This window comes from Oncorhynchus keta, chromosome 16 (genome assembly GCF_023373465.1).
Source record: "Oncorhynchus keta strain PuntledgeMale-10-30-2019 chromosome 16, Oket_V2, whole genome shotgun sequence".
Taxonomy (NCBI): Eukaryota; Metazoa; Chordata; class Actinopteri; order Salmoniformes; family Salmonidae; genus Oncorhynchus; species Oncorhynchus keta.
Window position 1 is genome coordinate 54,244 of NC_068436.1, and position 72,089 is coordinate 126,332.

Genomic DNA, 72,089 nt, shown 5'->3' on the forward strand with positions numbered 1-72,089 from the left:
TCGGCCATCCTGTGTTCATCAGGCCAGTCAATTTAGCATTTTTGAGCATGTCAAATTTCATATGGTAAATGCCCATTGAAACATATTGCAAATGCACGTGCATTTGCAATATGATTCTATAGTGAAAAAAACATCACCAAATGGACATGATGAAGTCAACACAACGAGTGATGGAAAGGAACAACTATCACTGCCAGGCCATCCTGTGTTCATCAGGCCAGTCAATTTTGCATTTCTGCAGGATTTTTGAGCATGTCAAATTTCTTATGGCATTTGGCCCCCCAAAAAATTCCTTATGCACAAGTTTAAAAAATAAAATAATAATTATGATAATAAAATACGACTAAAGTATGTTGATACAGTTCTTATACGTGTGTAATTGACACAAATTCGAAATAATTTCGAAAAACAGTCCAGAACGCACTTTTTTAAGGGTGTGTGAAGTTTTTTACAAAATTGACATTTTTGACTTTTGACTTCGTATGAAATCATATTGAAAATGGACAAAACATATTACTTATGCGCATGTATAAAAAAAATTAAAAAATATGATAATAAAATTGGACAAAAGTATATTCATACAGTTCTTACACATGTGTAATTGACCCAAAAAAATCGAAAGAATTTCAAAAAACGGTCCAGAAAGCACTTTTTTAAGGGTGTGTGAAGTTTTTTACAAAAAAAGTATTTTTTCAAAATGTTGCTTTTGGACGTTGACTTGGGTTACATTTCCAATATGAAAAACCACGGTGGAGCGGATTCGCCACCTGTTGAATTTTTAAAGTGTTACAACTGGCAATTGCCATATGGCATTTGCAATACACTTTGCATGAATCAACGCCGAATTGGGTGGTATTGGACAATGTGTATATGGTTTGTCCGATGCCAATGACTTCCCATTCATTTTTGTCCAATACAGGGGGGTATTCCCTTACATTCTAAAATGATAAATCCACAGATTTAATTTGGTCTTGATTAGGCCAATTCCATAACTTTTCTTTGTTATTAGTTACCATAATATATATGAGCGTAAATATGATACAGTAAGTTTGTAATACTGATGGGCATCAAAATTATTTTTCTTTTTCAAGCCCATTTCGACTTCATGCCTGGTATGTCAAATTGCAGTGTGTTTTTTTGTCAATATAATTTTTTGTAATTAAACTATGCAATTTATGTAACACACAAATGCTATCTTATCTACTTGGTGCTTGAGCTTTATTATCTGGATGTTCAACACTTAGAAGACTCAGATTATATATTCATGAAAACAGAGTGACCCAGTGTGTGTGTGTGTGTGTGTAACAGGGTTATATTGGTGATTCCCCTTGCCACTTTATTGTTAAGCCAATGGGTTTTTGGTTTGAGTTTGTCTTGACTTCACCTACTCAACATGGCATCTTATTGGCTGGTTTGCGTAGCTTGCTTACGAGGGGGGATGTTCCAGTTAGAATCGTCCCAGTGAACAAGCACCAAACCAGCGGTAAGTTGTTGGTTGCAAAGCACCGTACGTCAAAAGTGATTTTATGCTCTCAAGTGATGATTTAAATGTACAATTTATATCAAATAGTTCGTAAATGTTATTCAAACATCACACATAAGATGCAGGGGTTTTTGGAGAATATTTGTTGTGCATTTTGTTGTAGAGAATTCTCGCCAGTATTAGCTAGCAACTTACTGTGTCTGGTGGGGGGGGGTTCATATATTTTGTACAGTGCGTGAGTGCAGAGTTGGATGGTGAGACGGGCATTGCATGACGTGCAATTTTGTGTTGTTCTTATCAGGTACATTGTTAAAAATATTATATTGTATATTGTAATTGTATTATTTTGGTAACTGTCCCAGTGAACAAGCACCAAACCAGCGTGCGTGAGTGCAGAGTTGGATGGTGAGACGGGCATTGCATGACGTGCAATTTTGTGTTGTTCTTATCAGAATAATGCTACATGACAGGTGCTACATATTGGAGTTCCGTGTCGATGACTGATGTACACAACGCAAGAAGAGTACTGTTACATGTGCATGTGTGAGAGAGAAAGAAATTGAGCTGCAGTTCCGAGCTAGAGACTCTGACTATTCATAGTATGATAAAGAATTCTAGTGAAGTAACCCTTTTGGACCACACTATCTGCCACATTGAAAAACTCTGGATTAAGTGAATGATCAATTCTTACTCTAATCACCAATCATAGGATTCATTCATGCTCCTTAGATGCCAGGTTAGAGTTGCATACATTTTCTGTCATGGTCTATGTCTAACAGATGTAAATCGTACTCCTTGCGTTGTGTTTTGTCCAAATAAATCACCCCAGCCAGTGGTCCCAGTTAAGCATTATTTATTTATGTTGTTAAATATGAAACAGCACATTATTGGGCCGGGCTTGACAATGTTGATGGCTGTCGATGGTAAAAGCCCTTGCATCACATTTTCATACTGGGGAGACTGACGTTCGCAATCTCATCTCATCACAACACGCCTTATTGTCATCATTTATACCTCGATCTCGCAGCTAGCTAGCTGCTATCCGTGTAACTATCGGCTTACGTCGATCCCGGAGCAAACATAAATTATTCCGGAGCTAGCGAGCTGAAGAGTTCAATCAGCCACTCCTGGGCTACAATCACCTATCCAGACCCGTTTTACTGCCAACGCGGAGCCCCACCGGGCCTTCACAACTGGACTACCAACGTTATCTGCCCGAGGGAGTTATCCAGCTGGCTCCTCCGTCGCGACTTTACCTGAACGCTCATCTGCGGCCCGCTAATCGTTAGCTGTCTTATCGGCTGCTATCTGAATAGATCTATAGGACAATTTTTTTTTCTTTTTCTTGGGCCTCTAACTATATCCATTTTTTTTTGCGAATTGCATTGATCCCCTCTACCACACGGAACCCCAATAATTCTACTGACAGAAACGCATGAGGTGGCTAAAAACAGACCCCCATCCTATGCTAGCTTGCTAGATGGCCCGGTTAGCTGTCTGAATCGCTGTGACCCCAACCAACCTCACTACTCACTGGACACTTTTGATCACTCGACTAAGCATGCCTCTCCTTAATAATGTCAATATGCCTTGTCCATTGCTGTTCTGATTAGTGTTTATTGGCTTATTTCACTGTAGAGCCTCTAGTTCTGCTCACTATACCTTATCCAACCTATTAGTTCCACCACCCACACATGCGATGACATCTTCTGGTTTCAATTATGTTTCTAGAGACTATCTCATCATCACTCAATACCTAGGTTTACCTCCACTGTATTCACATCCTACCATACCTTTTTATGTACATTATACCTTGAAGCTATTTCATCACCCCCAGAAACCTCCTTTTACTCTCTGTTCCAGACGACAAATTTTTCATTGCTTTTAGCAGTACCCTTATCCTACTTTTCCTCTGGTGATGTAGAGGTGAATCCAGGCCCTGCAGTGCCTAGCTCCACTCCTATTCCCCAGGCGCTCTCTTTTGATGACTTCTGTAACCGTAATAGCCTTGGTATCATGCATGTTAACCTCTCTGAACCATCCATCCCGGATCCGGTGTAATTGTCATCAGCAACGCTGAATAGCATAGCGCCACTGTCAAATAATATTACTAGAAAATATTAATATTCATGAAATCACAAGTGCAATATTGAAAAACACATCTTAGCCTTTTGTTAATCCACCTGTCGTCTCAGATTTTAAATGATGCTTTACAGCGAAAGCAATACAAGCGTTTCTGTAAGTTTATCAATCACTTGACAAAACAATAAGTACACTTTAGCATCAGGTAACTTGGTCAAGAAAATCAGAAAAGCAATCAAATTAATCGTTTACCTTTGATCTTCAGATGTTTTCACTCACGAGACTCCCAGTTAGACAACAAATGTTCCTTTTGTTCCATAAAGACATTTTTTAAATCCAAATACCTCAGTTAGTTTGGTGAGTTATGCCAAGGAATCCACCGGAAAGAGCGGTCACGACAACACAGACAAAAATTCCAAATTATATCCATAATGTCCACAGAAACATGTCAAACGTTTTTTTATAATCAATCCTCAGGGTGTTTTTCAAATATCTATTCGATAATATATCAACCAGGACAGTTGGCTTTTCACTAGGACCGGAAGTAACAATGGCCACCTTTCTCTTTTGCGCACAACTCCCTCTGAGAGTGATCACCATAGCATCACCCACCTGTAGCATGCGCTCCAGCAGGTATATCTCTCTGGTCACCCCCAAAACCAATTCTTTCTTTGGCCGCCTCTCCTTCCAGTTCTCTGCTGCCAATGACTGGAACGAACTACAAAAATCTCTGAAACTGGAAACACTTATCTCCCTCACTAGCTTTAAGCACCAGCTGTCAGAGCAGCTCACAGATTACTGCACCTGTACATAGCCCATCTATAATTTAGCCCAAACAACTACCTCTTTCCCTACTGTATTTATTTTATTTATTTCTTTTGCTCCTTTGCACCCCATTATTTTTATTTTGCATTCTACTTTGCACATTCTTCCAAATCAACCATTCCAGTGTTTTACTTGCTATATTGTATTTACTTTGCCACAATGGCCTTTTTTTGCCTTCACCTCCCTTATCTCACCTAATTTGCTCACATCGTATATATAGACTTGTTTTTACTGTATTATTGACTATGTTTGGTTTACTCCATGTGTAACTCTGTGTTGTATGTGTCGAACTGCTTTGCTTTATCTTGGCCCGATCGCAATTGAAAATGAGAACTTGTTCTCAACTTGCCTACCTGGTTAAATAAAGGTGAAATAAATCAAATCAGAGTTGAACCAACCAATAAGAATGCTTTAAATATACCTTTCTTTAGAGGCAAGTGGAAACATAACCAACATTTGGACCCCCGAAGTAGCCTTGGACACCCCCTGGCCACCCCATGTATAAAACTCTAGTTCCACCACTATTAAGTAGTACTTGAAATTATTTTACACAACTGTTTGTATGAAGGTTCCCCAACCACCACAAATATTTTCCGTTTTTGGGATATTTTTATTTTCAACATGCGCAGTAGGTGGCGGCATGCACATTCGAACGCCATTATTATACTAGAGAAGAAGGAAACGACTGGTGTGTAAGACTTCAATACCGGACGTGTCGTATCTTAAACAAGCGGAAGTGCCGCTAGTTAACACAATCAAGCGCGATTTTTTTTATTATTGCTTTTTAAATCAGGCCCCGGGAGTTCCCCCCGTTAGCACTGTACCAAAGAGCATCAATATACGGACTAGATGTTGATAGCCTCCTGGTAACGTTAGCTAGAAGCTACCACTGAAGGATAGCTTGGCACAGTAAGTTAGCTATCCACTACCTTTTCGCGCCCGGGAGTTTTCCAATTGTAGCGGGTACGTACACAGCCACTCTCAACCGATAGGTAGGTTGAGCCTAACCAGAGTCATACTAAACTAATGTCGCTTGTTAGCTAGCTGAGTTTGTTTTACCGTTATGCGTCACTATAATCTACAGTACGCTAGCTTGATTTGAAAATGTTGGTCTCCCATATTGCTAGCTGTCGTCATAACTTTATACAGCCAAATCTTAGGGTTAGTCACTTTCCTGTTGCTGGACTACCGACGTTGCCACAACAAACAAACGGCATCAAAATTGCCTAGTTAACGTTAATTGACTAACGTTACCTCTGTGTTATTTGCTCACTAAGTTGGTTAATGTTTTGGTTTATTTTGTTGCTAATTAACTAGCGAATTAAATATGAACTTTTTTCAGAACAATCAAATGTACTGCAACAGTTAACGTTGGCTAGTTTGCTAGCTAAGTAACGTTAGCTGACGAACGAGTACACTGCGAAAGTTATTATTTGTGAACATAAGTAACTAGCTCAACTGTAACTAGCTCATGTGGTTTTGGTGATTGTACAGAAACTCTGACTGATTCAGTATTTTCTACACTGACTGTTTACTCTGTTCAGGGATGGCATCAACCAGGTGTGAAGAACCTTTGCATATATCAGCCCCCACTTCTCCTCCCCCCATTTCTATCCTCACTGCTTCCCTTTCTAAACAAGCCTCCCCCTCTCTGATCCGCTCTTGGCCTTCCTCGCACCGTTCCCCGTGGGATGAGTCTTGTGAGGTCACAGCCCGCCTCTACTCCTCGCTGCAACTCACCCGAGATCTCCAGGCCAAAGGTCAACCATCACCAGGCCACACTCACAGGTAACCCGAGCCCTGTCCAGAAACAATCCCTATGCTCCCAGAAACAACCTCACCCCCCCCTTGCCCAGAAATAAGACTGGGTTTTCAACATGCAAATAGACAGACTGGTTGATGGACAGTGTCATGTCTCACTCTAACTATCTCTGTGTCTCCAGACAGGTGTCATTTCAGTTTTCTTCGCCTCAGCTGGGGGGGGAGGAAGGGGGTATGGATAGATCCCCCCTGAACCTTCATAGCCCCTCCCCCAGGGAGAGACAGGAGGAGGAGGGAGAGGAAGATAGGGTGTTGGTAGAGGAGATGGGTGATAATCTCAACACCAGTGTGGACTACAGCAGCAGACTCAGTGTAACTTACCCCTTACATCCGACACGTGTTTGTTGTATGTGTGCGATTGTGTGTGTGTGACATGTTGGTGTGTTGGTTGCAGAATGGCAGGAGACATATCCAGGACATGGAGAATGTCAGAGCTCACCTTCAAAACATGCTGAGAAGCACACCCACATTGGAGACGGAGGGTGAGACCCTGGAGACTCTCCTTCTATCCCAAACCAACCCATAGCCTGTACCCCCCCATAGGCACAGATCATAGAGGAATGGATGGATGTCCACAATATGTAAAAAAATATATATATAAAAATCCACCTGACTTGTCAGAGGGCATGATGGAGGTGAAACTAGGGTGGGGCGATATTATGATGGAATTATCTATTGACAATGTTTGACAGCCATCGTCTATGGCGACGACATGTGATCGACGGTTTAGCGTATTTGAACTTGACTGGTGCCGTGGAGTAAAAAGTATCGCAGGACAGGTGACATTCTAATTGGCCTATTCCTATTTGCTATAGCCCAGTGGTCAACAACTTTTTCAAGCCTAAGATCACATGCCAAGTCCAAATGTAAACCAAGATCTACCTCTTGCAAAAAAAAATATGGAAAACAAGGCCACAATGGAGTTCCACTTTGACGTTCTTTATTTTGTTACCTGTCAGTCACAAGCAAAGTATTCATTTAATTATGTAAATAGTATAATCAGAAGTGCAACTACCAAAGTTCTATGACTTTGACAACCTTGGCTTATTAGTGTAAGCTAGCTTTCTATTTAACTAGAAAGCTAGAAACCTATAACTGAACCACTGTATCAGCAAAACATTTACATAATGTACTGACAAATCATATTAAAAAAATAGTCTGGATTGCGCTGCTGTGATCATCTGCCTGTATTCTTCCTCTGATCGCAAGCCTCCTGGTTGTCTGACCCACCTTTTGGATTATTGCCTAGGGAATGTATCTATTTTGGATGTCCCTCGCCATATCTCCCTCTGGAATACCTATCGGGTTTCCCTCTGACTCTCCTGCGGCCCGGAGTAGCTCCTGCCGCTACCTGTTTTTTCTCTGGCTAGTTATAGGGCCTCTCCACCGAAGCGCTCCCCGACCTAGCATCCACTCTTTTGCCATCGCATGGACCCCTGCCGTCAATCTCATTAGGTTTCCGCTCTCTTTCTTTTGCTCTGCTGGCGAGGATTGTATTTCACGTGTTTTTGACTGTGGGTTCTAGTGCTAGCTGGTTTAGAGTAGGCTAGTTGGGCTATGGCTTGCTGTTTTGCTAACCGTGGGGGTTTCTGTGTGGATTCATCTGTAATTTTATTTGATCTAAATTTCTGTCATGCACCTGCCCACGGGCTCCTCTCTGTTCCTCCTGTTTGCTCTCTGCCCTGGAATAGTATGGATTCCCACTCCCTGTTTTATCCCGACCAAATACTACTCCCCCCTGATTTTCGTCGCATGAATAATAACTATCGGCTCCGGCTCTCCTATGATGTCCTTATCCCGCCCACTCATCGGGCATCCTACGTAGACGCTGCTACCTGCATCATAGCTCACATCGCAACTGGTCTGTCAACTATACTACTGGTAGCAACATTAACTCTCTCTCGTCTCACTCACGCCCTACTTCCAATCCATCTTGTACAGTAAACCATGACTGACTACGTCCCCTTCAACCTACTGTACCACTATCCATAAACTCACCTCTGTTTGACAATACTAACTTTGCTCGCCTCAACACTCGATCAATGAACAAAGCCCCCTTGCTCCATGAACTAATATCTGACAACAAGCTAGACTTCCTCCTCCTAACTGAAACTTGGCAACAACCCAGTAATTTATTTTCTCTTAACCATGCTACTCCTGCTGGTTATGGCTACCTGTGTCACCCCCACTCCACCAGCCGTGGTGCCGCCCTTGCTCTACTGTATACTGTAACTGTAAATCAAAATAGCTGAACTCTGTCCCTACTATCTCGTTTGAATACATTGCTTACAAATCATCCTGCTCTATTACCACTATCCTTGTGTACTGTCTTCCTGAAGTTAATGAATCATTCCTGTCTGGACTACTCACCATTGCTGTCCCACTCTCTCCCTGCTTGGAGATGATGAATATTCACATGGACTCATCACTCAAAACCTGCCTCTTTCATTGCTGTTCTGGACTGTTAATATTACCCAACTTGTCAGTTTTCCCACTCACATCAAGGGAAACATACCAGATCTCATCTGCTCTGTTGGCCTCAACTTAACTAATATTTCCCCATCTCTGTTCCACTATCTGATCACAATATACTTAATTTCTGCCCTCATACTCACCCCACAACACTGACAAATGCCTTATCTCCTTCCATAACATCAAAGCTGTTGGCCTCCAACTCTGATGCCAATTGCGCTGCCCTGCCCCTTGACCACACCCCCCAACACACCTGGTGAACTAGCTGCTCAATTCAAACACTGCTCTGTCTCCCTCAACTCTCTGGACCCAATCCAAACTAAACCTGTTTCCTTCTCCTCCCCCTGGTTTACCCCTGAGCTCTCGCCCTGAAGCAAGCTGGCTGCCAACTGGAGCGCCTGAGCTGGAAGTCTGGGCTCACTGCCCACGCTGAGGCCTACAAACTACCTCTCCACCAACAGATGCTGCCAGGTCTGCCTACTTCTCAAACATCATTCAATAAGAACTCCCAGACTGTTCTCGACTGTCAGCAAACCACTTCAGCCCATGATGACACCTTCTCTACTTCCTCCACTGAACTCTGCAACTCCTTCCTTCAGTTTTTCAAGGACAAGTTCACCCAAATAAACTCATCACTGACTGATAATTCTCCCTCAGCCGCACCTTCCCCTGTTAACCTCCCAACCGTCACCCCTGAAACCCGTCTCAGAATTTGCCCCATCTCAAAACTCATGTCATCCAAGACTACAACTTGCTCCCTGGATCCTCTCTACTTTTCTCATCAGTCTGCTCGCTGTCCATATATCGTACACATCTCTAATCTCTCCCTTGCCCACGGAACAGTCCCCTCCAACTGCAAAACAGCTGCTATCACCACCATCTTAAAAATGCCAGGGCTAGACCCTACCATCCTCAATAACTTCCACCCCATTACCAACCTTCCCTTCCTTGCCAAGACTCTGGAACGGACTGTTGCCTCTTAATTACAAACCCACCTGCTAATCATCAACCTATTCCGAGCCCTCCCATTCTGGTTTCCACTCCCTCCACAGTACTGAAACTGCAATCCTCAAAGTTGTCAATGACCACCTCTCCTGATGCCCTCAACATCGACCTGAGTGCGGTTTTTGACACAATGAGCCATCAAATCCTCCTCACCGGGCTTGAGTTGCATTTTATTTTGCGCTATAGCACAACTGTAGTTTTAGCACACTTTTTGGGGGGTGATCGCATCGTATATAACAATGTTTTATGGGAAAATAATCACACGATAGGACAGAGGTTGACATCACCCAACCCTAGTTGGAACCACCACCATATTGCTTACACCTATCCAATCCTCTTAGATCTGTGCCTAGGGGGCTGGGATTCAGGGAATGGATTACACGCACTGAAGAAAAAGGAGACAGACAGACACGCCACTCTCACAAACACACACAAACTTTGCCAATATGGTATTCCCTCTATTGTCCTGCAGGAGGCAGCAGTGTTACAGAGAGTCCCAACCAGTCATTTAACAGTGACAGCACCTCACAGCTACTTGGGTAACACTATACACCTTCTCTATTTTAGTTTTTTGATATATTTTTGTTTTCTCTATAATAGCTATGTAGTCGGTACGTATTTGACTAAATGTAAAACAAATTGCACTTTTCTTATTCTCTTCTCCAGTGGTGGGGTAGGAGGTTTAGAGGAGTTGTTCCCGCGTTATTCTTCTCATCTGCGTTCTGATGGTGTCTTCTCCTCCCCGGAAGCCACTCTCCTTAGGGAGAGCCTAGACAGGGAGAGGACCAGCCGCAAGGTAAACACACAAACACTGATCCTGATATGATCTTTGGCCCCAATACCTTCCAATTCCTGAGGATCAGCCCTGCTTTAGCCTGCTATAGCCTGGTCAGTGTCTAACCCCTCTCTATGTGCCAGTATGAGGGGCAGATGTGTGTGTGTGTGAGGGGCAGGTGCTGCCTGGTGTGTAACTGTGCGTCTGTAGTAGGGTTGTCACGGTACCACTATCCCAATATTGGTTTCGGGACAACCCTAGTCTGGAGCAGTGTGACGTGCAGGGGCTGCAGGTTTGTGACGTTAAGTGTGTCTCTAGCAGTGTGAGCGGCACGTGCTGGTTTTGCAGAGTAAGGCTCTGGAGCTGCAGCAAAGATTGGCTCTCGCTTTGTCAGCTGACCGGAAGAAGGACGTCATGATCGAGCAGCTGGATAAGGTGTGGACACACCTTACACTCATATACACTCTTGCGCTCTCTCTGTTTCTCTCTCTCTAGCTCTCTCCCACACACATGCACATCTTTAGGATCTACAGTACCTGTCAAAAGTTTGGACACACCTACTCTTTCAAGAATTTTTCTTTATTTGTACTATTTTCTACATTGTAGAATAATATTGAAGACATCTAAACTGTGAAATAACACATGGAATCATGTAGTAACCAAAATAGTGTTAAACAAATCAAAATATATTTGAGATTTTCGGTTCTTCAAATTACCCACCCTTTTCCTTGATGACAACTTTGCACACTCTTGGCATTCTCTCAACCAGCTTCAACTGAAATGTTTTTCCAACAGTCTTGAAGGAGTTCCCACATATGCTGAGCACTTGTTGGCTGCTTTTCCTTCACTCTGCGCTCCAACTCATCCCAAATCATTTCAATTGGGTTGTGGTCGGGTGATTGTGAAGGCCAGGTCGTCTGATGCAGCACTCCATCACTCTCCTTCTTGGTCAAATAGCGGTTACACAGCCTGGAGGTGTGTTTTGGGTCATTGTCCTGTTGACCAACAAATGGTAGTCCCACTAAGTGCACACCAGGTGGGATGGTGTATCGCTGTGGTAGCCATGCTGGTTAAGTTTGCCTAAATAAATATAATAAATCACAGACAGTGTCACCAGAAAAGTACCGTCACACCACCTCCATGCTTCACGTGAGAACCACACATGCAGAGATCATCTGTCCACTTACTCTGCATCTCACAAAGACATGGCAGTTGGAACCAGAAATCTACTAATTAGACTCATCAGACCAAAGGACAGATTTTCACCCGTTTAATATCCATTGATTCTCGCAGTCTTCTCTGATCAGTCGATGTTGAGATGTGTCTGTTACTTGAACTCTGTGACGGGCTGCAATCTGAGGTGCAGTTAACTCTAATGAACTTATCCTCTGCAGCAGAGGTAACTCTGGGTCTAACTCTGGGTCTTCCTTTCCTGTGGTGGTCTTCATGAGAGCCAGTTTAATCCTAGCGCTTGATGGTTTTTGCGTCTGCACTTGAATAAACTTTAAAAGTTACTGACATTTTCCGTTTTGACTGAGCTTCATGTCTTAAAGTAATGATGGACTGTCGTTTCTCTTTGCTGATTTGAGCTGTTCTTGCCATAATATGGACTTTTACCAAATAGGGTTATCTTCTGTATACCACCCCTCCCTTGTCACAACACAACTGATGGCTCAAATGCATTAAGGAAAGAAATTCCACAAATTAACTTTTAACATATTTTGATTTGTTTAACACTTTTCTGGTTGCTACGTGATTCCATGATTCCATGTTATTTAATAATTTTGATGTCTTCACTATTATTCTTCAATGTAGAAAATAGTACAAATAAAGAAATACCCTTGAATGAGAGACACAGGTACAAAAACATGCTTACGCACACATTGATGTTGTATGGTGGTATTGAAAATGTTCTGTTGTGGATATGCTTGTTTTATCTTTAGCTCATTTAGTACAAACATAGTTCACTGTTTTATATTTAGTTTTATATGTAATGTGGGTGCTTTGGTGTGTTTGGACCCCAGGAAGAATAGGCAGCAGCTAATGGGGATCCCCAATAAATACAAATGAGTAGGTGTGTCCAAACTTTTCACTCATACTGTATATGGTGAAAATATCAGAGGCAAAGGTGGAGCTGTCACCATATATTACTAATAACCTGTGTGTATGTCTATCAGACCCTGGCTAAGGTGGTTGAAGGCTGGAGGAAACATGAGCAGGAGAAGAGTGAGGGAGTGAAGAGACTACAGCAAGAGAAGGAGCTGGCGGAGAGACGACATACAAAGCAGCAAGAGGTAGCACAAACACAGTATTTATGTGCTTACAAAGATTTAACATGTTGCTGCCTTGCATCCATAGCTCTGTTTGAATTTGACAGTGGTTACATTTTCACACCACCATCCCACATATTTATACCAAACCAAGTGGCGCGACTGTCATTGGCTGTTGTTATTACATAGGATTCACAAATGTCACTACGAGTGTGTGCGTGCATGTTTGTTTTCCAGACCCTTGGTCAATTAGAGCAGTCTCTTGCTCAGGTTGCCGAGGCCCTGGAGCAAGAGCAGAAACACACTGAGGAACTACAGATAACCAACAGACAGCTGGTGAGTAACTCACACACACAGTCACATACTCTCAAACTATCATTTACACCTATCTGTGTGTGTGTGTGTGTAGGACCTGCGGCTGGTGGAGTTGGAAGGGTCTCTGTGTGAATGTAGGCGTGAGTGTGAGCTCTTGTGTGTGGAGCGAGACGGGCTGCATCTACATGCCCAGGAAGCCCAGACTGCTCTGACCTGCCTCCAGGAGCAAACAGCCAATGAGAGAAGATCGCTGGAGGACCAGACAGTCCAGCTAGCCAATCAACTACAAGAGGAGAGGGTGGGTTTGTCTCTCCTGTCCAACATTTTGGAATGTCCGTTTAAATCATTCAACTGAAATTGTTACTAAGTAACATGTTTGCCGCAAACGGAAGCCTTGAAAGCAGCTCTTATTTAGCAACTAACAGCAGTCTCTAACTAGCATTTCCATTTATGAAGTGTTTTTTAAAATTGTGCAGTGTACCTAATGGAATCAATGTCCTTTAAATAACTCAAAGCATCTTGAATTGGAGTTCATTCTAAATTGACACCATCCTGTGTGTGTATGTGCATGTGTTTGTTTGTAGGAGTGCAAGCAGCGAGAGGAGCAGCATTTGTTGGAGGTAAGACAGGTGTTGGAGGAGGTGAGGGGAGAGTTGGCCAAAGTGAGGTGGAGACTGCTACAGCTGGAGGAGGAGAAACTGGAGGCGCGGAGAGAGTGGGACACGGAGCGCATGGACTGGGCTCTGGAACAGGTACATATCTATTTGTCTGTGTTTACAAGATCTTATGACTCTGGGGGGTTGTTTACAAATTTGGGGGTCTGGGGGTTTGTTTACAAAATGTGTGTGTGTGTGTGTGTGTGTGTGTGTGTGTGTGTGTGTGTGTGTGTGTGTGTGTGTAGGCCCGATTTGAAGCCCAGCATTCTCAGTTGGAAGTAAAGCTGAAACAGGAGACTGAGAGACTGTCAGCTTCACAGCAGGAACACATTGCCCTGAAAGAACAGCACAGGTAAACACAAACGCCACTAGGGGGTGATAAAGTCCTAGACCAGTTATTTTACCCGCAAGCATACAAGGCCCTCTCTCGTCTGCCATTTGGCAAATCAGATCATGACTCTGTACTTCTGCTAACTGTTTTACAAGCAGAAACTAAAACTTGCTCCATTGATAAATGGTCACCAGAAACAGAGATTAGGACTGCTTTGCTAACGCTGATTGGAATATGTTTTGAGACTGTGCCGATAACATTGACAAGCTAACCACCTCTGTTACAGGCTTTATTAGAAAATGCATCAGCGACGACGTCCCCACGGTGAGGGTTCGCTGCTTCCCCAATCAAAAACCTTGGATTAACACCAATGTTGGTGCTAAACTAAAGAACTGGGCTACCACACACAGCTATCATAGACAACCCTAAGGCTACGGCCATAGTAATATAATAATATAATAATAATAATAGACAGGAATAAGTACAAGAAGTCCTGCTATGACCTCTGCAGAGTCATCAAACGAGCAGGACAATATAGGAACAAAGTGGAATCATATTACACAGCCTCCGACGTCCACCACATGTGGCAGGGGCTACAGTCCATTATGGATTACGAAGGAAGACCCAACCGTGATCTGCCCAACGATGCCTCTTTACCAGACTAACTCAATGCATTTTATGCATGCTTTGTGCTGGGTGTGAGGGCCTTCCCCGACCAAGAGGATTGGGTGATCTCGCTCTCCGAGGACCACATGAAAGGTCTTCAATCAGGGCAACACCCACAATTCCGTGGGGCCCGACGGTATTCCAGGGTGTGTTCTCAGAGCATGCGCAGGACAGTTGGCAGGCATTTTCACGGTCATTTTCACCCTAATTGTCCCAGTCTGTAATCCCCACATGTTTTAATGACCACCATCATGTAGCACTCACTTCTGTAATCATGAAGTGCTTTGAGAGGCTGGTTATGGCACACATTAACTCCACCATCCCAGACACCCTAGACCCACTCCAATTTGCATACCGCTCCAACAGATCCATAGATGACTCAATCACTCTACACACTGCCCTCACCCACCTAGATAAATGGAATACCTATGTGAGAATGCTGTTCATTCTCACATAGGGCGACGCACAATTGGCCCGGCGTCGTCCGGGTTTGGCCTGTGTAGGCCGTCATTGTAAATAAGCTCACCAAGCTTAGGACTCTGGGTCTGAACACCTCCCTCGGGAACTGGATCCTGGACTTCCTGACGGGCCAACCCGTGGTGGTGAGGGTAGGCTACATCACCTCCGCCATGCTGACACTCAAAAAAGAGCTCCCGCCTGTACTCCCACGCACGACTCTAACACCATCATCAACTTTGCTGACAACACGACGGTGGTAGACCTAATCACCGTCAACAACAAGTCAGCCTACAGGGAGGTCAGTGACCTGGCAGTGTGGTGCCAGAGCAACAACCTCTCCCTTAACGTCAGTAAGACCAAGGAGCTGATCGTGGACTACAGGAAACGTAGTAGTCCACATTGACAGTGGAGCAGGTCGAGAACTTCAAGTTCCTCGTTGTCCCCCTCAGGAGTTAAAAAAAGTTTGCATGGGCCCTCAAATCCTCAAAGTTCTATAGCTGTACCATTGAGAGCATCTTGACTGGCTGTATCACTGCTTGGTATGGCAACAGCACCGCCCTCGATCACATGGCGCTACAGAGGGTTGTGCGGACAGCCCAGTACATCACTGGGGCCGAGCTCCCTGCCATCCAGGACATCTGTATCAGTCAGTGTGGAAGGAAGGCCCGGAAAATTGCTAAAGACTCTGCTTCTGCATAGCTAGCTGTACCGGTGCAACAAGTCTGACACCAACAGATTATTGAACAGCTTCTATCCCTAAGCAATAAGACTTATAAATGGCTAACAAAATAGCTACACGGACTATGTGAATTAACTTTGTTAGGGCCCTGTGCGCACTCACAGGGCCCTACATACTCACTCCATCATCTGTTCACTCAAACATATAATGCACATACATTAATAGTGTCTACACACACGCACACCCACTCACATACAAGCTGCTGCTACTCTGTTGTCTTATATCCTGTTTCCTAGTCACCTTACCCCTTATACATATCTACCTCCATCACTCCAATATCCCTGCACATTGTAAATATGCTTTTGGAACTGACCCTGTATATAGTACGCTTATTTACTTACTTCTTGTGTTCTCCATACTTCTTCTTTCTTGTGTGTTTACAGTATTTCATTGTTATTGATTGTTGGGTTCTGAGTTTGCAAGAAAGGCATTTCACTGTACTTGTGCATGTGACATTGAAACTTGAACCCACACACTTCCACAGTGTTTGACGTGTGTTTTCAGGAATCAGCTGCTGGATCTGAGTGCTCGCCATGAGAGAGAACTTTCCTCCCAGTTACAGCAACACCAGCAGCACACACTGACACTCACCCAGGACTACCAGACCAGGTAACACACACACACACACACGGAAAGTTTATCACACCAGGTTGGTTTTTGCACTCGTAGTGGTTTCTGACCATTTTGTGTGTGTGTGTGTGTGTGTGTGTGTCTCTCTCTCAGGCTGGCCCACTCCAAGCAGCAGTCTGTTTTGTTGGAGGAGAGCAGGAGGAGGCTCGAAGGGCAAAGAGAGGAGCTTGTGAGCAGACTGCAGAGTTTACTACGCTCCCATTGGACAGAAGCACTGAGACTGCTCAGCACACAGGTACATATACTCACACTCAAACAGTGTTTCTACACAGATCATTTCTGTCACCTCCTGTTAACAGAGATACTGACTTGCACTTTTGCTTTCTGCCTCTGCAAATGTTGGTTCTGTGTAGCATGCCAAAAACTATACTTATGGGACTCTTGAATTAGGCTTGTGGTGTAGTTTATTTGCTATCATCCGTTTTTTCAATGGTCAAGGCCTTCTGAGCCAGCCAGCAGAGGTACCTGTGTGTGTTTGTTTTGCAGGCAGAAGGGTCTTCTCTTCCTTCGCTGTGGGACGAGCCCAAAGACTGGATGAACCAACATCTACTACAGGAACCATCATCTAGTTCACACATTACAGTACAGTACAGAGCTGCAGCTGACACGCACATGGTGCAGAGAGAGCAGGAGGGGGAGGAAGTTGCTCGCTTGGCACAAGGTAATCAATAGGAACATTTTATGTTTTAAACCGCTCTGCTTAAACTCACTGATTGGACCACTCAATCCTTAAAGTGCTAGCTTCTCAAACTTCAAACGGTGCCAGAGATCAAGCACTGATTCTCTATTCCCAAGAATGTCTATCTGAGACTATATTCAAATCAAACATAAACTTTAAAGGTAAATGAAGGCAAATCCACAAGCCCCCATTGCCATCTTTTTTTGTCAGTCACTTTTATTTAGCCATTTCTGAGCTCCAAAATAATTTTGCAAATGTGCTCATGTAACATCAATATGGTTTGCACCGGCCCAAAAGTGTGTATAATGATTGCACTGTAGAGTCCTGCAGTGTCTTTGTTGAGAGAAGTGCTTTCTCTATTGTTATTGTCATTATAATTTTGTTAGTATAGTTATTATATTTGTTTCACCAGACGCTCAAGCAGTGGTCCTCCGACTCTCCAGAGAGAGGGGTGAATTAAGTGGAGAGGGTGATGCAAGAGCGATAACAGAGGGAAGAGAGAGAAGTTGGGAGAGAGCGGCAGGAAGAGAAGAGAGTGGAAACCTCAGCGTGCTGAACCACACTCTCTCCTTCAACCTTCTGGAGCCACAACTAGACACCACCAACATGACAGGTACCCACATACGTCCAGCTAGAAACCACCAACATGACGGTAAGGGCTGGGAATTGCTAGGGACCTCACGATAGGATATGTGCTGTGATTTTTATTGCGATTCGTTGTTCCAATCTTATTGCTCATCATATGTCTGCTGCTCAGGGGCAAAAGAGAGAAAACAAGTTTTGATCAGTCATTGAAAAAAAAAATACTGGAGTTTTGGTGCAAGTACAGCCAACTAGCGCAAAAAATAATATTGCGATTTATAGTCCATACAATACGATATATTGTCAAAAATAGTATCCTTTTATTTTTTATTTTTTTTATTTATTTCACCTTTATTTAACCAGGTAGGCAAGTTGAGAACAAGTTCTCATTTACAATTGCGACCTGGCCAAGATAAAGCAAAGCAGTTCGACAGATACAACGACACAGAGTTACACATGGAGTAAAACAAACATACAGTCAATAATACAGTATAAACAAGTCTATATACAATGTGAGCAAATGAGGTGAGAAGGGAGGTAGTAAAGGCAAAAAAAGGCCATGGTGGCAAAGTAAATACAATATAGCAAGTAAAACACTGGAATGGTAGTTTTGCAATGGAAGAATGTGCAAAGTAGAAATAAAATAATGGGGTGCAAAGGAGCAAAATAAATAAATAAATCAAATACAGTTGGGAAAGAGGTAGTTGTTTGGGCTAAATTATAGGTGGGCTATGTACAGGTGCAATAATCTGTAAAATGCTCTGACAGTTGGTGTTTAAAGCTAGTGAGGGAGAAGTGTTTCCAGTTTCAGAGATTTTTGTAGTTCGTTCCAGTCATTGGCAGCAGAGAACTGGAAGGAGAGGCGGCCAAAGAAAGAATTGGTTTTGGGGGTGACTAGAGAGATATACCTGCGTGTGCTACAGGTGGGAGATGCTATGGTGACCAGCGAGCTGAGATAAGGGGGGACTTTACCTAGCAGGGTCTTGTAGATGACATGGAGCCAGTGGGTTTGGCGACGAGTATGAAGCGAGGGCCAGCCAACGAGAGCGTACAGGTCGCAATGGTGGGTAGTATATGGGGCTTTGGTGACAAAACGGATTGCACTGTGATAGACTGCATCCAATTTGTTGAGTAGGGTATTGGAGGCTATTTTGTAAATGACATCGCCAAAGTCGAGGATTGGTAGGATGGTCAGTTTTACAAGGGTATGTTTGGCAGCATGAATGAAGGATGCTTTGTTGCGAAATAGGAAGCCAATTCTAGATTTAACTTTGGATTGGAGATGTTTGATATGGGTCTGGAAGGAGAGTTTACAGTCTAACCAGACACCTAAGTATTTGTAGTTGTCCACGTATTCTAAGTCAGAGCCGTCCAGAGTAGTGATTTTGGACAGGCGGGTAGGTGCAGGTAGCGATCGGTTGAAGAGCATGCATTTAGTTTTACTTGTATTTAAGAGCAATTGGAGGCCACGGAAGGGGAGTTGTATGGCATTGAAGCTTGCCTGGAGGGTTGTTAACAGTGTCCAAAGAAGGGCCGGAAGTATACAGAATGGTGTCGTCTGCGTAGAGGTGGATCAGAGACTCACCAGCAGCAAGAGCGACCTCATTGATGTATACAGAGAAGAGAGTCGGTCCAAGAATTGAACCCTGTGGCACCACCAGAGACTGCCAGAGGTCCGGACAGCAGACCCTCCGATTTGACACACTGAACTCTATCAGAGAAGTAGTTGGTGAACCAGGCGAGGCAATCATTTGAGAAACCAAGGCTGTCGAGTCTGCCGATGAGGATGTGGTGATTGACAGAGTCGAAAGCCTTGGCCAGATCAATGAATACGGCTGCACAGTATTGTTTCTTATCGATGGCGGTTAAGATATTGTTTAGGACCTTGAGCGTGGCTGAGGTGCACCCATGACCAGCTCTGAAACCAGATTGCACAGCAGAGAAGGTATGGTGAGATTCGAAATGGTCGGTAATCTGTTGACTTGGCTTTCGAAGACCTTAGAAAGGCATGGTAGGATAGATATAGGTCTGTAGCAGTTTGGGTCCCCCCCCAAGAGTGTCCCCCCCTTCGTATCAAAGACTTGGACAGGGAGTGGTTGTAAATGTCAGTGAAGACACTTGCCAGTTGGTCAGCGCATGCCTCCAGTACACGTCCTGATAATCCGTCTGGCCCTGTGACCTTGTGAATGATGACCTGTCTAAAGGTCTTATATCGGCTGCAGAGAGCGTGATCACAAAGTCTTCCGGAACAGCTGATGCTCTCATGCATGTGAGAACATAGAAGTAGTTTATCTCGTCTGATAGGTTTGTGTCACTGAGCAACTCTCGGCTGTGCTTCCCTTTTGTAGTCTAATGCCACATCCGACGAGTGTCATAGCCGGTGTAGTATGATTCGATCTTAGTCCTGTGTTGACGGTTCGTCGGAGGGCATAGCGGGATTCGTTATAAGCTTCCGGGTTAGAGTCCCGCGCCTTGAAAGCGGCAGCTCTAGCCTTTAGCTCTGTGGATGTTGCCTGTAATCCATGGCTTCTGGTTGGGGTATGTACAGTGGGGCAAAAAATGATTTAGTCAGCCACCAATTGTGCAAGTTCTCCCACTTAAAAAGATGAGAGGCCTTTAATTTTAATCATAGGTACACTTCAACTATGACAGACAAAATCCAGAAAATCACATTGTAGGATTTTTAATGAATTTATTGGTGGCTGACAAAACACTTTTTTGCCCCACTGTATGTACGGTCACTGTGGGGACGACGTCATCGATGCACTTATTGATGAAGCCAATGACTGATGTGGTGTACTCCTCAATGCCATCAGAGGAATCCTGGAACATATTCCAGTCTGTGCTAGCAAAACAGTCCTGTAGCTTAGCATCTGCCTCATCTGACCACTTTTTTATTGATCTAGTCATTGGTGCTTCCTGCTTTAATTTTTGCTTGTAAGCCGGAATCAGGAGGATTGAATTATGATCAGATTTGCCAAATGGTAGGAGAGCTTTGTATGTATGCATCTCTGTGTGGAGTAAAAGTGGTCCAGAGTTTTATTTTCCCCTCTGGTTGCACATTTAACATGCTGATATAAATTTGGTTAAACTGATTTAAGTTTCCCTGCATTAAAGTCCCCTGCTACTTGGAGCGCCACCTCTGGGTGAGCGTGTTTGCTTATGGCGGAATACAGCTCATTCAATGCTGTCTTAGTGCCAGCCTCTGACTGTGGTGGTATGTAAACAGCTATGAAAAATGCAGATAAAATCTCTAGGTAGGTAGTGTGGTCTACAGTTTATCATGAGATATTCTACCTCAGGCGAGTAATAGCTCGAGACTTCCTTAGATATCGTGCACCAGTTGTTATTTACAAAAATTCATAGTCCGCCGCCACTTGTCTTACCAGATGCCGCTGTTCTATCCTGCCAGTGCTGCGTATAACCACCCAGCTGTATGTTGATAGTGTCTTCATTCAGCCATGTCGCTGTGAAGCATTAAGATATTACAGTTTTTAATGTCCCTTTGGTAGTTTAGTCTTCCGCGTAGGTCATCTATTTTTATTGTCCAAAGATTGCAAGTTTGCTAGCAGAATGGAAGGAAGTGTTTTTTTTTTTTTGTTGTTGATCACGGGGCGGCAGGGTAGCCTAGTGGTTAGTGTTGGACTAGTAACCGGAAGGTTGCAAGTTCAAACCCCCGAGCTGACATGGTACAAATCTGTCGTTCTGCCCCTGAACAGGCAGTTAACCCACTGTTCCTAGGCCGTGATTGAAAATAAGATTTTTTTCTTAACTGACTTGCCTGGTTAAATAAAGGCAAAATTTTTTAAAAATAAATAAAAAATAAAAAAAAACATACGAATTCTCAGAAGGCAGCCTGCACTCCGGCCCCTTTTTCTTACAAATGCAAATAAATGAACAAAAAAGCACAATCCTACACATCCTAGGTTAATCTCTCTACACAGCTAAATATACTCTACGCTTGTCTACATTGCCACTTCTGTGTGTTTGTGTCGCAGGACTTGAGGAGCTGTGTGACAGAGGGGGAGATCTGAGGGGATGTGTGGCGGAGGAAGAGGAGCATAAGGGAGAAAGACATAGAGCTGAGAGTGGAGAGAGGCAACAGTGGGCGGAGAGGGGTCCCAGCCTCACCTCTGGCCCTAGCTTTGACCCCGGAAGGATGAGTGAACTACAGTACTATGTCGCCATGGTGAGTACCTCTCTCTTGCTATCTGTGACACACACGAACTCACACACACTCTGTCTGTGTTCTCTTTACTTTCACTTACACACAGTTCTCTAAAACTATGAACTAGGTTTGAATATTTCCGTTATTTTACAAAAGTTCCATCCCGAGAATTAGTCACTTTTTTCCCTGTATTTTCTGCCTAAACTGTAAGTGTCTTTCTAAAGCATATGCAGTGCATTCGGAAAGTATTCAGACCCCTTGACTTTTTCCACATTTTGTTACGTTACAGCCTTATTTTAAAGTTGATAAATAGTTTTTATCCTTCATCAATCTACACACATCTACCCATAATGACAAAGAAAAAACAGGTTTACATTTTTTCTTCCAAATTTATACAAAAAAGCATAGGAAATATCACGTTTACATAAGTATTCAGACACATTACTCTGTGCTTTGTTGAAGCACCTCTTGCAGCGATTACAAGCTTTGCACACCTGTATTTGGGGAGTTTCTCCCATTCTTCTCTGCAGATCTTCAAGTTCTGTCAGGTTGGATGGGGAGTGTTACTGCACAGCTATTTTCGGGTCTCTCCAGAGATATTCGATCGGGTTCAAGTCCGGGCTCTGGCTGGGCCACTCAAGGACATTCAGAGACTTATCCCGAAGCCACTCCTGCTTTTTCTTGTCTGTGTGCTTAGGGTCATTGTCCTGTTGGAAGGGGAACCTTCGTCCCAGAAGCTGATTTTCATCAATGATATCTCTGTACTTTGCTCTGTTCATCTTTCCCTTGATCCTGACTTAGTCTTCTGGTCCCTGCCGCTAAAAAACATCCCCACAGCCTGATGCTGTCACCTTCTGGAAGGTTCTCCACAGATGAACTCTGGTTGTTGGTCACCTCCCTGTCCAAGGCCATTCTCCCCCGATTGCTCAGTTTGGCCAGGCAGCCAGCTTTAGGAAGAGTCTTGGTGGTTCCAAACTTCTTCTATTTAAGAATGATGGAGGCCACTGTGTTCTTGGGGACCTTCAATGCTGCAGAAATGTTTTGGAACCCTTCCCCAGACGACGACGGAGCCCAAGATGCAGCAAACCAAATAAAAACGTACATTTACAGTTGTTTTTTTGTAGGGGGTGCCTAAGAGATTTAAAAGTCTAGGTTTGAGATATAATATGTCACCAACTACTGTTCCACAATATATATATATTTTTTTATTTCTCTTTCTCAGATGTTTTACATTACATTTACATTTAAGTCATTTAGCAGACGCTCTTATCCAGAGCGACTTACAAATTGGTGCATTCACCTTATGACATCCAGTGGAACAGCCACTTTACAATAGTGCATCTAAATCTTTTAAGGGGGGGGGGGGTGAGAAGGATTACTTTATCCTATCCTAGGTATTCCTTAAAGAGGTGGGGTTTCAGGTGTCTCCGGAAGGTGGTGATTGACTCCGCTGTCCTGGCGTCGTGAGGGAGTGTGTTCCACCATTGGGGAGCCAGAGCAGCGAACAGTTTTGACTGGGCTGAGCGGGAACTGTACTTCCTCAGTGGTAGGGAGGCGAGCAGGCCAGAGGTGGATGAACGCAGTGCCCTTGTTTGGGTGTAGGGCCTGATCAGAGCCTGGAGGTACTGAGGTGCCGTTCCCCTCACAGCTCCGTAGGCAAGCACCATGGTCTTGTAGCGGATGCGAGCTTCAACTGGAAGCCAGTGGAGAGAGCGGAGGAGCGGGGTGACGTGAGAGAACTTGGGAAGGTTGAACACCAGACGGGCTGCGGCGTTCTGGATGAGTTGTAGGGGTTTAATGGCACAGGCAGGGAGCCCAGCCAACAGTGAGTTGCAGTAATCCAGACGGGAGATGACAAGTGCCTGGATTAGGACCTGCGCCGCTTCCTGTGTGAGGCAGGGTCGTACTCTGCGGATGTTGTAGAGCATGAACCTACAGGAACGGGCCACCGCCTTGATGTTCACTAATGGTGGCACTCTAACCATGCAAATTCCCATTGAGTAACAGCTGGGCTTGTGCAACATTCCATACCTTTTACAGGAATAAAATATACTGAACAACAATATAAATGCGACATGAAACAATTTTAAAAAATGTACTGAGTTACAGTTCATATAAGGAAATCAGTCAATTGAAATACATTTTTCAGGCCCTAATCTATGGATTTCACATGACTGGGAATATAGATATGCATCTGTTGGTCACGGATACGGCAGGGTAGCCTAGTGGTTGGGGCGGCAGGGTAGCCTAGTGGTTAGAACGTTGGACCCCCAAGCTGACAAGGTACAAATATGTCGTTCTGCCCCTGAACAGGCAGTTCTGTTCCTAATCAAATCAAATCAAATGTATTTATATAGCCCTTCGTACATCAGCTGATATCTCAAAGTGCTGTACAGAAACCCAGCCTAAAACCCCAAACAGCAAACAATGCAGGTGTAAAAGCACGGTGGCTAGGAAAAACTCCCTAGAAAGGCCAAAACCTAGGAAGAAACCTAGAGAGGAACCGGGCTATGTGGGGTGGCCAGTCCTCTTCTGGCTGTGCCGGGTAGATTATAACAGAACATGACCAAGATGTTCAAATGTTCATAAATGACCAGCATGGTCGAATAATAATAAGGCAGAACAGTTGAAACTGGAGCAGCAGCACAGTCAGGTGGACTGGGGACAGCAAGGAGCCATCATGTCAGGTAGTCCTGGGGCACGGTCCTAGGGCTCAGGTCCTCCGAGAGAGAGAAAGAAAGAGAATTAGAGAGAGCATATGTGGGGTGGCCAGTCCTCTTCTGGCTGTGCCGGGTGGAGATTATAACAGAACGTGGCCAAGATGTTCAAATGTTCATAAATGACCAGCATGGTTGAATAATAGTAAGGCAGAACAGTTGAAACTGGAGCAGCAGCATGGCCAGGTGGACTGGGGACAGCAAGGAGTCATCATGTCAGGTAGTCCTGGGACATGGTCCTAGGGCCCAGGCCAGTTGAAACTGGAGCAGCAGCATGGCCAGGTGGACTGGGGACAGCAAGGAGTCATCATGTCAGGTAGTCCTGGGGCATGGTCCTAGGGCTCAGGTCCTCCGAGAGAGAGAAAGAAAGAGAGAAGGAGAGAATTAGAGAATGCACACTTAGATTCACACAGGACACCGAATAGGACAGGAGAAGTACTCCAGATATAACAAACTGACCCTAGCCCCTGCACATGCTTCTAGCGAGGGCAATTTTGGGGCTTCACCATGTTTCATTGAAATGTACAGCTGTGTGTCATCCGCATAGCAGTGAAAGTTTACATTATGTTTTCGAATAACATCCCCAAGAGGTAAAATATATAGTGAAAACAATAGTGGTCCTAAAACAGAATTTTCAGTTGATTTGTCAGAGGACAAACCATTCACAGAGACAAACTGATATCTTTCCGACAGATAAGACCTAAACCAGGCCAGAACATGTCCGTGTAGACCAATTTGGGTTTCCAATCTCTCCAAAAGAATGTGGTGATCGATGGTATCAAAAGCAGCACTAAGGTCTAGGAGCACGAGGACAGATGCAGAGTCTCGGTCCGATGCCATTAAAATGTCATTTACCACCTTCACAAGTGCCGTCTCAGTGCTATGATGGGGTCTAAAACCAGACTGAAGCATTTCGTATTCATTGTTTGTCTTCAGGAAGGCAGTGAGTTGCTGCGCAACAGCCTTCTCTAAAATCTTTGAGAGGAATGGAAGATTCGATATAGGCCGATAGTTTTTTATATTTTCTGGGTCAAGGTTTGGCTTTTTCAAGAGAGGCTTTATTACTGCCACTTTTAGTGAGTTTGGTACACATCCAGTGGATAGAGAGCCATTTATTATGTTCAACATAGGAGGGCCAAGCACAGGAAGCAGCTCTTTCAGTAGTTTAGTTGGAATAGGGTCCAGTATACAGCTTGAAGGTTTAGAGGCCATGATTATTTTCATCATTGTGTCAAGAGATATAGTACTAAAACACTTGAGCGTCTCTCTTGATCCTAGGTCCTGGCAGAGTTGTGCAGACTCAGGACAACTGAGGTTTGGAGGAATACGCAGGTTTAAAGAGGAGTCCGTAATTTGCTTTCTAATAATCATAATCTTTTCCTCAAAGAAGTTCATGAATTTATCACTGCTAAAGTGAAAGTCATCCTCTCTTGGGGAATGCTGCTTTTTAGTTAGCTTTGCCACAGTATCAAAAAGGAATTTCGGATTGTTCTTATTTTCCTCAATTAAGTTAGAAAAATAGGACGATCGAGCAGCAGTAAGGGCTCTTCGGTACTGCACGGTACCGTCCTTCCAAGCTAGTCGGAAGACTTCCAGTTTGGTGTGGCGCCATTTCCGTTCCAATTTTCTGGAAGCTTGCTTCAGAGCTCGGGTATTTTCTGTGTACCAGGGAGCTAGTTTCTTATGAGACATTTTTTTTTGTTTTTAGGGGTGCAACTGCATCTAGGGTATTGCGCAAGGTTAAATTGAGATCCTCAGTTAGGTGGTTAACGGATTTTTGTCCTCTGGCGTCCTTGGGTAGGCAGAGGGAGTCTGGAAGGGCATCAAGGAATCTTTGTGTTGTCTGTGAATTTATAGCACGACTTTTGATGTTCCTTGGTTGGGGTCTGAGCAGATTATTTGTTGCAATTGCAAACGTAATAAAATGGTGGTCCGATAGTCCAGGATTATGAGGAAAAACATTTAGATCCACAACATTTATTCCATGGGACAAAACTAGGTCCAGCGTATGACTGTGACAGTGAGTAGGTCCAGAGACATGTTGGACAAAACCCACTGAGTCGATGATGGCTCCAAAAGCCTTTTGGAGTGGGTCTGTGGACTTTTCCATGTGAATATTAAAGTCACCAAAGATTAGAATATTATCTGCAATGACTACAAGGTCTGATAGGAATTCAGGGAACTCAGTGAGAAACGCTGTATATGGCCCAGGAGGCCTGTAAACAGTAGCTATAAAAAGTGATTGAGTAGGCTGCATAGATTTCATGACTAGAAGCTCAAAAGACGAAAACGTCATTTTTTTTTTTTGTAAATTGAAATTTGCTATCGTAAATGTTAGCAACACCTCCGCCTTTGCGGGATGCACGGGGATATGGTCACTAGTGTAGCCAGGAGGTGAGGCCTCATTTAACACAGTAAATTCATCAGGCTTAAGCCATGTTTCAGTCAGGCCAATCACATCAAGATTATGATCAGTGATTAGTTCATTGACTATAATTGCCTTTGAAGTAAGGGATCTAACATTAAGTAGCCCTATTTTGAGATGTGAGGTATCATGATCTCTTTCAGTAATGACAGGAATGGAGGTGGTCTTTATCCTAGTGAGATTGCTAAGGCGAACACCGCCATGTTTAGTTTTGCCCAACCTAGGTCGAGGCACAGACACGGTCTCAATGGTGATAGCTGAGCTGACTACACTGACTATGCTAGTGGCAGACTCCACTATGCTGGCAGGCTGGCTAATAGCCTGCTGCCTGGCCTGCACCCTATTTCATTGTGGAGCTAGAGGAGTTAGAGCCCTGTCTATGTTGGCAGATAAGATGAGAGCACCCCTCCAGCTAGGATGGAGTCCGTCACTCCTCAGCAGGTCAGGCTTGGTCCTGTTTGTGGGTGAGTCCCAGAAAGAGGGCCAATTATCTACAAATTCTATCTTTTGGGAGGGGCAGAAAACAGTTTTCAACCAGCGATTGAGTTGTGAGACTCTGCTATAGAGCTCATCACTCCCCCTAACTGGGAGGGGGCCAGAGACAATTACTCGATGCCGACACATCTTTCTAGCTGATATGCACCCAGAAGCTATGTTGCGCTTGGTGATCTCTGACTGTTTCATCCTAACATCGTTGGTGCCGACGTGGATAACAATATCTCTATACTCTCTACACTCGCCAGTTTTAGCTTTAGCCAGCACCATCTTCAGATTAGCCTTAACGTCGGTAGCCCTGCCCCCGGGTAAACAGTGTATGATCGCTGGATGATTCGCTTTAAGTCTAATACTGCGGGTAATGGAGTCGCCAATGACTAGAGTTTTCAATTTGTCAGAGCTAATGGTGGGAAGCTTCGGCGTCTCAGACCCCGTAACGGGAGGAGTAGAGACCAGAGAAGACTCGGCCTCTGACACCGACCCGCTGCTTAATGGGGAGAACCGGTTGAAAGTTTCTGTCGGCTGATTGAGCGACACCGGTTGAGCGTTCCTACAGCATTTCCTTCCAGAAACCGTGAGAAAGTTGTCCGGCTGCGGGGACTGTGCCAGGGGATTTATACTACTATCTGTACTTACTGGTGGCACAGACGCTGTTTCATCCTTTCCTACACTGAAATTACCCTTGCCTAACGATTGCGTCTGAAGCTGGGCTTGCAGTACAGCTATCCTCGCCGTAAGGCGAGCACAGCGGCTGCAATTAGAAGGCATCATGTTAATGTTACTACTTAGCTTCGGCTGTTGGAGGTCCTGACGAATCGTGTCCAGATAAAGCGTCCGGAGTGAAAAAGTTGAGGAAAAAATAAATATATGAACGGTAATTAAAAAGTGAAACCCGTAAAGTTGTCAGGTAGCAAAATAGGTTGGCAACAAAACGCACAGCAATTTGAAAACAAGCCTGCAAGTTGTGACCGGAAATGACGTGATGCTAGAGCACATTTGATTTGATTTGATTTGAGTTCTGTTCCTAGGCCGTCATTGAAAATAAGAATTTGTTCTTAACTGACTTGCCTAGTTAAATAAAGGTACAATAAAATACCTTTAAGAATTTTGGATGAAAAGCATGCCCAAATTAAACAGCCTGCTACTCGGGCCCAGAAGATAGGATATGCATATAACTGGTATAACTGATTTGGATAGAAAACACTCTAAAGTTTCAAAAACTGTTAAAATAGTGTCTGTGAGTATAATAGAACTGATTTAGCAGGTGAAAACCTGAGAAATCCATTCAGGAAGTAGTTTTTTCCGGTTGAAATATTATAGATCATTTAGGCTAAAAAACCTGACGATTGAATATAAACATTGTTTGACATGTTTCTATGAACTTCACGGATACAATTTGGATTTTTTTAACTGAGTTTGAGCCTGTGGATTACTGAAGAAAACGCGCTAACAAAATGTATGTTATTGGATAAAGAGAGACTTCATCGAACAAAAGGAAGGTAAGGGATTAATTGTATCTCTATTTCTGAGTTTTGTAACGCTTCTGCTTGGCTGGTTACTGTTTGTAATAATTTGTCAACTGGGCTATGTTCTGGGCTAGGTATGTTCTGGGCTAGGTATGCTTTCGCCAAAAAGCATTTTATAAATATGACACTGGTTGGTTTAACAAGAAGGTAATCTTTAAACCTATGTAAGATATGTTTTCTGAATTTTTATAATGAGCATTTCTGTAATTGAATTTGGCGCTCTGCAACCTCACTGGATGTTGGCCAGATGGGACGCTAGCGTCCCACATACCCTAGAGGTTAAAAAAGGTCAATATCTGGTGTGACCACCATTTTACCTCATGACACATCTCCTTCGTGTAGAGTTGGTCACGCTGTTGATTGTGAAATGTTGTCCCACTCCTCTTCAATGGCTTTGCTGGATATTGGCGGGAACTGGAACATGCTGTGTTACACGTCTATCTAGAGCATCCCGAACATACATGCTCAATGGGTGACATGTCTGGTGAGTATGCAGGCCATGGAAGAACTGGGACATTTTCGGCTTCCAGGAACAGAGCCTTGTGGCATGGGGCTGTGCATTATCATGCTGAAACATGAGGTGATTGCTAAATGGTATGACAATGGACCTGAGGATCTCATCACGGTATCTCTATGCATTCAAATTGCCATCGATAAAATGCAGTTGTGTCCATTGTCCGTAGCTTATGCCTGCCCATACCAGAACCCCAACACCACCCCACCATCTGTTCACAACATTGACATCAGCAAACCGCTTGCCCACACGATGCTGTCTGCCATCTGCCCGGTAAAGTTGAAACTGGGATTCATCTGTGAAGAGCATACATCTCGAATCAAATGTATTTATTAAGCCCTTTACATCAGCTGATATCGCAGTGCTGTACAGATACCCAGACTAAAACCACAAACAGCAAGCAATGCAGGTGTAGAAGCACAGTGGCTAGGAAAAACTCCCTAGAAAGGCCAGAACCTAGGAAGGAAACCTAGAGAGAAACCAGGCTATGAGGGGTGACCAGTCCTCTTCTGGCTGTGCCGGGTGGAGATTATAACAGAACATGGCCAAGATGTTCAAATGTTCATAAATGACCAGCATGGTCGTATAATAATAAGGCAGAACAGTTGAAACTGGAGCAGCAGCACGGTCAGGTGGACTTGGGACAGCAAGGAGTCATCATGTCAGGTAGTCCTGGGGCATGGTCCTCGGGCTCAGGTCCTCTGAGAGAGGGAAAGAGAGGAGAGAATTAGAGAACACACACTTAGATTCACACAGGACACCGAATAGGACAGGAAAGGACTCCAGATATAACAAACTGACCCTAGCCCCCCGACACAAACTACTGCAGCATAAATACTGGAGGCTGAGACAGGAGGGGTCAGGAGACACTGTGGCCCCATCCGAGGACACCACCGGTCAGGGCCAAACAGGAAGGATATAACCCCACCCACTTTGCTAAAGCACAGCCCCCACACCACTAGAGGGATAACTTCAACCACCAACTTACCATCCTGAGACAAGACTGAGTATAGCCCACAAAGATCTCCGCCATGGCACAACCCAAGGGGGGGTGCCAACCCAGACAGGATGACCACATCAGTGAATCAACCCACTCAGGTGACGCACCCCTTCCAGGGACGGCATGAGAGAGCCCCAGTAAGCCAGTGACTCAGCCCCTGTAATAGGGTTAGAGGCAGAGAATCCCAGTGGAAAGAGGGGAACCGGCCAGGCAGACAGCAAGGGCGGTTCGTTGCTCCAGAGCCTTTCCGTTCACCTTCCCACTCCTGGGCCAGACGACACTCAATCATATGACCCACTGAAGAGATGAGTCTTCAGTAAAGACTTAAAGGTTGAGACCGAGTTTGCGTCTCTGACATGGGTAGGCAGACCGTTCCATAAAAATGGAGCTCCATAGGAGAAAGCCCTGCCTCCAGCTGTTTGCTTAGAAATTCTAGGGACAATTAGGAGACCTGCGTCTTGTGACCGTAGCGTACGTGTAGGTATGTACGGCAGGACCAAATCAGAGATAGGTAGGAGCAAGCCCATGTAATGCTTTGTAGGTTAGCAGTAAAACCTTTAAATCAGCCCTTGCTTTGACAGGAAGCCAGTGTAGAGAGGCTAGCACTGGAGTAATATGATCAAATTTTTGGGTTCTAGTCAGGATTCTAGCAGCCATATTTAGCACTAACTGAAGTTTATTTAGTGCTTTATCCGGGTAGCCGGAAAGTAGAGCATTGCAGTAGTCTAACCTAGAAGTAACAAAATCATGGATACATTTTTATGCATCATTTTTGGACAAAGTTTCTGATTTTTGCAATGTTACGTAGATGGAAAAAAGCTGTCCTTGAAATGGTCTTGATATGTTCTTCAAAAGAGAGATCAGGGTCCAGAGTAACGCCGAGGTCCTTCACAGTTTTATTTGAGACGACTGTACAACCATTAAGATTAATTGTAAGATTCAACAGAAGATCTCTTTGTTTCTTGGGACCTAGAACAAGCATCTCTGTTTTGTCCGAGTTTAAAAGTATAAAGATTGCAGCCATCCACTTCCTTATGTCTGAAACACAGGCTTCTAGCGAGGGCAATTTTGGGGCTTCACCGTGTTTCATTGAAATGTACAGCTGTGTGTCATCCGCATAGCAGTGAAAGTTAACATTATGTTGAATTGATGTAAATATATCACTAGCCACTTTAAACAATGCTACTTATTATAATGTTTACATACCCTACATTATTTATCTCATATGTATACGTATATACTGTACTCTATATCATCTACTGCATCTTTATGTAATACATGTAACACTAGCCACTTTGAACTATGCCACTTTGTTTACATACTCATCTCATATGTATATACTGTACTCGATACCAACTACTGCATCTTGCCTATGCCGCTCTGTACCATCACTCATTCATATATCTTTATGTACATATTCTTTATCCCTTTACACTTGTGTGTATAAGGTAGTAGTTTTGGAATTGTTAGCTAGATTACTCGTTGGTTATTACTGCATTGTCGGAACTAGAAGCACAAGCATTTCGCTACACTCACATTAACATCTGCTAACCATGTGTATGTGACGAATAAAATTTGATTTGATTTAAAGTGACTATGCATACAGTGGGGCAAAAAAGTATTTAGTCAGCCACCAATTGTGCAAGTTCTCCCACTTAAAAAGATGAGAGGCCTGTAATTTTCATCATAGGTACACTTCAACTATGACAGACAAAATGAGAGAGAAAACATTCCAGAAAATCACGTTGTAGGATTTTTTTATGAATTTATTTGCAAATTTTGGTGGAAAATAAGTATTTGGTCACCTACAAACAAGCAAGATTTCTGGCTCTCACAGATCTGTAACTTCTTCTTTAAGAGGCTCCTCTGTCCTCCACTCGCTACCTGTATTAATGACACCTGTTTGAACTTGTTATCAGTATAAAAGACACCTGTCCACAACCTCAAACAGTCACACTCCAAACTCCACTATGGCCAAGACCAAAGAGCTGTCAAAGGACACCAGAAACAAAATTGTAGACCTGCACCAGGCTGGGAAGACTGAATCTGCAATAGGTAAGCAGCTTGGTTTGAAGAAATCAACTGTGGGAGCAATTATTAGGAAATGGAAGACATACAACACCACTGATAATCTCCCTCGATCTGGGGCAAGATCTCACCCCGTGGGGTAAAAATGATCACAAGAACGGTGAGCAAAAATCCCAGAACCACACGGGGGGACCTAGTGAATGACCTGCAGAGAGCTGGGACCAAAGTAACAAAGCCTACCATCAGTAACACACTACGCCGCCAGGGACTCAAATCCTGCAGTGCCAGACGTGTCCCCCTGCTTAAGCCAGTACATATCCAGGCATTTACATCCATTTTTACATTTAAGTAATTTAGCAGACGCTCTTATCCAGAGCGACTTACAAATTGGTGCATTCGCCTTATGACGTCCAGTGGAACAGCCACTTTACAATAGTGCATCTAAATCTTTAGGGGGGGGGGGGTGAGAAGGATTACTTCTCCTATCCTAGGTATTCCTTGAAGAGGTGGGGTTTCAGGTGTCTCCGGAAGGTGGTGATTGACTCCGCTGTCCTGGCGTCGTGAGGGAGTTTGTTCCACCATTGGGGGGCCAGAGCAGCGAACAGTTTTGACTGGGCTGAGCGGGAACTGTACTTCCTCAGAGGTAGGGAGGCGAGCAGGCCAGAGGTGGATGAACGCAGTGCCCTTGTTTGGGTGTAGGGCCTGATCAGAGCCTGGAGGTAGTGAGGTGCCGTTCCCCTCACAGCTCCGTAGGCAAGCACCATGGTCTTGTAGCGGATGCGAGCTTCAACTGGAAGCCAGTGGAGAGAGCGGAGGAGCGGGGTGACGTGAGAGAACTTGGGAAGGTTGAACACCAGACGGGCTGCGGCGTTCTGGATGAGTTGTAGGGGTTTAATGGCACAGGCAGGGAGCCCAGCCAACAGCGAGTTGCAGTAATCCAGACGGGAGATGACAAGTGCCTGGATTAGGACCTGCGCCGCTTCCTGTGTGAGGCAGGGTCGTACTCTGCGGATGTTGTAGAGCATGAACCTACAGGAACGGGCCACCGCCTTGATGTTAGTTGAGAACGACAGGGTGTTGTCCAGGATCACGCCAAGGTTCTTAGCGCTCTGGGAGGAGGACACAGTGGAGTTGTCAACCGTGATGGCGAGATCATGGAACGGGCAGTCCTTCCCCGGGAGGAAGAGCAGCTCCGTCTTGCCGAGGTTCAGCTTGAGGTGGTGATCCGTCATCCACACTGATATGTCTGCCAGACATGCAGAGATGCGATTCGCCACCTGGTCATCAGAAGGGGGAAAGGAGAAGATTAATTGTGTGTCGTCTGCATAGCAATGATAGGAGAGACCATGTGAGGTTATGACAGAGCCAAGTGACTTGGTGTATAGCGAGAATAGGAGAGGGCCTAGAACAGAGCCCTGGGGGACACCAGTGGTGAGAGCGCGTGGTGAGGAGACAGATTCTCGCCACGCCACCTGGTAGGAGCGACCCGTCAGGTAGGACGCAATCCAAGCGTGGGCCGCGCCGGAGATGCCCAACTCGGAGAGGGTGGAGAGGAGGATCCGATGGTTCACAGTATCGAAGGCAGCCGATAGGTCTAGAAGGATGAGAGCAGAGGAGAGAGAGTTAGCTTTAGCAGTGCGGAGCGCCTCCGTGATGCAGAGAAGAGCAGTCTCAGTTGAATGACTAGTCTTGAAACCTGACTGATTTGGATCAAGAAGTTCATTCTGAGAGAAATAGCGGTGGAGCTGGCCAAGGACGGCACGTTCAAGAGTTTTGGAGAGAAAAGAAAGAAGGGATACTGGTCTGTAGTTGTTGACATCGGAGGGATCGAGTGTAGGTTTTTTCAGAAGGGGTGCAACTCTCGCTCTCTTGAGGACGGAAGGGACGTAGCCAGCGGTCAGGGATGAGTTGATGAGTGAGGTGAGGTAAGGGAGAAGGTCTCCGGAAATGGTCTGGAGAAGAGAGGAGGGGATAGGGTCAAGCGGGCAGGTTGTTGGGCGGCCGGCCGTCACAAGACGCGAGATTTCATCTGGAGAGAGAGGGGAGAAAGAGGTCAGAGCACAGGGTAGGGCAGTGTGAGCAGAACCAGAGGTGTCGTTTGACTTAGCAAACGAGGATCGGATGTCGTCGACCTTCTTTTTCAAAATGGTTGACGAAGTCATCTGCAGAGAGGGAGGAGGGGGGAGGATTCAGGAGGGAGGAGAAGGTGGCAAAGAGCTTCCTAGGGTTAGAGGCAGAAGCTTGGAATTTAGAGTGGTAGAAAGTGGCTTTAGCAGCAGAGACAGAGGAGGAAAATGTAGAGAGGAGGGAGTGAAAGGATGCCAGGTCCGCAGGGAGGCGAGTTTTCCTCCATTTCCGCTCGGCCCGTCTGAAGTTTGCTAGAGAGCATTTGGATGATCCAGAAGAAGATTGTGGAGAATGTCATATGGTCAGATGAAACCAAAATAGAACTTTTTGGTAAAAACTCAACTCGTCGTGTTTGGTGGACAAAGAATGCTGACTTGCATCCAAAGAACACCATACCTACTTTGAAGCATGGGGGTGGAAACATCATGCTTTGGGGCTGTTTTTCTGCAAAGGGACCAGGACGACTGATCCGTGTAAAGGAAAGAATGAATGGGGCCATGTATCGTGAGATTTTGAGTGAAAGCCTCCTTTCATCAGCAAGGGCATTGAAGATGAAACGTGGCTGGGTCTTTCAGCATGACAATGATCCAAAACACACCGCTGGGCAACAAAGGAGTGGCTTCGTAAGAAGCATTTAAAGGTCCTGGAGTGGCCTAGCCAGCCTCCAGATCTCAACCCCATAGAAAATCTTTGGAGGGAGTTGAAAGTCTGTGTTGCTCAGCAACAGCCCCAAAACATCACTGCTCTAGATGAGATCTGCATGGAGGAATGGGCCAAAATACCAGCAACAGTGTGTGAAAACCATGTGAAGACTTACAGAAAATGTTTGACCTCTGTCATTGCCAACAAAGGGTATATAATAAAGTATTGAGAAACTTTTGTTATTGACCAAATACTTATTTTCCCACCATAATTGGCAAATAAATGTATTAAAAATCCTCAATGCAAATAGTCCGGGTAGCCATTTGATTACCTGTTCAGGAGTCTTATGGCTTGGGGGTGAAAATTGATATTTTGATATGCCTTTTTGTCCTAGACTTGGCTCTCCGGTACCGCTTGCCATGCGGTAGTAGAGAGAACAGTCTATGACTGGGGTGGCTGGGGTCGTTGACAATTTTTAGGGCCTTCCTCTGACACTGCCTGGTGTAGAGGTCCGGGAATGCAGGTACGCACTACCTGTAGTGCCTTGCGGTCGGAGGCCGAGCAGTTGCCGTACCAGGCAGTTATGCAACCAGTCAGGATGTTCTCGATGTTGCAGCTTTAGAACCTTTTGAGGATCTGAGGACCCAAGCCAAATCTTTTTAGTTTCCTGAGGGGGAATTGGCTTTGTCGTGCCCTCTTCACGACTGTCTTGGTGTGTTTGGACCATTCTAGTTTGTTGTTGATGTGGACACCAAGGAATTTGAAGCTCTCAACCTGCTCCACTACTGCCCCGTCGATGAGAATGGGGACGTGCTCGGTGCTCCTTTTCCTGTAGTCCACAATCATCTCCTTAGTCTTGGTTACGTTGAGGGATAGGTTGTTATTCTGGCACCACCCAGCCAGGTCTCTGACCTAGTCCTTATAGGCTGTCACGTCGTTGTTGGTGATCAGGCCTACCACTGTTGTGTCGTCTGCAAACTTAATGATGGTGTTGGAGTCGTGCCTGGCCATGCAGTCGTGGGTGAACAGGGAGTACAGGAGGGGACTGAGAACGCACCCCTGAAAGATGCTCTCGGAGGATCAGCGTGGCAGATGTGTTGCTACCTACCCTCACCACCTCGGGGTGGCCCGTCAGGAAGTCCAGGATCCAGTTGCAGAGGGAGGTGTTTAGTCCCAGGGTCCTTACCTTATTGATGAGCTTTGAGGGTACAATGGTGTTGAACGCTGAGCTGTAGTCGGTGAATAGCATTCTCATGTAGGTGTTCCTTAGTTGTGAATGTTGACCTGTTTAAAGGTCTTACACACGTCTACTACGGAGAGCGTGATCACACAGTCGTCTGGAACAGCTGATCCTCTCATGCATGCCTCAGTGTTGCTTGCCTCGAAGCGAGCATAGAAGTGATTTAGCTCACCTGGTAGGCTTGTGTCACTTGGCAGCTCGTGGCTGTGCTTGCTTCCCTTTTATAGTCTGTAATAGTTTGCAAGCCCTGCCACATAAGACAAGCGTCGGAGCCGGTGTAGTACGATTCAATCTTAGCCATGTATTGACGCTTTGCCTGTTTGATGATTTGTCGGAGTGGCCATTGAAGGTATGCATTTGCCCACTGAAGTCGGTTAAGATGCCGAAATGCAGTCCGGTCAAGATCCTGGTGAGGACGACGAGCACGCAGATTAGCTTCCCTGAGAAAGTTTCTGATGGTCAGTGCAGAAATTCTTTAGTTGTTCAAACCCAGTTTCATCAGCTGTCCGGGTGTCTGAATTCAGAGGAGATCCTGGGCTGTCGTGGTTACATTTGATTAGCCAAAGTCTCTAAAACGATGTTAGAGGCGGCTTATGTTAGATAAATAACAATACATTCTCCCCGGTACGGGGACTACCGTAAGCTTCATAATAATGTGACGGGTGAAATGAAGAACACAATGATCTTCAGCTCCTAACATATTGCACAAGTTGACTGAAGATATTTAATTAAAAAGTAGCTACAAATATTACATAGTTTTGACGCTTTTGAAAAACCATTCCGAGGCTTTTTCCAAATACCCCGGCCCATGCTTAGCTGCTGTATTTAATATTAAGCAAACAAAAGCTCTTATTCCTCTCTGCAATCCCCTAGGGGGAACCCCCATTCAGCTGAAAAGGTGGCGCAGGGAATTCAAAAATATTATTTTGAAATATTTAACTTTCACACTAACAAGTCCAATACAGCAAATGAAAGATAAACATCTTGTTCATCTACCCATCATGTCCGATTTGTAAAATGTTTTACAGCAAAAACACAACATATATTTGTTAGACCACCACCAAATATAAAAAAAACGCAGCCATTTTTCCCAGCCAGATATAGTCACAAAAGCAGGATTAGAGATAAAATGAATCTCTAACCTTTTGAAAATCTTCATCAGATGACACTCATATGACATGTTACACAATACATTTATGTTTTGTTCGATAATATGCATATTTATATCCACAAATCTCGGTTTACATTGACGCCATGTTCAGAAATGCCTCCAAAGTATCTGGAGGAATTATAGAAAGCTACGCCAGATAACAGAAATACTCATCATAAACTTTGACTAAAGATAAATGTTCTACATATAATTAAAGATACACTGGTTCTTAATGCAACCGCTGAGTCAGATTTTTTTTAAACGTTACGAAAAAAGCCTACCATGCAATAATCTGAGACCACGCTCAGACGTAAATATATTTCTCCGCCATTTTGGATTCAACAGAAATACGAAATTACATCATAAATATTCCCTTACCTTTGATTATCTTTTATCAGAATACAGTGCAAGGAGTCCTAGTTCCACAATAAATCATTGTTTTGTTCCATAATGCCCAATACTAGTGTCCAAATAGCTACGTTTGCTAGCACTTTCAGCTCACGTGCCCAAAAGCTGACGCTGGTCCAGGAGAACTCGGACGAAAACTTCAAAAAGATATATTCCAGGTCGAATAAACTGGTCAAACTAAGCAGAGAATCAATCTTCAGGATGTTATTTTCATAAATATCCAATAACGTTCCAACCGGATCATACGTTTTCATCTGCAGCCAAATGGAACGACGGTGACACCCACAGACAAATGTGCCACAGGGAAATTGCATTCTGCTAAGACATTGACTATTTCCCCTCCCATTCGGTCAAAGTTCACACCAGAGGCTCCATTCCACGTTCTACTGAATGAGGACATCTAGTGGAAGGCGTAGGAAGTGGTACCAGATCCATATCTTATTTGGAAGGTAAGGGGCGATGACGTCAAATTTGACCCACATTCAGAATTTCACTTCTTGTTTAGAAGATTGCCTGCCCTATGAGTTCTGTTATACTCACAGACACAATTCAAACAGTTTTAGAAACTTCAGTGTTTTCCATCCAATAGTAATAATAATATGCATATATTAGCAATCTAGGACAGAGTAGGATGCAGTTCACTATGGGCACGCAATTCATCCAAAGTGAAAATACTGCCCCCTATTCCCAACAAGATAAGAAATGCAACAACAAAATTCCCTTCAAGTTATTCTATGGAACTCCAAGAGCTAAGCAGCGTTTTTTAAGGAGAAAGGTCAGTGGAGAGCAGGTGCAAAAGACAAGATGCTTTAAGTTAGAAGCTTATGTATAACACATTCATTAGCTAAATATAAGGCTAATACTGCATTGAATGTATCACCTAAAAGAGGTAGGCTAGGACATCTATATACAGTACCAGTCAAAAGTTTGTGCCCACCTACTCATTCAAGGGTGTTTCTTTATTTTTACTATTTTCTACATTGTAGAATAGTAGTGAAGACATCAACACTTTGAAATAACACATAGAATCATGTATTAACCAAAAAGTGTTAAACAAATCCAAATATATTTCAGATTCTTCAAAGTAGCTTTGCACACTCTTGGCATTCTCTCAATCAGCTTCATGAGGAATGCTTTTCCAACCGTCTTGAAGGAGTTCCCACATATGCTGAGCATTTGTTGGCTGCTTTCCCTTCCATCTGCTGTCCAACTCACCCCACACCATCTCATTTGGGTTTAGGTCGGATGATTTGCGGAGGCCAGGTCATCTGGTGCAGCACTCAATCACCCTCCTTCTTGTTCAAATAGCCCTTACACAGCCTGGAGGTGTGTTTTGGGTCATTGTCCTGTTGAAAAACAAGTGATAGTCCCACTAAGTGCAAACCAGATGGGATGGTGTGTTGCTGCAGAATGCTGTGGTAGCCATACTGGTTAAGTGTGCCTTGAATTCTAAATAAATCGGCGTCATCAGCAAAGCACCATCACACCTTCTCTTCCATTATTCACGGTGGGAACCACACATGAGAATATCCATTCACCTAGTAGTGGTTTCTTAGCAGCAATTTGACTATGAAGGCCTGATTCATGCAGTCTCCTCTGAACAGTTGATGTTGAAATGTGTGTATTTCTGCACTTATTTGGGCTGCAATTTCTGAGGCTGGTAACTAATGAACTTGAAGAAACTTTCAAAGTTCTCAATTTTCAGTATTGACTGACCTTCATGTCTTAAAGTAATGATAGACTGTCGTAATGATGGACCTTGTCACAACATAACAAATATAATTGACCCATGGTCACACGAGTTCTTCTGTGGAGATGGGAGAACCTTTCAGAAGGACAACCAACTCTGTAGCACACCACCAATCAGGCCTTTATGGTAGAGTGGCTAGACTGAAGCCACTCTTCAGTAAAAGGCACATGACAGCCCTCTTGGAGTTTGCCAAAAGGCACCTAAAGACTTTGACCATGAAAAACAAGATTCTCTGGTCTGATGAAACCAAGATTAAACTCTTTGGCCTGAATACCTAAGCACACAGCCAAGACAATGTGGGAGTCGCTTCGGGACAAGTCTCAATGTCCTTGAGTGGACCTGCCAGAGCCCGTACTTGAACCCAATTGAACGTCTCTGGAGAGACCTGAAAAAAGTTGTGCAACCTGACAGAGCTTGAGAGGATCTGCAGAGGATAATGGGAGAAACTCCCCAAATACAGGTGTGCCAAGCTTGTAGCGTCATACCCAAGAAAACTCGAGGCTGTAATAACTGCCAAAGGTGCACTGAGTAAAGGGTCTGAATACATATGTAAATTAGATTTCCATATTATTTTTTTATACATTTGCAAACATTTCTAAAAACCTGTTTTTACTTTTGGGTATATTGTGTTGAGTGAAAAAAATATTTAATCAATTTCATAATAAAGCTGTAACAAAATGTGGAAAAAGTCAAGAATAATTTCCGAATGCACTGTATCTTGATTAGATAAGTATTCAACCCCCTGATTCCATACATATTGATACAACTGTAGCTGATATGGTGAGATGTCTGTCCATAATAAAGTGCTGTTCTACCTTCTTAACAGCACTATCAACAAGGCAGGTCCTACAAGCTCTAGTTTTGTCACACCTGGACTACTGTTCAGTCAATTGGTCAGGTGCCATCAAGAGGGACTAAGGAAAATTGCAATTATCTCAGAACAGGGCAGCACAGCTGGCCCTTAGATGTGCACAGCAAACATTAATCATATCTATCCTGGCTCAAAATAGAGATATTGACTTCACAAATTATATTTGTGAGAGGTATTGACATGTTGAAAGCACCGAGTTGTCTGTTTAAACGACTAACACAGCTCAGGCACCCATGCATACCCCACAAGACAAGATTTCACAGTCCCTAAGTCCAGAACAGACTTTAGGAGGCGCACAGTACTACATAGAGCCATGACTACATGGAACTCTATTCTACGTCAGGTAACTGATGCAAGCACAAATATAGGCACAGACACATGCATAGACACACGATAACATACATGGATTTTGTGTTGTAGATATGTGGTAGTGGAGTATGGGCCTGAGGGCACATTTTTTTTTGCAGTTTTACTTTAGTGCCTTGTTGCAAACAGGATGCATGTTCTGGAATATTGTTATTCTGTACAATTCTGTCAATTGGGTTAGTATTGTGGAGTAACTAATATGTTGATCCATCCTCAGTTTTCTCCTGTCACAGCCATTAAACTCTAACTGTTTTAAAGTCACCATTGGCCTCATGGTAAAATCCCTGAGTGGTTTCCTTTCTCTCCGGCAAGGGAGTTGGGAAGGACGCCTGTATCTTTGTAGTGTTGGGAAACTGCCCTGGTCTTTGTAGTTGAATCTGTGTTTGAAATTCACTGCTCAACTGAGGGATCTTACAGATAATTGTATGTTTATGGTACAGAGATGAGGTAGTCATTAAAAAATCATACTAAACACTATTTTTGCACACAGTGAGTCCATGCAACTTATTATGTGACTTGTTAAGCTTATTTATCGGCTTTTCACAGTTATTTATTCGTAGAAAGCGAGTGGGTTTGGGTGTTAAATCTTAGTAAGTCTCGGTAACCCGGTTCCCACTTTTTAACCCTGCTATGAACTGTCTATTAAGGAAAACCAATGAGACCCCTCTCTCCATCTGTCTTTCTATCAGTTGTTAGATCGTTCTCCAGGAGAGCCCGTGGAGAGTCCAGCTCAGGACAACACAGGTAACCTTGGGAACTAGTATTCTAATATTACAAGGTATATTTATCTCAAGGGTGGTGAAGCATAATGTGTGTTTTATTTACCTGGAGGGGGTGTGTGTGTTTAGTTCTGGGGTCATCGTGGGACAGTGTGAAGATTCAGCTTCACGCCCCTCTGGAAACTCCCTCCTCCCCTGGAGCCAAAACCAGACACCCCACATGCAATTCAACTGACACAGGTGTGCTGCATACACACAAATATACAAACACAAAAATAGCCTGGGAATATATATATATAATTTCAGTTTATAAACCCACCTCCACCCCTGTGTGTTTGCAGGTCAGGTGTCAGCCCAGCTAAGGTCTCTCCTGGCGCAGTTCCCCTCCCAGCCTGACAGGGCGGCGCGCTCTCTGCAGTTGCTCTCTAAGCTGACCCATGGGTAAACCACAGACACACACCCCTTATGAACCTACCTTTCCACAACAAACATTTAACAAGCTGTATTTCAGAATGTTATTGGAGTTCTGAGCATTCAGACTGCGGTTTATTGTGGCTGTATATTGTGTGTGTATTAAGGTTTGTGTTTCATATTGTCTATTTTTTTATTTACCTTAATTGAATCAAGGAGTCACCATTGTGACCAGTGTCTCTTTGGAGGGAGACCTGTATATACCTTACCAATCAAAAGTTTTAGAACACTTACTCATTCAAGGGTTTTTCTTTATTTGTACTATTTTCTACATTGTAGAATAATAGTGAAGACATCAAAACTATGAAATAACACATGTAGTAACCATAAAAGTGTGAAAGAAATCCAAATATATTTTATATTTGAGATTCTTCAAATAGCCACCCGTCCATATTATTGCAAGAACAGCTCAAATAAGCAAAGAGAAACAACAGTCCATTACTTTAAGACATGAAGATCAGTCAATACGGAACATTTCAAGAACTTTGAAAGTTTCTTCAAGTGCAGTCGCAAATACCATCAAGCTCTATGATGAAACTGGCTCTCATGAGGACCGCCACAGGAGTGGAAGACCCAGAGTTACCTGTGCTGGAGAGGATACGTTCATTAGAATTACCGGCCACAGAAATTGCAGCCCAAATAAATGCATCATAGAGTTCAAGTAACAGGCACATCTCAACATACACTGTTCAGAGGAGACTGCATGAATCAGGCCTTCATGGTCGAATTTCTGCAAATAAACCACTACTAAAGGACGAAGAAGAGACTTGCTTGGGCCAAGAAACAAGAGCAATGGACAATAGACCAGTGGAAATTTGTCCTTTGGTCAGGTGTCCAAATTGGAGATTTTTGTGAGATGCAGTGTGGGTGAACGGATGATCTCTGCATGTGTATTTCCCACCGTAACGCGTTATGGTGTGGGGTTGTTTTGCTGGTGATACTGTCTGTGATACTGTCTGTGATTTATTTAGAATTCACGGCACACTTAACCAGCATGGCTACCACAGCATTATGCAAACCATCTGGTTTGGGCTTAGTGGGACTGATTTGTTTTTCAACAGGACAATGACCCGAAACACACCTCCAGGCTGTGTAAGGGCTATTTTACAAAAGAGGGGAGTGGTGGAGTGTGGTGGAGTGTTGCATCAGATTTCTACATGATTCCATATGTGTCATTTCATAGTTTTGATGTCTTCACTATTATTCTACAATGTAGAAAATAATTAAAATAAAGAAAACCGCAAGAATGAGTAGGTCCTAAAACTTTTGACCAGTATTGTCCAATTTCATGAAATACATAAAAAGTAAAATACAATATCAAACAAATAAAATACAGCACACTACCTATTGAACAGAAAAACACAAATGTACACAATATTTACAAAACAAAGTGAACACATTCTTCATTTATAAAAGTCCTCTGTCCGGTCTGTATAGGTCTGATGGTGAGTGTGAGGAGAAGCCGAGCCGCCTGAAGAAGAGCGAACCACTCCTCCGGAACTCTGGAGTGTCCCGGGTAACTAGTCAGGGGTCCGGGGTGAGGGGTCAGATGCCGGGTATGAGGGGCAGAAGGGGGTGGCAGGGAAGGGGGGGAGCGTGGAGATGATGTTTTTGTTAAAAAGCTGTTTGAATGTTTTACCACATCACATATGTTTGTGACTGTTATTAAAATCTACTTTTTCTATTCATGAGGTTCTGTGTGTATTCTAAACAACTTTTTAATAATATCTTTTAAAAATGTAACCTCTAGAGGAACGATATCCTTTCCTCGAGATGATTGCGCTAATGTAGGCTAATGTGATTAGCATGAGGTTGTAGGAAAAAAAAAAATCCCAGGACATAGACATAACTGATATGAGCAGATAGCTTAAATTCTTGTTTATCTAACTGCACTGTCCAATTTACAGTAGCTATTACAGTGAAAGAATACCATGCTATTGTTTGAGGAGAGTGCACAATTATGAACTTGAAAATGTATGAATAAACCAATTAGGCACATTTGGGCAGTCTTGATACAACATTTTGAATAGGTATGCAATAGTTCATTGGATCAGTCTAAAACGTTGCCATACACTCCTGGCATCTAGTTGCCAAAGTCTATATTGCACCTGGGCTTGAATAATTCATTATGGCCTTTCTCTTGCATTTCAAAGATAATGGTACAAGTATTCTTTTTTAAACATGTTTTTTCTTTGTATTGTCTTTTACCAGATCTAATGTGTTGTATTCTCTCCTACTTTAATTTGACATTTCCACAAACTTCAAAGTGTTTCCTTTCAAATGGTATCAAGAATATTTATATCCTTGCTTCAGGTCCTGAGCTCCAGGCAGTTAGATTTGGGTATGTCATTTTAGGCGAAAATTGAAAAAGGGGGCGGATCCTTAAGTTAACCTTTATATAACTAGGCAAGTCAGTTAAGGACAAATTATTATTTTACAATGATGGCCTACCCTGGCCAAATCCTCCCCTAACCAGGACGACAATTGTGTGCCGCCTTATGGGTCTCCGGATCATGGCCGGTTGTGATACAGCCTGGGATCGAACCAGGGTCTGTAGTGATGCCTCTAGCACTGAGATGCCATGCCTTAGACCACTGCGCAACTCTGAAGCCCAAGTGAGAATAGAAATATGATCTCCCTCGTCCCTCTTACTCACATTAGGGAGTGTGTGAGGCCACTTGGAAACGAGTACGGTCTAGTTTAGATCTAGTTTAGATCACTTAAATGTTTGACAATCTCCACTCACCACTCACTCACTGATCCTCTGACACTTATCCTCTGATCCCACAAGATAGGAAAAATAAGGTAGAGAAGCCACCTCTTTCTGTCCCTCTCATTCTGATGATCATAGAGATTGGGCTGTTGTCTGATGTATTTATTATGGATCCCCATTAGCCAAAGCAGCAGCTACTCTTCCTGGTGTCCTGCAAAATGATGACAGTTTATACAATTTGAAAACATTACAATCGTGTCAGATTTCACAGCACACTGTGTGCCATCAGGCCCCGACTCCACCACTATCACATATCTACAGCTAATGGATATCCGTCAAAAATACAAAACCTTGCATAACACGTTTGTTTAACAGGTACGGTAGGCTGCTTAGACTGACCCCTGTAATCTTAGAATGCATGTTGACTACCCTAGCTGCAGTTTAGTTCATATCATAGAAAACATTAAGATGGACTCAACTTGTTTGCCATATATTAAAGATACAAATTGGCTGAAAATAATTGGCATAAATAGAAAAATATACCAGTTACATTTGAGGAAAAAAAGGTTGACAGCTGCACCATACAGGTTGCAAAGTAAATGGGAAAGGATTTTCAATGTTCTGACACATGGTTTATTAACTTTTAAAAGATTTTCAATTTAAATTATTATAAATTCTTGCCACCAACAGAATGCTATATACAGTGGGGAGAACAAGTATTTGATACTCGATTTTGCAGGTTTTCCTACTTACAAAGCATGTGGAGGTCTGTAATGTTTTATCATAGGTACACTTCAACTGTGAGAGACGGAATCTAGAACAAAAATCCAGAAAATCACATTGTATGAATTTTAAGTCATTAATTTTCATTTTATTGCATGACATAAGTATTTGATACATCAGAAAAGCAGAACTTAATATTTGGTACAGGAACCTTTGTTTGCAATTACAGATCATACGTTTCCTGTAGTTCTTGACCAGGTTTGCACACACTGCAGCAGGGATTTTGGCCCACTCCTCCATACAGACCTTCTCCAGATCCTTCAGGTTTCGGGGTTGTCGCTGGGCAATACGGACTTTCAGCTCCCTCCAAAGATTTTCTATTGGTTTCAGGTCTGGAGACTGGCTAGGCCACTCTAGGACCTTGAGATGCTTCTCACGGAGCCATTCCTTAGTTGCCCTGGCTGTGTGTTTCAGGTTGTTGTCATGCTGGAAGACCCAGCCACGACCCATCTTCAATGCTCTTACTGAGGGAAGGAGGTTGTTGGCCAAGATCTCACGATACATGGCCCCATCCATCCTCCCCTCAATACGGTGCAGTCGTCCTGTCCCCTTTGCAGAAAAGCATCCCCAAATAATGATGTTTCCACCTCCATGCTTCACGGTTGGGATGGTGTTCTTGGGGTTGTACTCATCCTTCTTCTTCCTCCAAACACGGCGAGTGGAGTTTAGACCAAAAAGCTCTATTTTTGTCTCATCAGACCACATGACCTTCTCCCATTCCTCCTCTGGGCTGATCCCTCACCTTCCTCATGATCATTGACGCCCCACGAGGTGAGATCTTGCATGGAGCCCCAGACCGAAGGTGATTGACCGTCATCTTGAACTTCTTCCATTTTCTAATAATTGCGCCAACAGTTGTTGCCTTCTCACCAAGCTGCTTGCCTATTGTCCTGTAGCCCATCCCAGCCTTGTGCAGGTCTACAATTTTATCCCTGATGTCCTTACACAGCTCTCTGGTCTTGGCCATTGTGGAGAGGTTGGAGTCTGTTTGATTGAGTGTGTGGACAGGTGTCTTTTATACAGGTAACGAGTTCAAACCGGTGCAGTTAATACAGGTGATGAGTGGAGAACAGGGGGGATTCTTAAAGAAAAACAAGCAGGTCTGTGAGAGCCGGAATTCTTACTGGTTGGTAGGTGATCAAATACTTATGTCATGCAATAAAATGCAAATTAATTACTTAAAAATTATACAATGTGATTTTCTGGATTTTTGTTTTACATTCTGTCTCTCGCAGTTGAAGTGTACCTATGATAAAAAAATCCAGACCTCTACATGCTTTGTAAGTAGGAAACTGCCGATTTTGCAGGCTATCAAATACTTGTTCTCCCCACTGTAATACTTGTTCTCCCCACCAGTGATATTTTCCTGCAAAGAGACGGAATCACTTAATCATTTATTCTGGTAATTCCCCTATGTAGCTTGTTTCTGATCACAAGTTCAGGAATAGTTAGAAAATCACAACATTCCCTTAAAATGAACCTTACAAATAGCAGTGGTGGGCAATTTGGAAGGCCAATTCGGTCAATAATAATACCCGTAGGAAATGTTTTCGTGCAATTAGAATGGTTCAAAATGTATGTAAAACATTTACAGCACAATTAAAAAGTATATGGCACATGGAAACCAACCGAGGGTGGTCTATGGTGATAGGTGGGACTAAAGTGCTTATGTTAGGTAATATATTATTATAATGTGATTGCTGTATATAAAAGTACCATGTTTGTCAAAATTATATGTAAAATGTACAGTACCAGTCAAGTTTGGACACCTACTCATTCAAGTGTTTTTCTTTATTTTTTACTATTTTCTATATTGAAGAATAATAGTCAAGGCATCAAAACTATGAAATAAAACATACGGAATCATGTAGTAACAAAAAACGTGTTAAACAAATCTTCAAAGTAGCCACCCTTTGCCTTGATGACAGCTTTGCACACAATTGGCATTCTCAACCAGCTTCATGAGGTAGTCACCTGGAATGCATTTCAATAACAGGTGTGCCTTGTTAAAAGTTCATTTGTGGAATTTCTTTCCTTAATGGGTTTGAGCCAATCAGTTGTGTGCCTCACTTCCAGACCCTAGTCAGGACAGCCCAGAGGAGCCTTCACTAGCCTGCTCCAGGGCCAGATGTTATGGTGTAATTCCCACATTTGTGGATCTTATCAGCTGCTAATGATGAGTTACTCTGGAATTCCACTGAAGTAGTTAACTTTTATTAAAACTTCTACATCATTTGAGGTAGTCCGAATGACAAAATACAATAGTGGTTTAATGGAGCAAAAAGAGCGTGGCTCACAGTTCAGCTTCAACCCCGTCACAATTGCATCAAAACCGAATGTTACCTTACTACGTTACCCATAATGCACTTCAGTGTTTTAAAGCTATAACCCTACTTTACCAACACTACCCCCACTCTGGATGGTGATTAGATCGAACACCACTCCAACACTCATACGAAGGCACAATACCCAATGGTTTTCATTTCAGTTACATGGACATTAGATATGTTACCCCTTTGGGTTCTTGAAAGTTAACATTTTCTCTTCTTCTTTTCAGTCCACAAAGACCTCTGAACTTGTCCTGTTCAGTAATAACTCCACTTGAAGGAGCAAGTAGTCCATTTTCCCTAATTTCCCGAAAGCACATGGAGCGGTGGGTAGCACCATACAAGGGCTGTTGGTTTAAGAGGAGGATACCTAGAGAAAAGGAAGGCAAGTCAGTGGTTCCAGTACCTAGCAGTACATTATGTTGTTCCAGTATCTCTTCTGAAAAAGTAAGAAGGTTAACACTGTTCTATTTCAAGAATGTTACTTTCCGTTTACAGAAATACCTGGCTTTCTTCCCATACAAAATTATAGGAAGAAAGTTCCCAAAACATAAATGGCCCACGTGTCAATGCATAGAATATAAAACTGTCACAATTTACAGTCCCAACTACTTCAGTGTGTTTTGTTTTTTTATTTTTTTTAACACACATATATGTATATATGGAATTCCAGTCTGATTCATATATATATTTTAGCAAAAACAGCAAATTGTTTACGTCCCAGAACAGTTTGTTTGTAACAGTTCAGTTCAACATCAACACCCAATCACCTGACCAGTTCGGTGGCCTTTTGTTCCTCTTTGGCCACCCTGTGGGAGTCTGACCAAAGCAGGGTGAGTAACAGTCCATCCTTGGTCTTGTTGCATTATGCTACCCCCACTAGACTGAACTCCATCTGTTGTCGCAGACCCACTCACAAAATAAGTGGTATCAGAAGCAAGCTCTGCATCCTTCTCACTACCTTTGTCACTTTTGTTCATCCATGATCAGGTTGGGTAGATCCAGATCAGAATCGTGGAGGCCTGCATCCAAATCAGGCTACAAGATCTCTGCAGGTTGCCATGCTTCGGCGTGTGTGAACACCCAGCTGTTGTCTAGAGTCATCCCGGAGTTGTACGGCTTGAGTTTGTATGACGTAAGGACCCTCATAGGATGGTAGGGGCTTCATAACTTTGTCCCGCACCCACTTTATACAATTAATTAAGTACCATACTGTGTCACCAACGTTGTTGTGTATCCTTGCAACATTCTTGTCATACTGCTTTTTGGCATGCTCCACAGACTGACCCAGCTCTTCCCTTGCATTCTGGTGAGCAAGTTCCAATCTGTCTTGTAGCTGTGCCACATACTGTGGAGGGGTCTTGGTGTGCTCATGATCGGGTGGCAAGCCAGCCATCAGGTCGATGGGTTCTGTTACTTCACTTCCAAGGAGCGTCATGTTCGGAGTGAACCCTGTTGAGCTGTGCTTTGTTGCTCTATAGACCATCACGGAGAATGGAATCATGAGGTCCCGGTCCCAATGACAACGTTCTGTGGTGGTGGCTAAGATATTCTGTAGAGTGGCATTAAATCTTTCGACTTGCCTTTCTGATTGTGGTCTGATTCCTATTCCACACATTCTTTGGAAGACTTCAGACTCGAAGTTGGAGCCTTGATCGCTGTGGAGTGTCTGTGGGGCTCCGTAGCGACACCACCATTCAGCTGTCAGAACTTCAGCCACTGTCACAGCTTGATCGTAGGCTTCCACCCACTTTGAAATAGTCTTGAACCACCAATATGCAGCGATTGTAGCATTCTGTCTCATTCATGGGGCCCATGAGATCAATGGCTATCCTCTCCATGGGTACTCCCATGAAGACAGTGCCCATGGGTGCTTGGGGCTTCCTCGGAGGTCTGGCTTTAGCTGCACAGCTGGTACATGTACGAGACCATAGTGTGACATCCTCTCTCATTCGGTACCAGTAGTATCTTGTCTGCAGCCGGGCAAGAATGCGTTCCACGCCAAAGTGACCGGCTACCTGGCCGTCATGCATCTGCTTCATGATGTCCGACCAGAACACAAGAGGTCTGAGTATCTGTGGGTAAAACACTGCACCTTCGGTACAGTAGAAGTGTCGTAAGAGAATGCCGTCTTTGACATACAGTCTCTTCCACTGGCTCCAATAGGCCTTAGTCGCTGGCACGAAAGGCGACACATCTCCCCATGATGGGCGGTCCTTCCTCGAGCCATCTCTTGACGGGGCCTATATCAGAGTCAGCCATCTGATCTTCTCCTTTCCCCCTTCTGATGACCAGGTGGCGAATCGCATCTCTGCATGTCTGGCAGACATATCAGTGTGGATGACGGATCACCACCTCAAGCTGAACCTCGGCAAGACGGAGCTGCTCTTCCTCCCGGGGAAGGACTGCCCGTTCCATGATCTCGCCATCACGGTTGACAACTCCATTGTGTCCTCCTCCCAGAGCGCTAAGAACCTTGGCGTGATCCTGGACAACACCCTGTCGTTCTCAACTAACATCAAGGCGGTGGCCCGTTCCTGTAGGTTCATGCTCTACAACATCCGCAGAGTACGACCCTGCCTCACACAGGAAGCGGCGCAGGTCCTAATCCAGGCACTTGTCATCTCCCGTCTGGATTACTGCAACTCGCTGTTGGCTGGGCTCCCTGCCTGTGCCATTAAACCCCTACAACTCATCCAGAACGCCGCAGCCCGTCTGGTGTTCAACCTTCCCAAGTTCTCCCACGTCACCCCGCTCCTCCGCTCTCTCCACTGGCTTCCAGTTGAAGCTCGCATCCGCTACAAGACCATGGTGCTTGCCTACGGAGCTGTGAGGGGAACGGCACCTCACTACCTCCAGGCTCTGATCAGGCCCTACACCCAAACAAGGGCACTGCGTTCATCCACCTCTGGCCTGCTCGCCTCCCTACCACTGAGGAAGTACAGTTCCCGCTCAGCCCAGTCAAAACTGTTCGCTGCTCTGGCCCCCCAATGGTGGAACAAACTCCCTCACGACGCCAGGACAGCGGAGTCAATCACCACCTTCCGGAGACACCTGAAACCCCACCTCTTTAAGGAATACCTAGGATAGGATAAGTAATCCTTCTCACCCCCCTTTTAAGATTTAGATGCACTATTGTAAAGTGACTGTTCCACTGGATTTTTTGCACCGAATAAGAACACACAGCAGGAGATATGAAGTGCAGATAACAAACCCTTAAGAGACACCATGGAAAAAGATTTAACAGGGATGAAAAGAAAGGCGGAGGGAGACGGAGATAATAAGACAAGCGTAAGTCTCCCGAAAGCTAAGACGAGGAAATATGACGAAGCGTATGTAGCACTTGGCTTCACTGTGACTGCGGTGGGAGACGAGGAAGACCGGTATGTTTACTGTGTCTAAAAATGTTGACAGCGGACAGCATGAAGCCAAATAAATTAAGGCGTCACTTAAAGACATTACACCCCAATCACGCTGATAAGCCGCTTGAGTTTTTTCAGCGAAAACGTGCCGAATATTGCCAACAATCGTCCCGCTTTGTGAACGCAACTTCAGTAAACCAGCAAGCACTGTTAGCATCATATAAGGTGACGTACCAAATTTATCAGTGCAAAAAAAAAAAACACTCCATAGCAGAGGAGCTGATACTGCCTGCAGCATTAGACATGGTCTCTGTCATGCTGGATGACGCAAGTGCTGCAAAAATAAAAAACTGTCCCTCTGTCCAATGACACTGTCGCCAGATGTATAAATGACATTGCTAACGATCTTAAAGAACAGCTGGTAGATTAACTCAAAGACAAATGTTTTGTCTTACAGTTCGATGCTGAGTGGACACACTGTGTCATACACAGAGAAGCACTGGCATCAAGGCACCTTTCCTCTGAATTAAGTGAGGTTATGATTGACATTGTAGGTGTAGTCAATTTTATAAAGATCAGACCACTAAAATAAAAACAAGTGTCTTCTCTGCTATCTGTGAGGAGATGGGAGCTGAACATCAAGCTGTGCTGTTTCACAGTGAAGCAAGGTGGTTGTCACAAGCAAAAGTCTTGTCTCGAGTTTTTGAGCTCAGAGAGCAGATAATGTTTTCGGAGCAGGAGCACGACCTTGCAGAAAAATGTTGTGATGAGAACTTTCTGGCTAAACTGGCCTACCTATGTGACATATTTGGAAAGCTAAATTAACTAAATCTCCAGCTTCAAGGGAAAGATAAACACCTCGCTCAGGTCACAGACAAGATCAGCTCTTTCACTCGAAAGCTTGCAATGTGGGGCAGGCGACTTGATGAAGGAAATACTGATTCATTCGAGAACCTGCATGAATTTGTTGACACTACTGACTATGATGCCACCTCAGTGATTCCATATATTAAGGAGCATCACTGATGGGATTCTTTAAAAAGTACTTCCCTGAAAACAGTTCCCAATATGACTGGGTGAGAGATCCTTTCAATGCACCAGCTCCAACTGGTTTCAGCTCTGCAGAGGAGGACCAGTTCATTGATATGACGTCTGACACCACATTGAGACTGAGGTTCACATCACAGACACTGAGTGAATTCTGGCTGAGTGTAGAGAGGCAGTATCCACTCCTAGGGCAGAGAGCCATGGGCATTCTTCTTCCTTTTGCAACATCTTATCTTTGTGAGACTGGCTTCTCTGCTGTTTCTGCACTGAAGATGAAGTACAGGTCCCAGCTAACGTTGAGCAGGAGCTGAGAGTTGCAGTATCATGCTTCAAACCCCGCTTCGAAAAGCTATGCTCTGCAAAACTTGCTCATTGTAGCCATTAATCCTGACTTCCTCATTTTGATTTTAAAAAATCAGCACATTGTTTTATTCATTTTTGTTTTATAGGTCAGTGTTTCATATATTGTGCTCCTGAGTTAATGTTGCTGATCAATTTGAATGTATTATTATTTATTGATTATATTTATTTTTCTCTTTTTTTTCAGGCGAATTGATGCACTTTGTCTTTTCTGTTACAGACTAAAAAACAATGTTAATAAAGTTATTCTTTGTAAGTTGATCTATATTTCTTTCTTTATTGTTTTTTTGTTTTCTTTAATATTAATAAGGATACAATGTTATGCAGAGGTGTACTTTTAACAATTTTATAGACAAATTATACTATTTACAGTCGTGGCGGAGAGTTGGGGGGCGCGAAATGTTAACTTCTTCCTGGGGTGGGGGACGTAACAGAAAATAATTGAGAAGCACTGCCCCTAGACCCACTCCAATTTGCTTACTGCCCCAATAGGTCCACAGACGAAGCAACTCGCAATCACACTGCACACTGCCCTAACCCATCTGGACAAGGGGAATAGCTATGTAAGAATGCTGTTCATCGATTAGAGCTCAGCATTTAACGCCATAGTACCCTCCAAACTCGTCATTAAGTGCGAGACCCTGGGTCTCGACCCCATCCTGTGCAACTGGGTCCTGGACTTTCTGACGGGCCGCCCCCAGGTGGTGAGGGTAGGAAACAACATCTCCACCCCGCTGATCCTCAACACTGGGGCCCCACAAGGGTGCGTTCTTTGAGCCACTTCCTGTTCACCTCGCTATCATCCAGAAGGCGAGGTCAGTACAGGTGCATCAAAGCTGGGACCGAGAGACTGAAAAACAGCTTCTATCTCTTGGCTATCAGACTGTTAAACAGCCATCACTAACATTGAGTGGCTGCTGCCAACATACTGACTCTAATCTAGCCACTTTAATAATAAAAAAATTGTATGTAATACATGTATCAAGTTCAAACAGGTGCCATTAATACATGTAATGAGTGGAGGACAGGAGCCTCTTAAAGAAGAAGTTACAGGTCTGTGAGAGCCAGAAATCTTACTTGTTTGTAGGTGACCAAATACTTATTTTCCACCATAATTTGCAAATAAATTCATAAAAAATCCTACAACGTGATTTTCTGGATTTTCTTTTCTCATGTTGTCTGTCATAGTTGAAGTGTACCTATGATGAAAATTACAGGCCTCATCTTTTTTAAGTGGGAGAACTTGCACAATTGGTGGCTGACTAAATACTTTTTTGCCCCACTGTACATATTCTTATTCATTCCTTTGTGTGTGTATAAGGTAGTTGTGAAATTGTTAGATATTGCACGGTCAGAACTAGAAGCACAAGCATTTCGCTACAATCGCATTAACATCTGCTAACCATGTGTATGTGACCAATCAAATTTGATTTGATACTGCCCTTTTTTACTTTCACTGACTCGGTTGTAGAGCCTGATTGGGGATTTGATTATTGGTCTGTTCGTTAACCACAAACCTTTTCAATTAATCATTTAGTTGGGTTTAGTACCACGTTGCCTCTGACAGGTTCACGGAAGTGTGCGTTCCCGGGCACAATGTACTCACACCCTGATTAGAGAACGGCTGCGCATGCTATTCTTATGACATGCACCTTTGGTCTGTTCTTTGCGTTGAAGTAGGGCACCTGTTCACCAAACAGCACAGTCCTCTGGCTCCCGAAATCAAGGCAGGCCCGTGACTGCTCCTTCTGAGTAGTTTATTCGTCTTCACTGTCAGATGAGATATCTTAATGTACACGCCTGGGCTGCCTACCACGTAAACTGGATCTTGCTCACTTGGGGCGAGACTGTTTTCTTCATTAACTTCAGTGTGCAGAGCATCACTACGGATACATCCATGGCTGTCCTGCGACTTTGAGCGGTGGTTTTCCACAGGAGGCATGACTGGAGAGGAGGGCAGAGCTGCTGGCATCCTGTGTGGGTAATGGGAGTAAACAGCATCTACGGGGTACTCGCTGCATAGAGTATATGGTTGGCAGAGTTGAAAGGGTTAGTGCCTCGAGTATACAGCATTTCAGTAATTGGCTAAAACACATTTCCAGAGATAACATTTTTAGGTGAGCATCTATCATGCCAGCTGGCATAGTTTTGGTTCTGACTTAGCTGTGATTCGATTCCACTGTCACCCCAATTCCATTTTTCACATGAGACTTGAATAGATTCGTTTCTCTCCTTGGCTGTTTAGCTGACGTCTTTGACTCACAGCATGAGTCAGCCATATTAGCTGCGGTGAGCTGCATATTTGCTACATCTGAACTTGGCATACAGTTACTGTTAGCATTTGCAACATCATTCGCTCGTCCAGTCGGCAAATGAGATTTGTGATTGCCTTTCATCAGTCGCTGTATTTAGCGAATGGGTTTGAATGGGTTTGAGTAGCACATTGAATCCTCAGGCAATTTATCTCTCGTAAATAACACATTTCCTGTGTGAAGTCACCATTTTACAACTTTAGCTAGAACATCAGCCACCACTCAGACAAAGATGATTAACTTTATTAGCCGTTGTCTCGTGAAAGTCAAATTCAGTTTTTTATTTATTTATTTTTTTTCATTTTGATTTCTCTTTGATATTCCGGAAGAATGTAAATAACTCACCGACGCAGTCAGGATAAATACCGGATTAATCCCCAATGTTACCTTTCCTGGCTGTCCTCCAGATTGTAGTCGGGGCGGCTCAGAGGAGCCTTCACTTGCTAGCTCCATGGCCAGAGCAACTTACGGATGTTCTGGGGTAATTCCCACATTTGGGGATCTTATCCACTGCTAATGACGAGTTAGTCTGGAATTTCACTGAAGTAGTTAACTTTTATTACAAATTGTACATCATTATCATTGTTCCGAATGAAAAAATAAAATAGAGAGCTAACGGAGCAAAAAGAGCGTGGCTCACAGTTCAGCTACAGTCACACACAATTGCATCAAAACCAAAAGTTACCTTATACCTTATTACCTTATGTTACACAAAATGCACTTCAGTGTTTTAAAGCTATTCCCCTATTTTACCAACACAAGGTAGGGTTGGTATACAGAAGATAGCCCTATTTGGTAAAAGACCAAGTTCATATTATGGCAAGAACAGCTCAAATAAGCAAAGAGAAATGACAGTCCGTCATTACTTTACGACATGAAGGTCAGTCAATCAGTAAAATGTCAAGAACTTTGAACATTTCTTCAAGTGCAGTCGCAAAAACCATCAAGCACTATGATTATACTGGCTCTCATGAGGACCGCCACAGGAATGGAAGACCCAGAGTTACCTCAGCTGCAGAGGTTAAGTTCATTAGAGTTACCAGCCTCAGAAATTGCAGCCCAAATAAATGCTTCACAGAGTTAAAGTATCAGACACATCTCAACATACACTGTTCAGAGGAGACTGTGTGAATCAGGCCTTCATTTGCAAATTTCTGCAAAGAAACCACTACTAAAGGACACCAATAAGAAGAGACTTGCTTGGGCCAAGAAACAAGAGAAATGGACATTAGACAGGTGGAAATGTGTCCTTTGGTCTGGAGTCCAAATTGGAGATTTTTGGTTTCACCCGCCGTGTCTTTGGATGATCGGATGATCTCTGCTTGTGTATTTCCCACCGTAATGCATGGAGGTGGTGGTGTTATGGTGTGGGGTTGTTTTGCTGGTGACACTGTCTGTGATTTATTTAGAATTCAAGGCACACTTAACCAATTGCATAATTATCGTATTTCGTCGCCCTAACGTAGCCTTCACTGCTATTCGCCCAGGAGCTAGCTAACGCACACAGATTAGCATCACTGTAGTGCTATTCACTCAACTGTACGACTTGATTAGTTCAGTGTTAACTAGCTACATAGCTGTCTTTGTTTCCAAGATAATTGTGTAGTTTAGTGTGTGTAGCCTTGGAGTGATTATCTTAATTCACTGAGGTTCGCTAGCCAGCTATTTGTCGTCCTTAACGTAGGAGACTCTGCTAGCTAGCCAACAGCTAACTGCTAACAGCTAGCCAACGTCTGCTGTTTTGAATTCAACAACCCGGTCAGGTGGTTTCACATTTTCGTTTCATTGCAGTGCAGCGGTTTGATTTGTTTGATCGTGGCTAGCTGCATAGCCGTCTTTGTTTCAAAGATAATTGTGTAGTCTAGACCGATTCCCTAGGTTAGCTAGCCAGCTATTGTCGTTCTTTTAACTCAACGTAACGTAAACAACACTGCTAGCTAGCCAGCTAGCCCCGAATAGCAGCACTGTAGAATTATTACACTCAACGGAACGACTTGATTAGTGTAGTGTCAACAACGCAGCTACTGCCAGCTAGCCTACTTTAGCAGTACTGTATCATTTTAATCATTTTAGTCAATAAGATTCTTGCTACGTAAGCTTAACTTTCTGAACATTCGAGACGTGTAGTCCGCTTGTCATTCCAATTTCCTTGCATTAGCGTAGCCTTTTCTGTAGCCTGTCAACTATGTGTCTGTCTATCCCTGTTCTCTCCTCTCTGCACAGACCATACAAACGCTCCACACCGCGTGGCCGCGACCACCCTAACCTGGTGGTCCCAGCGCGTACGACCCACGTGGAGTTCCAGGTCTCTGGTAGCCTCTGGAACTGCCAATCTGCGGCCAACAAGGCAGAGTTCATCTCAGCCTATGCCTCCCTCCAGTCCCTTGACTTCTTGGCACTGACGGAAACATGGATCACCACAGATAACACTGCTACTCCTACTGCTCTCTCCTCGTCCGCCCACGTGTTCTCGCACACCCCTAGAGCTTCTGGTCAGCGGGGTGGTGGCACCGGGATCCTCATCTCTCCCAAGTGGTCTTTCTCTCTTTCTCCCCTTACCCATCTGTCTATTGCCTCCTTTGAATTCCATGCTGTCACAGTTACCAGCCCTTTCAAGCTTAACATCCTTATCATTTATCGCCCTCCAGGTTCCCTCGGAGAGTTCATCAATGAGCTTGATGCCTTGATAAGCTCCTTTCCTGAGGACGGCTCACCTCTCACAGTTCTGGGCGACTTTAACCTCCCCACGTCTACCTTTGACTCATTCCTCTCTGCCTCCTTCTTTCCACTCCTCTCCTCTTTTGACCTCACCCTCTCACCCTCCCCCTACTCACAAGGCAGGCAATACGCTTGACCTCATCTTTACTAGATGCTGTTCTTCCACTAACCTCATTGCAACTCCCCTCCAAGTCTCCGACCACTACCTTGTATCCTTTTCCCTCTCGCTCTCATCCAACACTTCCCACACTGCCCCTACTCGGATGGTATCGCGCCGTCCCAATCTTCGCTCTCTCTCCCCCGCTACTCTCTCCTCTTCCATCCTATCTTCTCTTCCCTCTGCTCAAACTTTCTCCAACCTATCTCCTGATTCTGCCTCCTCAACCCTCCTCTCCTCCCTTACTGCATCCTTTGACTCCCTATGTCCCCTATCCTCCAGGCCGGCTCGGTCCTCCCCTCCCGCTCCGTGGCTCGACGACTCATTGCGAGCTCACAGAACAGGGCTCCGGGCAGCCGAGCGGAAATGGAGGAAAACTCGCCTCCCTGCGGACCTGGCATCCTTTCACTCCCTCCTCTCTACATTTTCCTCCTCTGTCTCTGCTGCTAAAGCCACTTTCTACCATTCTAAATTCCAAGCATCTGCCTCTAACCCTAGGAAGCTCTTTGCCACCTTCTCCTCCCTCCTGAATCCTCCCCCCTCCCTCCTCCCTCTCTGCAGATGACTTCGTCAACCATTTTGAAAAGAAGGTCGATGACATCCGATCCTCGTTTGCTAAGTCAAACGACACCGCTGGTTCTGCTCACACTGCCCTACCCTATGCTCTGACCTCTTTCTCCCCTCTCTCTCCAGATGAAATCTCGCGTCTTGTGACGGCCGGCCGCCCAACAACCTGCCCGCTTGACCCTATCCCCTCCTCTCTTCTCCAGACCATTTCCGGAGACCTTCTCCCTTACCTTACCTCGCTCATCAACTCATCCCTGACCGCTGGCTACGTCCCTCCCGTCTTCAAGAGAGCGAGAGTTGCACCCCTTCTGAAAAAACCTACACTCGATCCCTCCGATGTCAACAACTACAGACCAGTATCCCTTCTCTCTTTTCTCTCCAAAACTCTTGAGCGTGCCGTCCTTGGCCAGCTCTACCGCTATCTCTCTCAGAATGACCTTCTTGATCCAAATCAGTCAGGTTTCAAGACTAGTCATTCAACTGAGACTGCTCTTCTCTGTATCACGGAGGCGCTCCGCACTGCTAAAGCTAACTCTCTCTCCTCTGCTCTCATCCTTCTAGACCTATCGGCTGCCTTCGATACTGTGAACCATCAGATCCTCCTCTCCACCCTCTCCGAGTTGGGCATCTCCGGCGCGGCCCACGCTTGGATTGCGTCCTACCTGACAGGTCGCTCCTACCAGGTGGCGTGGCGAGAATCTGTCTCCTCACCACGCGCTCTCACCACTGGTGTCCCCCAGGGCTCTGTTCTAGGCCCTCTCTTATTCTCGCTATACACCAAGTCACTTGGCTCTGTCATAACCTCACATGGTCTCTCCTATCATTGCTATGCAGACGACACACAATTAATCTTCTCCTTTCCCCCTTCTGATGACCAGGTGGCGAATCGCATCTCTGCATGTCTGGCAGACATATCAGTGTGGATGACGGATCACCACCTCAAGCTGAACCTCAGCAAGACGGAGCTCCTCTTCCTCCCGGGGAAGGACTGCCCGTTCCATGATCTCGCCATCACGGTTGACAACTCCATTGTGTCCTCCTCCCAGAGCGCTAAGAACCTTGGCGTGATCCTGGACAACACCCTGACGTTCTCAACTAACATCAAGGCGGTGTCCCGTTCCTGTAGGTTCATGCTCTACAACATCCGCCGAGTACGACCCTGCCTCACACAGGAAGCGGCGCAGGTCCTAATCCAGGCACTTGTCATCTCCCGTCTTGATTACTGCAACTCGCTGTTGGCTGGGCTCCCTGCCTGTGCCATTAAACCCCTACAACTCATCCAGAACGCCGCAGCCCGTCTGGTGTTCAACCTTCCCAAGTTCTCTCACGTCACCCCGCTCCTCCGCTCTCTCCACTGGCTTCCAGTTGAAGCTCGCATCCGCTACAAGACCATGGTGCTCGCCACGGAGCTGTGAGGGGAACGGCACCTCAGTACCTCCAGGCTCTGATCAGGCCCTACACCCAAACAAGGGCACTGCGTTCATCCACCTCTGGCCTGCTCGCCTCCCTACCACCGAGGAAGTACAGTTCCCGCTCAGCCCAGTCAAAACTGTTCGCTGCTCTGGCCCCCAATGGTGGAACAAACTCCCTCACGACGCCAGGACAGCGGAGTCAATCACCACCTTCCGGAGACACCTGAAACCCCACCTCTTCAAGGAATACCTAGGATAGGGTAAGTAAGGGTAAGTAATCCTTCTCACCCCCTTCTCCCCCAACAAGATTTAGATGCAAGTGGCTGTTCCACTGGTTGTCATAAGGTGTATGCACCAATTTGTAAGTCGCTCTGGATAAGAGCGTCTGCTAAATGACTTAAATGTAAATGTAAATGTAAATGTAACCAGCATGGCTTCCACAGCATTATGCAGCGATACCCCATCCCATCTGGTTTGGGCTTAGTGGGACTATCATTTGTTTTTCAACAGGACAATGACCCAAAATACACCCCCAGGCTGTGTAACGGCTATTTTACAAAGAAGGAGAGTGGTGGAGTGCCGCATCAGATGACCTTGATTTGTTTAACACTTATTTGGTTTCTACATGTATCCATATGTGTCATTTCATAGTTTTGATGTCTTCACTATTACTCTACATTGTAGAAAATAGTAAAAAATAAAATAAAAACCTTGAATGAGTAGGTGTTCTAAAACTTTTGACCGGTACTGTCCAATTTCATGAAATACAATAAAAATAAAAGAAAGGTGGACTCAATAATAAAGGATCTGTAAAATGTAGTCTGGATGAACTTGTCCACCTCAAAAGAACTCTATCCGTTCTCCCCAATTAAGGTGCCACCAACCTCCTGTAATTGAGACACAGACCATTCAAATATCTCTATCTTAAACAGATGCTTTTTTATGGGGATTTTTTTAATGCTAATTGGATTTCCGCAGGGGAGTGGACATTGTATCACACGGTCTGATACCCCTAGAGTCAGTGTCTTGGGAAGTTTTCAGACCCCTTGACTTTTTCCACATTTTGTTAGGTTACAGACTTATTCTAAAATTGATTTAACCTTTATTTAACTTCTTGGTGACGGGGCATTTTCACATCCGGATAAAATATATGCCCAAATTCAACTGCCTGCTACTCATCCCCAGAAGTTAAGATATGCATATTATTAGTAGATTTGGATCGAAAACACTGAAGTGTCTAAAGCTGTTTGAATTATGTCTGTGAGTATAACAGAACTTATTTTGCGAGGACAAACCATTCAGATGTTGTTGTTTTTTAGGTCACTCTTTTTTCATTTGGAATCCAGATTTCTAAGGGACCTTCTTGCAGTTCCTATCACTTCCACTGGATATCAACAGTTTTTAGAAATTGGTTGAGGTTATTCCTTTGTGTAATGAAGAAGTACGGCCATCTTGAACGAGGGTCACTTGAAGTGTACTATTAGATAGAGGCGTGTGACCAGAAAGCATGCTTCAGTTTGTTTTCTTCGTGTATTGAACACAGATCATCCCGTCTTCAATTTGATTGATTATTTACGTAAAAAAATACCTAAAGTTGTATTACAAAAGTTGTTTGAAATGTTTTGTCAAAGTTTACAGGTAACCTTATTTTGTAACCTTATATTTTGTAGTCACGTTGAGCAAGTTGGAACCGGTGTTTTTCTGGATCAAACGTGCCAAATTAATGGACATTTTGGATATATATCGACAGAATTAATTGAACAAAAGGACCATTTGTGATGTTTATGTGACATATTGGAATGCCAACAAAAGAAGCTCGGTTAAAGGTAAGGCATGAATTATAATTTATTTCTGCATTTTGGGTCGAGTCTGCAGGGTTGAAAAATACTTTTCTCTCTTTGTTTACTATGGTGCTATCCTCAGATAATAGCATTGTTTGCTTTTGCCTTTTTGAAATCTGACATGTTGGCTGGATTCACAACAAGTGTAGCTTTAATTAGCATTTTCCCTGGCTTTTGGCCATATCCCAGAGAGGTTAACTTGGCAAGTCAGTTAAAAACAAATTCTTAATTACAATGATTGTCTCCCTATGGGACTCCCAATCACGGCCGGATGTGATACAAACTGGATTTGAACCAGGTACTATAGTGACGCCTCTTGCACTGAGATTAATTATGTGCCTTAGATCGATGAGCCACTCGAGAGCAAAAACTGTTTTTCAGAAAATTTTGCAAATGAATAAAAAATAAAAAAAACTATCACATTTAACATACAGTTGAAGTAGGTTGGAGTCATTAAAACTAGTTTTTCAACCACTCCACACATTTCTTGTTGACAAACTATAGTTCTGGCAAGTTGGTTAGGACATCTACTTTGTGCATGACAAAAGTAATTTTTACAACAATTGTTTACAGAAAGATTGTTTCACTTATAATTCACTGTATCACAATTCCAGTGGGTCAGAAGTTTATATACACTAAGTTGACTGTGCCTATAAACAGCTGTGATTATGTCATGGCTTTAGAAGCTTCTGATAGGCTAATTGACATAATTTGAGTCAATTGGAGGTGTACCTGTGGATGTATTTCAAGACCTACCATCAAACTCAGTGCCTCTTTGCTTGACATCATGGGGAAGCCAAGACCTCTGAAAAAAATTGTAGACCTCCACAAGTCTGGTTCATCCTTGGGAGCAATTTCCAAACGCCATGGGACCACGCAGCCGTCATACCGCTCAGGAAGGAGACCTGTTCGGTCTCCTGTGGATGAATGTATTTTGGTGCGAAAAGTGCAAATCAATCCCAGAACAACAGCAAAGGACCTTGTGAAGATGCTGAAGGAAACATGCACAAAAGTATCTATATCTGTCACGCCCTGACCTGAGTATTCTTTGTTTTCTTTATTGTTTTGGTTAGGTCAGGGTGTGACATGGGTGATGTATGTGTTTTTTGTACTGTCTAGGGGTTTTGTAGGTTTTTGGGGTTGTTTACTATCTAGGTGTTTTTATACTGTATGTCTATGGTTTCCTACATTGGTTCTCAATTAGAGGCAGGTGTGTATCGTCTCTGATTGGGAACCATATTTAGGCAGCCATCCTCTTTGGGTATTTTGTGGGTTATTGCCTATGTCTAGTTGCCTGTGTCTGCACTGTTTATATAGAGCGTCACGTTGGTTTGTTGTTTTGTAATTTTGTTTTAGTGTTCTTTCTTCGTTAAATATAGAACATGTATTCATATCACGCTGCGCCTTGGTCTCCTCTTTACGACGATCGTGACAATATCCACACCAACACGAGTCCTATATCGACATAACCTGAAAGGCCACTCAGCAAGGAAGAAGCCACTGCTACAAAACCCCTATAAAAAAGTCAGACTATGGTTTGCAACTGCAAATGGGGACAAAGATGGTACTTTTTGGAGAAATGTCCTCTGGTCTGAAACAAAAATGTCCATAATGACCATCGTTATGTTTGGAGGAAAAAGGGGGAGGCTTGCAAGCCGAAGAACACCATCCCAACCTTGGAGCACAGGGGTGGCAGCATCATGTTGTTGGGGTGCTTTGCTGCAGGAGGGACTTCACTTCACAAAATAGATGGCATTATGAGAAGGAAAATTATGTGGATATATTGAAGCAACGTCTCAAGACATCAGTCAGGAAGTTAAAGCTTGGTCGCAAATGGGTCTTCCAAATGGACAATGACCCCAAGCATGCTTCCAAAGTTGTGGCAAAATGGCTTAAGGACGACAAAGTCAAGTTATTGGAGTGGCCATCACAAAGCCCTGACCTCAATCCTATAGAACATTTTTGGGCAGAACTGGAGAAGCGTGTGCGAGCAAGGAGGCCTATGAACCTGACTCAGTTACACCAGCTCTGTCAGGAGGAATGGGCCAAAATTCCCCCAGCTTATTGTGGAAGGCTACCCAAAACGTTTGACCCAAGTAAAAACATGTGAAGGCATTGCTACTAAATACTAATTGAGTGTATGTACATTTCTGACTCACTGGGAATGTGAGGAAAGAAATAAAAGCTTAAATAAATCATTCTCTCTACTATTATTCTGACATTTCACATTCTTAAAATAAAGTGGTGATCCTAACTGACAGGGAATTTTTACAAGGATTAAATGTCAGGAATTGTGAAAAACTGAGATTAAATGTAATTGTCTAAAGTGTATGTAAACTTCCGACTTCAACTATTTAGGTATTTAGACCCTCTTCTCAGTATTTTGTTGAAGCGATTACAGCCTTGAGTCTTCTTGGGTATGATGCTACAAGCTTGACACACCTGTATTTGGGGAGTTTCTCCCATTCTTCTCTGCTGATCCTCTCAAGTTCTGTCAGGTTGCATGGGGAGTTTGTTACACAGCTATTTTCAGGTCTCTCCAGAGATGTTCGATTGGACTCAATTCTGGGCTCTGGTGGGGCCACTCAAGGTCATTCAGAGACTTGTTCTGAACCCACTCCTGCATTGTGTTGGCTGTGTGCTTAGGGTCATTGTCCTGTTGGAAGGTGAACCTTCACCCTCGTCTGAGGTCCTGAGTGCTCTGGAGCAGGTTTTCATCAAGGATCTCTCTGTACTTTGCTCAGTTCATCTTTCCCTCAATCCTGGCAAGTCCGTTAACCAGTTGAAGCTATGGGGGCGCTAATTTCATTATTGGATAAAGAAAACGTTCCCGTTTTAAGTGCAATATTTTGTCACGAAAAGATGCTCGGCTATGCATATAATTGGCAGCTTTGGAAAGAAAACACTGATGTTTTCAAAACTGCAAAGATATTATCTGTGAGTGCCACAGAACTCATGCTACAGGCAAAACCAAGATGAAACCTCAAACAGGAAATGAGCAGAATTTTTGAGGCTCTGTTTTCCATCGTCTCCTTATGGCTGTGAATGTGCCATGAAGGAGCCTATATGCTCTCTGCCGTTCGTCCAAGGTGTCTGCAGCATTGTGACGTATTTGTAGGCATATCATTGGAAGATTGGCCATAAGAGACTACATTTGCCAGGGGTCCGCCCGGTGTCCTTTGTCTAAATTGGTGCGTAATTTTCAGCTGCAGCCATTTTCCCATGGGATTCACAGGGGAAAGCACACTTCCACGAACGATATATCATTGAAGAGATATGTAGAGAAACACCTTGAGGATTGATTCTAACAACGTTTGCCATGTTTCAGTCGATATTATGGAGTTATTTTGGAAAAGGTTTGGTGTTTTTATAACTGAATTTTCGGGGTTTTTTGGTAGCCAAACATGACGCAGAAAATGGACCGATTTCTCCTGCACAAATAATCTTTCAGGAAAAACTGAACATTTGCTATCTAACTGAGAGTCTCCTCATTGAAAACATCTGAAGTTCTTCAAAGGTAAATGATTTATTTGAATGTTTTTCTGTTTTTTGTGAAAATGTTGCCTGCTGATGCTAACGCTAAATGCTAATGCTAGCTATCAATAGCTATCAATACTGTTACACAAATGCTAGTTTTGCTATGGTTGAGAAGCATATTTTTGAAAATCTGAGATGACAGTGTTGTTAACAAAAGGCTAAGCTTGAGAGCTAGAATATTGATTTCATTTCATTTGCGATTTTCATGAATAGTTAACGTTGTGTTATGCTAATGAGCTTGCGGATAGATTTACACAATCCTGGATAGAGGTTTTTTTAGTAGCTAAACGTGACGCACAAAATGGAGCGATTTCTCCTAAACAAATAATCTTTCAGGAAAAACAGAACATTTGCTATCTAACTGAGAGTCTCCTCATTGAAAACATCTGAAGTTCTTCAAAGGTAAATGATTTTATTTGAATGATTTTCTGTTTTTTGTGAAAATGTTGCCTGCTGAATGCTAACGCTAAATGCTATGCTAACGCTAAATGCTGCTACACAAATGCTTGTTTTGCTATGGTTGAGAAGCATATTTTTGAAAATCTGAGATGACAGTGTTGTTAACAAAAGGATAAGCTTGAGAGCTAGCATATTTATTTCATTTCATTTGCGATTTTCATGAATAGTTAACGTTGCGTTATGGTAATGGTCTTGAGACTGTAGTCACGATCCCAGATCCGGGTTGGCTCGACGCAAGAAGTTAAGAACAAATTCTTGTTTACAATAACGGCCTTCCGAGGAACAGTGGGGCTGCAGGTAGCCTAGTGGTTAGAGCATTGGGTCAGTAACCGAAAGGTTGCTGGATCTAATCCCAGAGCTGACTAGGTAATAATCTGTCGTTCTGACCCTGAACCCACTGTTCCCTGGTAGGCCATCATTGTAAATAAGAGTTTGTTCTTAAATGACTTGCCTAGATAAATAAAAATCCAGTTCATTCTGCTGAAAGTCCTCCCCACAGTATGATGCTGCCACCATCATGCTTCACCTTAGGGATGGTGCCATGTTTCCTCTAGATGAGACGCTTCGCATTTAGGCCAAAGAGTTCAATCTTGGTTTCATCAGAACAGAGAATCTTTAGGTGCCTTTTGGCAAACTCCAAGTGGGCTGTCATGTGCCTTTTACTGAGGACTGGCTTCCGACTGGCCACTCTACCATAAAGGCCTGATTGGTGGAATGCTGGAGAGAGATGGTTGCGCTTCTGGAAGTTTCTCCCATCTCCACAGAGTGACCATCGGGTTTTTGGTCACCTCCCTGACCAAAAACTGACCAAGACCCTTCTCCCCAATTGCTCAGTTTGGCCTGGCGGCCAGCTCTAGGATGAGTCTTGGTCGTTCCAAACTACTTCCATTTAAGAATGGAGGCCACTGTTTTCTTGGGGATCTTAAAACATCTTATGGCTAGGGGTTCCGCTAGCGCCCACCCCCCTCCCCCCAACATTCCGCTGAAAAGGCAGCGCGGGGTATTCAAAAATATATTTTTTAAATATTTAACTTTCACACATTATCAAGTCCAATACAGCAAATGAAAGATTAACAAGATGTTTATCTATCCATCGTGTCCGATTTTTAAAAAAAAACATGTTTTACAGCGAAAACACAACATATATTTGTTTACTCACCACCAAATCCCCAAAAAACACACAGCCATTTTTTCCCAGCCAAAGATAGTCACAAAAGCAGAATTAGAGAAAAAATGAATCACTAACCTTTGATAATCTTCATCAGATGACACTCGTATGACATCATGTTACACAATACATTTATGTTTTGTTCGATAATATGCATATTTATATCCACAAATCTCGGTTTACATTGACGCCATGTTCAGAAATGCCTCCAAAATATCCGGAGTAATTACAGAGAGCTATGCCAGATAACAGAAATCATAAACTTCGACGAAAGATACATGTTTTACATATAATTAAAGGGACCCTGGTTGTTAATGGAACCGCTGTGTCAGATTTTTATTAAACGTTACTGTCACGTTATGACCATAGTTCTGTTTTCCTTGTTTTAGTGTTGGTTTTCCTTGTTTTAGTGTTGGTCAGGATGTGAGCTGGGTGTGCATTCTATGTTGTGTGTCTAGTTTGTCCGTTTCTATGTATGGCCTGATATGGTTCTCAATCAGAGGCAGGTGTTTGTCATTGTCTCTGATTGGGAACCATATTTAGGTAGCTTGTTTTGTGTTGGGGTTTGTGGGTGGTTGTTTCCTGTCTTTGTGTTCTCTGCACCAGATAGGACTGTTTCGGGTTTTGCCACATTTGTAAATTTGTATTTGTGTAGTGTTCACGTTATCGTCTTTGATTAAACATGTTGAACACAAACTACGTTGCATTTTGGTCCTCCTCTCCTTCGACGGAAGAAAACCGTTACAGAACCACGGGCAGGAGCAGGAGAGGCAGCAATGTCAGGATTTCTGGACATGGGAGCAGAATCTGGACTATACAACTTGGGAAGAGATAGACAGGTGGACGGTTGACCCAGGGAGAGTGCCGGAGCCCGCCTGGGAATCGCTGGAGCAGTGTGAGGAGGGTTACAGGAGAATGTAGTTGGAGAAATGAGCACGGCGGAGCGGTAGGAAGCCCGAGAGTCAGCCCCAAAAATGTCTTGGGGAGAGGCACACAGGGAGTATGGCGAAGCCAGGTAGGAGACTTGCGCCAACTTCCTGTGCTTACCGGAGAGCGAGATCGACCGGGCAGGCACCGTGTTATGCTGTGGAGCGCACGGTGTCTCCAGTGCGGGAGCATAGCCCGGTGCGGTACATACCAGCTCTGCGTATCGGCCGGGCTAGAGTGGGCATCGAGCCAGGTAAGGTTGGGCAGGCTCGGTGCTCAAGAGCTCTAGTGCACCTGCACGGTCCTGTCTCTCCAGTGCCACCTACACGCACCAGCCCTCCGGTGGAAGCCCCCCGCTCCAGGCTTCCTGTGCGTGTCCAGAGCCCAGTACTCCCTGTTCCTCCTCCCCGCACTCGCCCTGAGGTGCGTGTCCTCGGCCCAGTACTACCAGTGCCGGCACCACGCACCAGGCCTACAGTGCGCCTCGCCTGTCCAGAGCTGCTAGAGTCTCCCGCCTGTCCAGAGCTGCTAGAGTCTCCCGCCTGTCCAGAGCTGCGAGAGTCTCCTGCCTTTCTTCGACGGAAGAAAGCTGTCACAGTTACGAAAAAAGCATACCATGCAATAATCTAAAATGGCGCTAAGACGTAACAATATTTCTCCGCCATGTTTGAGTCAACAGCAATACGAAATTACATCATAAATATTCCCTTACCTTTGATGATCTTTCATCAGAATGCAGTGCAAGGAGTCCTAGTTCCACAATAAATATTTGTTTTGTTCCATAATGTCCATTACTATTGTCCAATTAGCTGCTTTTGCTAGCACGGTTAGTTCACATGTCCAAAATCTGGTGCTGGTCCATGCGAACCCAGACGAAAACTTCAAAAAGTTATATTCCAGGTTGAATAAACTGGTCAAACTAAGTAGAGAATCAATCTTCAGGATGTTATTTTCATATATATCCAATAACGTTCCAACATTCATTTTTGTCTACAGAGTAATGGAACGCAAGGCTATATCAACAGTAATATGCGCAACCAGGAACTGGCATTCTGACAGACCACTGACTCATTCCCCTCCCGTCCGGTCCCACATCACACTAGAGGCTTCATTCCACATTCTACTGACTGTCGACATCTAGTGATAGGCGTAGGAAGTGCGAACAGATCCATATCTTGTTTGGATGTGAATAGGCGATGACTTGAAATTCAACCAGCCCCAGAATTTCCACTTCCTATTTGGAAGTTTGCCTGCCCTATGAGTTCTGTTATACCCATAGACATAATTCAAACAGTTTTAGAAACTTCAGAGTGTTTTCTATCCAATAGTAATAATAATATGCATATATTAGCATCTAGGACAGAGTAGGAGGCAGTTTACTATGGGCATGCAATTCATCCAAAGTGAAAATGCTGCCCCCTATCCCTAACAGGTTTTAGGGTAATAAGGTATTTCAATTATTTATTTTAGTAAATTAGCAACATTTTCTAAAAACCTGTTTTAGCATTGTCATTATGGTGTATTGTGTGTAGATTGATGAGGGAAATTTGGGGGGGGAATACATTTTAAAATAACGCTAACATATTTTTGAGGGGGAAAAGTAAAGAGGTCTGAATACTGTTTGACAGTGTGCTGTTCTGAACCTATATATATTTTACGGACACAGTATATTTTACATTAGTTATGTTGTTATTTTTAGTCCCACCCTTCAGCTCCACCCAACCACTCCCATCTATCTCTGAACCATCCATATTGGATTTTTGTTTGACATATATTTTTCAACTGTGCTGTGACGTTTCAGAAAAGTTCTGAACCTTTCTATTCTCATAGTTTCTAAAGATTGTAAATTAAAGATAAACATTTTTACTAAGATTATTATTATATTATTGATCGATTGACTAGGACTTTTCAAATCACCCAGCAGTTCTATTTGCAGATTTAGCTCCAGGTAAATGTTCCAAGTCTTCAGTCAATCTTGAACCTGTGACCAAAAACAAGCTACATATGGACAGTGCCAAAACAAATTATCTAATGATTCTGTCTCTTCACAGCAAAGGGAAGGTTATATCCCCCATATATGTATATAACATTCTATTGGTTGCAAGATTTTTTTATAATCGTTTACATTGAAAAACTCAAAGTTTTGTGTAACATTAACTATGTGCCATGAAATCGGTACATCAAAAATCTCTTCCCAACTATTTAGCTATCTATATGGCCCAGCTGTCAATTGTTTTATCTGTAAATGAAACTGGTATACTTTTTTATTCATCACAATTATCTTTAACCAATTTTGGTCTTTAATGCAGGGCCGACAGACAAGTTGCCTCTTCCATTTTTGCAGTAATGCTGCAATTAGTTGGTTGTAATTTTGGGTGGGGTAGACATTTCCATATATTAATGTTAGCTGCATGTATGAAATAACTCCACCAGTCCTATTTATGATATCATTTACAAAGATTATTCTGTTTTTTAAAATTCAATTAGTACATTTGAGTTTAACCATAATTGTCACGCCTGCTCCCGCTCCCCCTCTCTGGCGCTCGAAGGTGCCAGGTGGCCCTTCATTGCACACACCTGTCACCTTCGTTACACGCATCAACCTTCATCAGTTTTTTGTTTTGGTTGGTGACGTAGGGTCTAGGTGCTACTGCCGAAGGAACTGGGGGTGCTTCATGCTGGCTCGAGATGTTTCCTTGCCTCGGTTGGCTCGGCAGGTTCGTACCCCACGTCATGCCTCAGCCATTTGGTCAGGCTCCCACGCTTCAGCTGGCTTGTCAGGGTTCCATGCTTCGGTCGGTCAGTCAGGCTCGCCCAGGTGGGATGCCGGGTGTCTGTTCCCACTCCCCCTCTCTGGCGCTCAAGGGCGCCAGGTGGTCCATCATTACGCACACCTGTCATCATCGTTACGCGTATCAGCGCTCCATTGGACTCACCTGGACTCCTTAGTTTTGCTGATTGCCCCTCTATATATGTCCTTACAATAATAGTTGTTGTAATATTTGTTCTGTCTTTTCTGGTGGATTAAACTCAAATGGAAACCAACTTTTGATGTATTACAATATACAGTGGGGCAAAAAAGTATTTGGTCAGCCACCAATTGTGCAAGTTCTCCCACTTAAAAAGATGAGAGGCCTGTAATTTTCATCATAGGCACACTTCAACTATGACAGACAAAATGAGGGAAAATAATCCAGAAAATCACATTGTAAGATTTTTTATGAATTTATTTGCAGATTATGGTGGAAAATAAGTATTTGTTCAATAACAAAAGTTTATCTCAATACTTTATTATATACCCTTTGTTGGCAATGACAGATGTCAAACGTTTTCTGTAAGTCTTCACAAGGTTTTCACACATTGTTGCTGGTATTTTAGCCACATTCATCCATGCAGATCTCCTCTAGAGCAGTGATGTTTTGGGGGTGTTGCTGGGCAACACGGACTTTCAACTCCCTCCAAAGATTTTCTATGGGGTTGAGATCTGGAGACTGGCTAGGCCATTCCAGGACCTTGAAATGCTTCTTACGAAGCCACTCCTTCGTTGCCCAGCGGTGTGTTTGGGATTATTGTCATGCTGAAAGACCCAGCCACGTTTCATCTTCAGTGCCCTTGCTGATGGAAGGAGGTTTTCACTCAAAATCTCACGATACATGGCCCCATTCATTCTTTCCTTTACACGGATCAGTCGTCCTGGTCCCTTTGCAGAAAAACAGCCCCAAAGCATGATGTTTCCACCCCCATGCTTCACAGTAGGTATGGTGTTATTTGGATGCAACTCAGCGAGTTGTGTTTTTACCAAAAAGTTATATTTTGGTTTCATCTGACCATATGACATTCCCCCAATCTTCTTCTGGATCATCCAAATGCTCTCTAGCAAACTTCAGACGGGCATGGATATGTACTGGCTTAAGCAGGGGGACACGTCTGGCACTGCAGGATTTGAGTCCCTGGCGGTGTAGTGTGTTACTGATGGTAGGCTTTGTTACTTT

The 72,089-nt window shown here is 43.9% G+C and overlaps 1 protein-coding gene across 7 annotated transcripts; it reads left to right on the forward strand.

Annotated features, from left to right (window-relative positions):
• The first annotated feature begins 5,200 nt into the window (after nt 1-5,200).
• cntrob (centrobin, centrosomal BRCA2 interacting protein) lies at nt 5,201-44,093 on the forward strand. Of its 7 annotated transcripts, none has more exons than XM_035789002.2 (21): nt 5,201-5,382; nt 5,935-6,178; nt 6,334-6,523; nt 6,606-6,693; nt 10,161-10,227; nt 10,355-10,484; nt 10,782-10,898; nt 12,641-12,757; nt 12,971-13,069; nt 13,143-13,346; nt 13,633-13,800; nt 13,950-14,056; nt 16,404-16,508; nt 16,623-16,764; nt 17,016-17,190; nt 17,621-17,821; nt 21,789-21,979; nt 41,907-41,961; nt 42,066-42,176; nt 42,278-42,377; nt 43,845-44,093. In XM_035789002.2, exons 2-21 carry the CDS (start codon nt 5,937-5,939, stop codon nt 44,011-44,013), a joined length of 2,778 nt encoding a protein of 925 aa, XP_035644895.1. In that variant the 5' UTR covers nt 5,201-5,382; nt 5,935-5,936; the 3' UTR covers nt 44,014-44,093. The 7 variants fall into 7 exon arrangements, with proteins under 7 accessions (XP_035644895.1, XP_035644894.1, XP_035644896.1 ...); XM_035789001.2 differs by having other exon boundaries at nt 5,201-5,353; XM_035789003.2 differs by having other exon boundaries at nt 5,201-5,353; nt 10,785-10,898.
• The last annotated feature ends 27,996 nt before the right edge of the window (nt 44,094-72,089 follow it).

What these genes read in the sequence shown, in the direction of transcription:
- cntrob (XM_035789002.2), top strand. Translation starts at nt 5,937, where the DNA reads ATGGCATCAACCAGGTGTGAAGAACCTTTGCATATATCAGCCCCCACT. An exon ending in TGAGACTGCTCAGCACACAG is followed by an intron (nt 16,765 to 17,015) that starts GTACATATACTC and finishes TTTGTTTTGCAG; the next exon opens with GCAGAAGGGTCTTCTCTTCC. An exon ending in TACAGTACTATGTCGCCATG is followed by an intron (nt 21,980 to 41,906) that starts GTGAGTACCTCT and finishes TCTTTCTATCAG; the next exon opens with TTGTTAGATCGTTCTCCAGG.